The sequence below is a fragment of the Bufo gargarizans genome, chromosome 8 (genome assembly GCF_014858855.1).
Source record: "Bufo gargarizans isolate SCDJY-AF-19 chromosome 8, ASM1485885v1, whole genome shotgun sequence".
Lineage (NCBI taxonomy): Eukaryota > Metazoa > Chordata > Amphibia > Anura > Bufonidae > Bufo > Bufo gargarizans.
The window spans coordinates 172,937,981-173,010,069 of NC_058087.1; the positions used below are offsets into that span (position 1 = coordinate 172,937,981).

The window sequence follows — 72,089 nt, forward strand, 5'->3', positions numbered from 1 at the left end:
AAAACCACAACCAACTGTGGAACAGAAATATGCAAACTAAATGCAAACATAATGCTGACACGGAACAGGGGATACAGGGGAGGAAAGAGGGAGGGAGGATAGGAGGGGCAAAGGAAAGGGGGGCAGCATACTCAAACCTTTACTCTCGCTCAGGTGTTAGAAGGGCTTTACATTCAGCCGAGTCATAAAAGATCAACCAGTGACTCCACGTTTTGGAGAATCTTTTCTCAGTGTGCCTCAGTGATGAAGTAAGATCCTCCATTCTCATAATCTCCTGGACTCTACTGATCCACATTGATATGGAGGGAGCAGAAGACTGCCTCCATAGGCATGGGATGCAAGCTCTCGCCGCGTTCACCAGATGTCGTACCACAGACTTGTTATAGGATGCCAAAGGAATCTCGCACTGATGGAGCAGAAAAAAGTCCGGCGTCTTCGGGAGGGTATACGTAGTGAACTTTGACGTGATCCCCCACACTGAGTCCCAGAAAGCCGAGAGAAGGGGACAAGACCAAAACACATGCAGTAATGTACCCCTCTCAGAGCCACAACGCCAGCACATGGGCGAAGCAGATGGGAAGATAGAATTGAGCCTAGTCGGGACCCTGTACCAACGGGACATGAGTTTGAAGCCCGCCTCCTGCACATTGCTAGCCATAGATGATTTGTGAATGCATGTGAATAGCCTCAAACGCTGTTCTGAAGAGAGAGTCATTCCCAAGTCAGTTTCCAATTGGGAGACAAAATTGGGGGGAGGTTGGTCTGGGGGGGATGTTAACAGACAATATGTGCGTGAAAGGGTGCGTCTAGACACTCCAGACTGCTCACAGAGGGCCTCAAAGTCTGTCTTGGCACGGACGTATGTAGTCGCGGGAGGGAGTGAAGACAGGAAGTGTGTAAGTTGTCTAGACTGCCAGGGATTGAGGGTAGGGAGACCCACAGACTCTGAGATCTGTTGTGGGGAAAGCCATTGATCCGCAGAAATCAGATGGTGGGCCCTGAATTTGTTGCATTTCACCAGCTCTCTAAAAGGACCACGCTCTAACCCTGGGGGGAATTGAGGGTTACCCAAAATAGGGAACATAGGAGAGGGGGATGGAGAGATACCCGGACGATTCTGAATGCAGCCTAAGGCTTTCAAGGAAGGGCCAATTGTCGGGTGTAGGCGAGCCTCCAATGGAACCTGGGCGGCCAACCAAGGAATGGCTGACAATGGAGCCGATAGGAAGGACTGCTCAACTGAGACCCATTGTTTGTACGTCTGGTGTCGACACCAATCAACTATCCTAAGAAGATGTGATGCCCTATGGTATGAGAGGAAGTCGGGGAGCCCTAAACCACCCTCCAGCTTGGGACGGAAAAGTACGGACCTAGCTATCCTGGACGGTTTGCCTGCCCATATGAAGTGGGTCAACATTTTCAAGAGAGTGTGAAAGAAGAGTCTGGGGATGTGGATCGGTAGGGCTTGGAAGAAAAACAGGATCTTCGGCAGAATATTCATTTTAAAAATAGATATCCTACCGAACCAAGAAAACGTACCAGTATGCCACCTATCCAAATCTGCTTTTATGGTTCGAAGAAGAGGTGGATAGTTGACCTGATAGAGCTCCGCTAGTATGGGGGTCAGTTGAATCCCCAGGTATTTCAAGGATGAACGAGCCCACTTAAATGGAAAGCTGCCTGAGATAGATTGGACCATGGAGGGGGGAAGGGTTATGTTTAATGCCTCCGATTTTTGATAATTGATTTTAAAGTTCGAGAGGTGAGCATATATTTTTAGCTCCTGAAAAAGGTTCGGGAGGGTAACCCTAGGATTGGTGAGAAAGAACAAAAGGTCATCAGCATAAGCTGCAACCTTGTGTGAAGTCTCATGAATCCGCAGCCCTGAAATATCTGGGTTCCCCCTTATGTGGCACAGAAGCGGTTCCAGACAAATCACGAATATCAAAGGGGATAGGGGGCAGCCCTGTCTGGTACCATTCCGGATGGACAGGGGCATGGAGAACTGACCATTCACCTTGACCACTGCCGAGGGGTTGGAGTAGAGGTTAGTAATTCGAGCCATCATTTTGTCCCCCATTCCCACACAGCGTAGGGTTTCAAACATAAATTCCCAATTGACCCTATCGAACGCCTTCTCGGCGTCGGTAGATAGAAATAAAGTTGGAGTCTTGGAGGTAACTGCACGGTAGATCATGTTAATTGCTCTCGTGGTGCTATCACGGGCTTCTCTTAGAGGTAAAAAACCGGTTTGGTCTAAGTGGATTAATTTTTGCAAATGAGGTAGCAGGCGAGTGGCAAGTATTTTAGAAAATAATTTCAGATCCACGTTGATCAGGGAAATGGGGCGGTAGCTCTGGCAACACGTGGGGTCCTTCCCTTCCTTGGGGACTACTGTGATATGCGCCCTTAGGGTGTCATTTGGAAGTGTGCGGGCCCTATCCAATGAATTAAAGGCCGCTATAAAATAAGCAGGCAAAGTGTCCTTAAAATGTTTATAATAGGAGAGCGTAAGTCCATCTGGACCCGGGGCCTTCCCTGACTGGGTGTCCTTAATGGCTGCTTGTAACTCAGACAATGATATGGGTAACTCCAAATCAGCAACCGCTTCTGGGGACATAGATGGCAAGCCCGCAGTTTCAAGATAAGTCCTTACTGAGGGGCTGGGATCAGGGCTAACGGATTGATGAGAGTCGCCAAGATTGTACAGGGTGTGGTAGTAGGACCTGAATGCTTCTGCTATTTCCTTCGGGAGAGAGGTCTGTCTACCGGAGGGAAGGGATACCTGTGGGACAAAGGAACGCAGCCTAGTCTTTTGTAACGCCCGTGCAAGGGTTCTACCTGGTTTGTTACCATGTTCATAGAAATGTCTACGGCACTTAATTAAGGTCGCTTTGGCTTTTGAAAGGCATAAAGAGCGAACCTGTTCCCTTAGCTGGGTAAGCTCCGCTCCCAGCTGCAAGTCCAGAGTCCTCTTATGCTGCTGTTCTAGTGTGTGTATGCGCGTTAGAAGGGTAGATATCTTCGCTGCTCTTTCCTTCTTCACACGGGACCCCAATTTGATAAAGGTGCCTCTGATATAACATTTATGGGCTTCCCATATGGTAAGAGGGTCGCTCTCGGGAGTTACATTGGTCGCAAAATACTCAGACAAGTCTCTCTGGACTTCCGATATGACCTGGAGATCCTGGAGAAGTGAGTCATTTAACTGCCAATGCCAGGCTCTGGATTGGTGGGCTGGGAGGGTAAGGGATATGGAGACCAGGGCATGGTCCGAGAATGTAATAGGGTCAATCTCAGCTTTAGAGAGAAGGTCTAGCCTAGCATGGTTCAGGAAGAAATAATCCAGTCTGGAGTAGGAATTGTGGGGATGTGAAAAGAATGTGTAGTCCCGGGATGTTGAATGAAGGATACGCCAGGTATCAGCAAGTTGACGGGAAAATAAGAGCTCCCTAAGTCTGGTAATGGCGGAGAGTGGGAAGGAAACCTGGCCCTTGGAGGAGTCCAAGCGAGGATTCAGGACAATGTTAAAGTCCCCGCCAAGAATTAGCAGACCCTCCGTGAAATCCTCCAAGGCCCTGAGGGTTCTAGATAAGAATCCCACCTGACCGTTGTTGGGGGCGTATACTGTTGCCAGTGTAACTTTAGAGCCCGCTAAGTTACCCTTTACAAATAGGTACCTGCCTGCTCCATCAGTGCGAGAGTCAATCAGGTCCCATGAGATAGCGTTGGAGATGAGGATGGACACACCTTTCGTCTTGGTATCCGGATCAGTACTATGGTAGACATGTGGAAAGCGCCTGTCCGAGAGCTTCGGAGTGGAAGACGAACGAAAATGAGTTTCCTGGATGAACGCCACGTGTGCGCGTTTCTTCCAGAGGAGACGTAGAAGGGACGATCTCTTCTCCGGCAAGTTCAACCCCTGTACATTAAGGGAGACCAACAAAACGTCAGACATGGTGTAATACTGTGAGATAGAGAACGGAGACAAGTAGAACTTCTCAGCGAGAGCAGAGAGCACTGACAGCGGGGATGAGGGAAAGGAGAAAAGGATGGGGGACAGGAACACCGGGACGGAAAGAAGGAGGAAATCTAGCCCTCAGGAGAGGGACAAATAAAACCCTATCAAGGTAGAAGTAACTGCGAGTCACCTGACTGTTAGCTTCACAGAGGCAAGAACTCACAGTGCCCTAGTGGGGGGAGAGAAACAGCCGGCGTCTACAAGAAAGAAAGAACACATTTCACACGGAGAGCGGTCCGTGACCAGAAAAGAAAAACAGGACAGAATAAGAACCAAAGACCCCTTCCCCCGAGGTTATGGTATTGTAGCTGAGTGGAATAGAGGAAGGCAGTGTTAGGAGCAATGAGACATGAAATATAGGGACAGGAGTCATCTCAAGAGTAAGACGATAACACAGAAGAGGCGGTGCCGAGACTATCTCAGGATCACATAAGTCCATGAAGAATGAAGGGATGCCGAAAACCGCTTAGCTGAACCACCCTTAACAATTCAGGCAGACAGACTCTTCAGTTGCGGACACCCCGGTGGATCAGCGAGGAGGTGGGGGAAGGCGCCGAGGAGGCTGGTATTGTGGTCCGGAAAGGCGGCCGCGGAAAGAGTCGGAGTGGCCAGGAGACAGCCGTCTCGGGGATGCTTGCCCTAAGCTTTTGACCTAAATCCCTAAATTCATTTTTAAGGACGCTCCACCTACCTCTAACTTTGTCATTGGTTCCGATATGGACCATGACCGCTGGATCTTCTCCAGCCTCTGCCAGTAATCTGTCAACCCAATCCCGTTTTTTGTGACAGATGATCCCGATCTTTGTGACAGATCACCCTATCTGTACCCCTAATAATTGAGTCTCCCACTACCAGCACCTGTCTGGCCTGCCCTGCTCTCCTGGTCCTCTGCTTACTGGAGCTGACATTCCCCTGACTGGTAGAGGAAGTGTCCGGCTGCAGCAGTGCTGTCCCTGAACCGACATCCCCCTCATCTGCCAAACATTCAAACTTGTTGGGGTGTGTCAGATCAGAGCTTTTTAACTGTTACCCAGCTAGCTACCTCACTTTCCTGAGCCTCCTCACTACCACCCTCCCCCACATCTACCCCATAGACTGCTTGCTCAGTGAGCAGCAAACTCTTTTCCAAATTGTCAATGCGTCTCAGTGTTGAAATTCGCCCAGTTAGATACTCGATGTGCGATTCCAAACGGGCAATTTGCTCACATTTTGAACAAATATATGCACCCTCAAACGGCTGTTCCAGGACTGCATACATTAGACAAGATGTGCACTGGACTGCGCTGTCAATAATGAAACACATACTAACGGGGATTACGCAAGAAAAGAGAAAAATTCAATACAGTGCAGTGATAAGAATCTAACTTACTGTAGTGCCCCCCCAAAGTCCCTGAATCTGAAGCCATGTAATCTAAAGTCACACGCTTAATACAAACACACTTGAAATCAAACACGCGGACGCTCACAAACTCACATTATTTGCCTGCTTTTATAAATGAAGATCTCAAACCAGCCTGCTTTTCTTCCTCTGGATTCAAAGGGCATACATCAAGATATAATTCCATTAGAGGTATACGTCAGGATATCAGTCCATCAGAGGTATACGTCAGGATCTCAGTCCATCAGAGGTATATATCAGGATACCATTCCATCAAATGTATACATCAGGATACCATTCTATCAGAGGTCAGGATATCATTCCATCAGCGGTATACGTCAGGATGTCATTCCATCAGATGTATACATCAAGATATCATTCCATCAGCGGTCAGGATATCATTCCATCAAATATATGCATCAGAATATCATTCCATCAGGGGTATACATCAGAATATCATTCCATCAGGGGTATACATCAGGATATCATTCCATCAGAGGTATACATCAGGATATCCTTCTATCAGAGGCATACATCAGGATATCCTTCTATCAGAGGCATACATCAGGATATCATTCTATCAGAGGTATACATAAGGATATCACTCTATCAAAGATATGCATCGGGATATCATTCTATTAGGCTAGTTTCACACTAGCGGCAGGCTTTTCTGGCGGGTGAACAGCCTGTCGGATCCGTCCTGCCGCTAGTTCACGTGTGCCCCCGGACTGCCGCTCTGTCCTTATTGACTATAATGGGGGCGGGGCGGAGTTCCGGCGGCAACACGGCAGCGCACGCCGAGAGGGAGCCGGACTAAAAGTACTGCATGCATGGAGTCCCCTGCCACTAGTGTGAAAGTACCCTTAGAGGTATACATCAAGATATCATTCCCATTTAATATATAATATAAGATAACATATTTTATACAGTTTTTATGATTATTATTATTATTATTTATAGGGGAATACAGAGTTGCAGAATTGTATGAAAAGCACAGAAAGACTATATTTGAATGCACAGACCTCCTGTAAGGGATTATTCACACAACACAACCAATGTCCTGATTTGATCACAACTTTTTATCCCATAGACAAACAGTAAAATCATCATCATCAAGACTCTATAGCAGTCACTAAGTATCACACTGTTCTTGATACTGTTCCTAGGTGTGTAGCTTACAATGTATCCCATCATGTCCATCTTATCTGTACACTACAACACTGCTGTGAGACAACATTTCCAGTCATGGTTGGCACATTGGTTAGCATAAAAAAAATTCATACACCCTTTCACCTAGAAAACCAATGACCAATGAAGTATGCAACATACATCCTGTGCTGGAAACTCACATTGTACGCCTAGATACATCCATAAAGTGTAAAACATGCTATTTGCATGGTGCCATAAGAGCAATTACTTAAATGAAATAAATAACTCAAAATCCAATCCTAACTAAAATAAAACACAAAACCAAACTGGGGTAGAAAATTGGCCGTGGTCCTTTATTAAGGGTTACATAAATATAATACTGCTGATAATAATAACCATAAATAATTAAATAACCAATAAATAAATATTCATTAAAAATTCATTAAGTCCACAATTGTCCCCCCAGCAAAGCTGGGTGACTAACCCACCAGACATGAGGGAATTATCCCACATGTCCCCCCCTAAAAACCACGGCTTTATCAATCATAGTTAAATATATCCAGACCTATCTCCGACAAATGGACCAAATCATTCCGATAAAGACCTGCAATAAAACCTTCTAGTTCAGTGTGTCTTATTGACCATCCATTTAAATTAGGAAGGTATTTCTCTAAACTTCTATTAACCCTCTTCCGAATTTTCTCCATAAAACCCAACTGATCACCCTTCCAAATTAATCTTGGTATAATTTCGGGAAAAAAAATAAAAGTTACTTCTGGGAGTAATGATTTAATATAAACCAGGTCTGATTTCATGTGCTCAAGTAAATCCAAAGTTTTAATTTTCCCCAAGTCATTACCCCCAGCATGGATTATTAAAATATCCGGCTGTGGTAATGACCTCAACTCACCTTTCAGGATCGGAATGATCTGATACCATTTCAAACCTCTGAAACCCAACCAAAAAATAGAACCAAACACAGAACCAATACAAGTTTTTTGCAAATAATTACGCTCCGCAGCCCTTCTTTCTGCCCAAAACACGAAAGAATGGCCCAGAATCCATACGACCATTTGCTCTGGACCTGAAAAAGATCAAATAAAATTAGAGCACCAAATTAGGTCTAACATACAATTTAAATCTGTTAGATTCCCAGCGACCATTTTTTTTTATTACTGCCTCATTCAATCCCAGGCTAGCAGCAACTGTTGCCGCACCAATTCGAAAATAATGAGACAAATAATTTTCCTTAGATAAGTTTAATAACACTTTTTAAGAATTGCATTAAATTGATATATTGTCAACAATGAACCATCTTCGGGAATTAAAAATGAGCCGTCTCTGAGGCCTAACCTAAAAAAATTCACCAACCGTCTTGACTGGGCACAATGGTGATTCAGTTAACATTGCTAACTTGATCCATGCCCCTTTTGCAAGCTGATCCGTTTTAGATTTTTTAATAAAAATTCTCACTGAATTACTATACAATTTAACATCACTGACTTCCAGTGGTGACAATGACCTTCTATTGGCCGCAGCTAACTCTCCTATCCGAAGTGCCCCAAAAAATGTTACCACAAAAGCTACTTTAAAAAGGATTGCCTCAAATTTTGAGTATGTACACTTCTCCAATACTGACACCAGAGAACCAAGTAACTCAAACGTGATTGGTCGTCTAACGTCTACCCTCTTCAGTGATCTCCTAACCCCTTTCAAAAACGGTCTCACTATGAATTGGTTTGAAAATGACTGATAACCAGCTAACTTATAAAAGAAAGACACACCTGAAACAGTCAAGTGCAAAACTGAATAACCAAAACCTTCATCTAATAATGAACAAAGAAATAGAAAAAATACATCTAAATCAAACAAAAAACACAAAACATTCCTAACTATGCAAAATTGATACCAACTCTTCCAAGCCAATGAATATCCTTCCCATGTACGAGGAGCTACTGACTTTTGAATGAACTTGCTGATTATATCCGAATAAGGCTACTTTCACACTAGCGTTCGGGCGGATCCGTTCTGAACGGATCCGCCCATAATAATGCAGACGGAGGCTCCGTTCAGAACGGATCCGTCTGCATTATATTAGCTAAAAAAAGCTAAGTGTGAAAATAGCCTGGGACGGATCCGTCCAGACTTTCAATGTAAAGTCAATGGGGGACGGATCCGCTTGAAGATTGAGCCACATTGTGGCATCTTCAAACGGATCCGTCCCCATTGACTTACATTGTAAGTCTGGACGGATCCGCACGCCTCCGCACGGCCAGGCGGACACCCGAACGCTGCAAGCAGCGTTCAGCTGTCCGCCTGTCCGTGCGGAGGCGAGCGGAGCGGAGGCTGAACGCCGCCAGACTGATGCAGTCTGAGCGGATCCGCCTCCATTCAGACTGCATCAGGGCTGGACGGCTGCGTTCGGGTCCGCTCGTGAGCTCCTTCAAACGGAGCTCACGAACGGAAACCCGAACGCTAGTGTGAAAGCAGCCTAAGATTCCAAACCCGTTCTGGACACGGAATTCCAACTTTCTCTGCCTGCGGCACTAGATAAAATAATCTTTCCCACTGTGCGTGGGAATGCGAATCAGCTATCTCATTATCTTTACTAGGAATATATTTAGCTTTTATCCAAACATTCAAATCTAAACAACAATAAACTAAATAGCGTAATAATCTAACAACTACTTCTGAATGTGATGATAAGCAATTAATTGCAAATAACACTCCTTTGTTATCAGAAAAAATTAATACTCTCTTATTCTTAAAAACCTTACCCCAAACCACTAACGCAACTACTACAGGAAACAACTCTAATAACACTAAATTCTTATTTAAACCTAACTTAACCCACCACTCCGGCCATGGTTCAGCCGACCACTGCCCATTTAAAAATGCACCATAACCCCATGACCCTGAAGGATCTGTAAATAAACCTATAGCGCCTGCTTCTTGAAACTCCTCTTGCCAAGCACAGCGACCATTAAAATGAGTTAAAAATTCTTCCCTCACTGCTAAATCATCCTTGAGAACTTTTGTAATTCTAACATGCGCATAAGGAGATTTCAACCATTTTGTTGCCATATATAATCTTCTAGAAAAAACACGACCAACAGAAATGACCCTTGAAGCAAAAGCCAAAACACCTAATAAACTGCACTTCTCTCAACTGAGCTTTTTTCACAGAACCAATTCTCCTAATCAATAATATAGCCTTCTCCACCTTCTCCATAGGCAACCTGACCTCCATATTCACTGAATCAATTATAATACCTAAAAATTCAATCACTTGGCAAGGTCCTACTGATTTCTCTTGTGCCAATGGAACACCAAAATACCGACAAATCTGTGTAAAACCTTCCAATAATCGAGAGCAGTCATTAAAAGCACCAACAAAAAGAAAATCGTCTAAATAATGCAGGACATTAACAGAACCCAACTCCTTTATAACGACCCAATTCAAAAAAGAAGAGAACGATTCAAAATAAAAACACGACCAAGAAAATCCCATTGGCAAACATTTATCAAAGAAAAATTGACCGTTAAACTGAAAAACCTAATGAATTAAAACCTGCCGGATCTACTGGTAACAAGAGAAACGCAGCCTTAATGTCTGCCTTCGCCATAAAACACCCTTTCCCTACAGAACGTATTAAAGAAACCGCGTTGTCAAAGGATGTATAAGCTACAGACGCTATCTCTTTATCCAAAGAATCATTCAATGATTCCTTTGCTGGATACGATAAATGATGAATAAATCTAAATTCATTAGGGTTCTTCTTTGGAACAATCCCCAAAGGAGAGACCCTAAAATCTGAAAAAGGTGGAGAAAGAAAAGGACCAGCTACCCTGCCTTCTTTTAACTCTTTAAGAATCTTAGACTCAACAATATCTAAATGCTTTTTAACTGATGGCAAATTATCATAAACTAAACAACCTTCACCTGTGAATCTCGGAACATAAAAACCGTTAACAAAACCTCTAAGAATTAACTCCGCCTTCAGCCGGTCTGGAAACAAATCTAACCATGGAAGCATTCTTTCCCAATTCACTGGTGTCTTGAAAAATCTCTATTGGGTTGATTTTGTAAAATGGCTTGGTTAGATATTTTAAAACACCGAAACATGGGGTGCGCACCTGAACAAAATGAACACTTATGCCGGTATCTACAATTGCTCAGCCATCTGCATGCTGATTCATTATATGCGAAACAAAAACCTTTTTTACTAACAGCACCAGACACCAATGAATAAATTGGCATAGCTTGAAAACCACTTTTCTGTAGTAACATCAAGCTAAGCCAAAGACCCACATCTTTAGAACCCCAATTCATATTACTGTGTACCGCTAACTTCTGGAGAAAAGTTTCGTCGTATGTAAACCATGCGAAGCCACCAAAATTACGGTACGCCTTTAAAATGGAATCCATATGTTGGATTCCAACACAACTTTGAGGATGTTTAGCACAAAACACTGAAGCATAAATAAAAAAGGCCTGCAGCCAATTATTAAAAGATCTTGGCGCAACCCTTTTCCTTTCTTCTTCTTTTTCAAAAGCTTTCTTCTCAATTTTAAAAGATTCTTTGGCAGAAGGAAGCAATGATAAAATATCGATATACTCCCTTCTCCAAATTTTCTCCCTCCACACTGCTGCAGGCTGATCTACTGAAACAGGCACACTAGCTGTAGCCCATTCGGAAAATACCTTGGCTAAGCTAAGCAATAGCCTATTATCATGAGTACCAATGTTGGTAGGCAAAGACAGGCTCTGCCCACATGTCTCCTCACCAGTCTCCGGTCCAGGGTCCATGCTGGGGGCACTGGAGGCCGGCAGTGGCGCTCGACTCAAAACCCCAGGCTGCGATACTGCACATCTAGGGGAGGAGCGCACACTGCCACCTTTCTTGCTTCTCGATTCCAGTGGCGAATAAGCCCTCCTCGGCCTCTTAATCCGCTTGGACACCCGAGCTTCAGCGCTATACGAAGCGCTTTCTGATGACCTCACGGACGCCGTCGCTTGTTCTGTGACGTCACTACGCAGCGCAACGTCACGTGACCCCGCCTCTTCCTCTTCAGCTGACAAGCCGTCAGCCAGACATCGCTGAAGCCACGCCCCCCCTCCTCTTGACTCGGCGCGCTGGATCAACTTCCTCAGGAGCTCTTCCATCCGACCGGTGAGTTCTTTACCGCTGCCTTCTAAATTCAGTCCTTGCACAGAAAATCCTCCGCTCTTCAGCCTTCGGCAGCCCGCAACTCCGGAACTCAGCGGCACTTTAATTCTTCACAGCAGCGCTGACTCTCTGCTCACATGCCGCTTCTTCACCGCCACTGTTCAAATTCCGCCTAGTAATGCCGGCGTAGCACAATAGCTCTTTTGCAGCTATGCCGGCACTTCCCAGGGCTTCAGACGACGTCCTCTTCTTCCAGGCTCCGCGGCGGACAAGCTCCGGACCTGATGCGACCCTCCCTAAATATTCAATTTTCCCGCCCTAGAATCCTATTCTCCAATCAGGAACTGGCAGAAAACTGGTACCTCAGCAACAGGTAGCAACCAGGTACCAATCAAAATCATCAAACAGATTTTACCTCAGACACTGAAAAAGAACATATATTAACATACAAAAAAGGGCGGGAAAACAGGAAGGAAAATGGAAATTAAATCACTACTACCCCCTATGCTCAATGCCACCATGGTGGGCATTCAGTATACACTTCTGTGCCCACTATCATTATGTGTTACTATAAAGGCTACTTTCACACTCGCGTTTTGGGCGGATCCATCATGGATCTGCAAAAAACAGATCCGTTACAATGATACAACCGATTTCAGCGGGCATCCTGGTCCGATTAAACCCCGCCGCGCCGCAATCGCGTTTAAAACACATGACGTACCTGTACGTCATGTGTCCTTAAGGGGTTAATTTGAAAAAAAAAAAGTAAATCCTTTAATCTGTTCCATAGGTGTCACTCTCTGATTATACTACAAACCGGATTCCAAAAAAGTTGGGACACTATACAAATCGTGAATAAAAACTGAATGCAATGATGTGGAGGTGCCAACTTCTAATATTTTATTCAGAATAGAACATAAATCACGGAACAAAAGTTTAAACTGAGAAAATGTACCATTTTAAGGGAAAAATATGTTGAATCAGAATTTTATGGTGTCAACAAATCCCCAAAAAGTTGGGACAAGGCCATTTTCACCACTGTGTGGCATCTCCCCTTCTTCTTACAACACTCAACAGACGTCTGGGGACCGAGGAGACCAGTTTCTCAAGTTTAGAAATAGGAATGCTCTCCCATTCTTGTCTAATACAGGCCTCTAACTGTTCAATCGTCTTGGGCCTTCTTTGTTGCACCTTCCTCTTTATGATGCGCCAAATGTTCTCTATAGGTGAAAGATCTGGACTGCAGACTGGCCATTTCAGTACCCGGATCCTTCTCCTACGCAGCCATGATGTTGTGATTGATGCAGAATGTGGTCTGGCATTATCTTGTTGAAAAATGCTTTCCCTGAAAGAGATGACGTCTGGATGGGAGCATATGTTGTTCTAGAACCTGAATATATTTTTCTGCATTGATGGTGCCTTTCCAGACAAGCAAGCTGCCCATGCCACAAGCACTCATGCAACCCCATACCATCAGAGATACAGGCTTCTGAACTGAGCGTTGATAATAACTTGGGTTGTCCTTGTCCTCTTTGGTCCGGATGACATGGCGTCCCAGATTTCCAAAAAGAACTTCGAATCGTGACTCGTCTGACCACAGAACAGTCTTCCATTTTGCCACACTCCATTTTAAATGATCCCTGGCCCAGTGAAAACGCCTGAGCTTGTGGATCTTGCTTAGAAATGGCTTCTTCTTTGCACTGTAGAGTTTCAGCTGGCAACGGCGGATGGCACGGTGGATTGTGTTCACTGACAATGGTTTCTGGAAGTATTCCTGAGCCCATTCTGTGATTTCCTTTACAGTAGCATTCCTGTTTGTGGTGCAGTGTCGTTTAAGGGCCCGGAGATCACGGGCATCCAGTATGGTTTTACGGCCTTGACCCTTACGCACAGAGATTGTTCCAGATTCTCTGAATCTTCGGATGATGTTATGCACAGTTGATGATGATAGATGCAAAGTCTTTGCAATTTTTCGCTGGGTAACACCTATCTGATATTGCTCCACTATCTTTTTTTTTCTTCAAATATCGTTTTTATTGAAGTAGATAGACAGTATCCAGTTAATACATTGTATGGCGATGCATGAAAATAAGTTATCTATATGCGTCATTACAGATTTGCATTTTCCAGTGAATTACAACACTAATGCATTTCAACATAAAATGTAAAATCCTTATTTCACAATTGTCACTCTTTTTTTTTTTTTTCGTATTGCGTATATCTGCAGTGCATATTCCATTGTGAATACTTGTCTATCCATTTTTATTTTTTTTCTCCCCCCCCCCCATTTATCCCTTACCCCAGAAACTCCAACTACTTGAATCATCTACGTTCTATTACAAATAAAATATTGACATTTGCCACCTCCACATCATTGCATTCAGTTTTTATTCACAATTTGCATAGTGTCCCAACTTTTTTCGAATCCGGTTTGTACAAATGTATGAAATAAAAGCGCTTGTTTCTTTATAGACACTATTGACATGGAAATTTCCCTTTAGGGTGGAGATATAGAGATGAGTACTGATGGTTTCAGATGCAGCTGGTAACCTCAGATTTAATGAGGCATTCCGGTTTTAATGATTATATTTATTTATTGTGTCTGTCATGGTCTGTGTAGAAACATCTCTGTGTGTTTTGCTTGTTTGTTTTTTTTTTCCACAAAATTTTTTATTAACAAGATGACATCACCTAGAGACAGGCAGCCATTTTACAACATCACCTAGAGACAGGCAGCCATGGAAATACACACAGTGATGTACCGTAGTTACTGTAATAACCACAATAAGACAAATCATGATTCGACCACTAGTCCTATTTAGTTATCACAGTGCCTGTGTCTGACCCAGCACATGTATGTCATGTAACCCTGCTGCATACTGAATGTCAGGGATTATATAACGTGAAGACTGTCACATGACTGATGTCATGTTTTAATTAGGCCATGGATACATTACACAGGACTGATACATGGGCTATACCATTCTACTGCATATAGGCTTCAGCTATAGGCTTCGTGATATAACAAAGGTTTGTATACAAATTTTTAATCGTATCAATGTGAGTGGGAGCTGAGCTGCCATACAGCATGTCTGTGCTGGAAACGACACCACGGACAGATCTTTCTATCAACTGTATAGTTTCCAGCACTGGCGGCTGCCCGAAACAGCTGGGTGTCAGACCCACACCGATTTGATATTCATGACTTAGGGCTCATGCATACAAATGTATTTTTTTTCTGCATCCGATACGCATTTTTGCAGGCCCTCTCACTAGAATGGGGCCGCCAAAGATGTGGACAGAATACTATGTGCTGTTTGCATCTGTAAGTCCGCAACGCAGCATCCACAAAAAGATAGAACATGTCCAGTTCTATTATGGGCAGACGTTCCGTTCTGCAAAATGCAGAATACACACAACCAGTATCCGCAAAAACGGCTGCGTGCATGAGCCCTAATCCAGAGGATAGCCCATCAGTATCTAAGTACTGGAAAACAGGACTGTAATACCAGGACCAGGACTGTAATACTGACAACTAATGACCATTTGGTAAATGTCCCTATAACCTCCTTTTACCAGAAGATTATTGCACCACTGACCTGGAGTAGAAACTAGGGGGGGGGGTCATTTATAATACGAAGTACGCCACTTTTTGGCGTACTTTTGTCGTAGATTCGGTCGCAAAGGAGATTTGTGGCCGAATCTGCGACTTTTTCCCACTCACACCACTTTTCCGAGATGGGGTAAAAGGGGGCCGTGGTGTGGACGGGGAAGGGGGCCAGACGGCCGGTCTCATTTATCATTTTCTACGCCTGTGTTTGGCGTAGAAACTGACTTAAATCTATGCCAGCAAGGGAGCTGGCGTAGATTTAAGCAAGTTGCATGGCCAGTGCCTAAGTTATGTAGAGGCTGGCGTCTACATAACTTAGGCGCATCAAGCGCCAGCGGACATGGTCTAAGTTAGGGACCGTCATCCAGTTGTGGGCCGCCATTTTTAGGGCAGATTGTGCAAGTAGGTAGGGACAGTGGTGTAGGCAGAGTACAGGGCTGCCCTGTTCCCTCCTCTACATGATAACCCACTCTGATCAAGAGGTTGGGGCACTCTCCGGAGAGGCATACAGTGCTTGGTATACTGTGAGGAGAGGGCAGCACTTACTGGAGCACCACAGCTTCTTCAAAACAGCTGTTAGGAGTGGCTGCCAGACCCCACCAACATGATGTTGATGACCTGTCCAGAGGATAGGCTATCAATACCAAACCCCTTGAAAATTCCTTTAACTGCATGAGAAGTGTGTGTTGAGCTTTGGTGTATTGTACAGCAGGCTGAAGAACCCTTCCAGGTGGCACATTCGAGATCATGGTTTGCAATTCCTGCCTATCCTTGCAACGTTATTTGGAGCCGCCTGGCGGTCCCGCACTGCAGGCTCAGTGCAAAAGCATAAAGACGTGCAGAAAAATATTCCTCTCACCCAATCAGTGCCATGAATAAGAATATGTATGACGGATTTCAAAGCAACCTCTGGCATCGTTGTTTAGGGGGGCAGGTGAACGACTCCATTGCCCCGACCCCTCAAATCCACCCCTGCTTTCCTGCCTAGGAGCACATGTCAAGTTTCTCCATCAAAGAAATAAACTAAAAGGATGTAAAATGTACATCAATCATGTGAAAAAGACCAAAATATATTTCCAATTAAAACCCCAGAGATAACACATGTACAGTTATAACAGAGTAAAGAGGAAATTGAGGTCTACTACTCTACGTAAGAGACACCATGTGACTAGCTACTACTGCCTTTTACTATATGTGAACTAGAATTTTGGCTTTGTTCTCTTGCATATTCATATTTGTAAAGAGGATCTATCCCCTCTGTCGGTTTAGTAAAGAACTATTCGGGAGAATCTACACTGACAGTACTTCTTATAGTCCAAATGCTAATGACCGCATTGAGGCGCGAGGAGCAGTGAGGGATGCGCTGCACAGTACTCACCCTCCCTGGTCTTCTCTCCAACCCTGCTCTGCACAGTGTCCAGACAGCATACAGCGTCAGGACGTAGTGCACATAGGCATGCGCTATCACCTGATTCTGTGCGAAGTCAGATCACAGTGCAGCGGTGGCTGGAAGAAGAGGGAGCAGTGAGTGAGTGGCAGTGCTGTCCGTAGCAAGCGAGGTAAGTTTTTTTTTAACGTCTGAGGTCTGGTGGGGGTCCGATCTGAGGCTGATGGGGTCTGATGGGGCTGATCGGTTTAGACATGAGGCTTATGGAGTCTGATCTGAGGCTGATGGGGTCTGATATGAGGCTGATGGGTAGTGATGGACCAACATCGGCCGGGACGGTTCGTGAACGCGGCTGTGCTTTCGCGATCAAATGTTCGCGAACCAAGCGTTCGCATCGCGCCCATTGACTTTAATAGCAGGCGAACCTAAAAAACATTCAGGTCAAATTTGCAGCCACCAAATACAAACTATGAGGGCACAAATAGTCCCACAACATGGATCTCTGTCCTGGCCTTGCAGCGACTCCATCTTCTGGCATCGCATGGCTGAGGGTTTTCCCCATCCTCAGCCGTGACAGCTCTGGCCACAGGTCAAGCCTGCACACCCAGTAGTCAAGGAGTTCCTCGCTACTCAGAGCGTCCACATTGGCCGTTAACCAGATGTAGGCATAGGGTACGCTTATGCCTACATTGATAAATGTGGCATAGGGTACGCCAACACAGACTCAAGCAAAACTGACCTCAAATATTCCCTTCATGATAAATTCCCCCCTCTGTTTTAGGCCTCTTTCACAGGAGCGATACAGACTGTGTCAGGATTAGGGATGCAGTTTTGTCTGCAGTTGCGTTCAGAGTTTCAGTTTTTTACCGCACTGGTGCAATCATTTTTTGTATGTGTTTTTTACACGCGTAAAAAAAAACCTGAAGAGTAAAGATCTACATCTTCTAGCAACCATCAGGGAAAAAAGCATTGCATCCGGATGCTTTCCGTTTTTCACAAAAGCTCTATTCACTTCTGCTGCTTGAAAAACGCAGAATATAGAAGATGCTGCGATTTTTCCTAAATGCAGAAATGATGCGTGAAAACGAAGCTCGTGTGTGTAGACTCATTAAAATAAATGGGTCAGAATTCAGTCTGGATGTTATGCGTTTGCTTCACGAATCGCACCCTGACGGAAAACTTGCTCATGTGAAATAGGCCTAAGTGGGTAATTTATCTATATACAACTTTTTGGTCTTTTTTTTGGGGGGTGGCGGAATCCATTTATTGTGACAATTTTACATTTTCTTAGTTTGTTGCAAGAAATACCTATAGATTTTTCAGTCTAAATTCTAATCAGACTTATTTCAAAGGTTCTGTCAGTTTGTACGCCACCAGAGGACCAGGGCTGCCAACCAGAATTTTTTTGTTTTTTTCTGGACAACTAATCCCAAAATCACGAACGTCCAAAAAATGTTACGGACAAATTGGAAAACCATAATGAATGATAAAGATTATAGTGATACATGTCTATAGCTCAATATACTGATAAGAACTCATTACCAGCATTTACTGTGAGCTGTAAAATTATGATAATTACCACCAAAATAATCTAGTCATGCATGACTAGCCTCAAAGAAAATCACGGACGCATCAAATTTTTTTCACGGACACAGGAAAAAAGCCACCTATTTTTACAGACTGTCCAGAAATTTCTGGATGGTTGGCAACTCTGCAGAGGACTGGAGTAGTGCAGAGCGATACGAGCTTCGGTTGCTTCATCCAAAGTTGCTTCGTTCAAAACTTCGGAATGATACTGTACAAGGATCCATCTCCGTACAGTATTAAAATTTGCGGGAGCCGAAATTAGTCATTCACGAAGTCCCGTGTGATTTTGTTGAATAACTTCGGTCGTTGATTTTTAAAATGGAAAACCACTTTAAAACTTGAAACCAAACTCGGCTTCGGGTCTGAGGTACTAGTCGCACCCGAAGTCGAGTTAGGTTTCAAGTTTTAAAAATCACCTACTGAAGTTATTCAATGAAGTCACTCGCGACTTCGTGAATAACTAACTTCGACGGATCTCCGTACAGTATTATTCCGGAGTTTTGAATGAAGCGACTTCGGATGAAGCATCCGAAGCTCGCTTGGCTCAACACTAGACTGGAGTATCAAAAAGTCACAATGATCAGTCCGGCAAAAAATGGCCACCCCTTAGGAAATGCAAAATGGCGGGCAAGGTGCAAAATAGCATAAATATGGTGCAAATCCGTCATAAATTTGGATCGAATGCCTACACGACCGACAAAACAAGCAAAATGACTCCACTTTTCTGACGCAGGGCACTGGATACATAACTTCCTAACTTACAAGTATCTCACATTTTTGTAAATATTTTATAATATATTTTCCTGGGACAACACTGAAGATCTGACACTTTTGATCTGACACTGTACACGGACTACTTTGATACAAGTAGTCCGTGTACAGCTTGTATATTAGTGTAAATGTGGTGTGCCCTCAAAATAACTCAACACACATTAATGTCTAAATCGCTGACAACAAAAGTGAGTACGCCCCTAAGTGAAAAAGGCCATATCGTGCCCAATTAGCCATTTTCCCTCCCCGGTGTCATGTGACTAGTGTTACAAGGTCTCAGGTGTGAATGGGGAGCAGGTGTGTTACATTTGGAGTTATCGCTCTAACACTCTCTCATACAGGTCCACTGGAAGTCCAACATGGCACCTCAAGTCTGTTTATTAGGCAGAATTAGTAAATCTGAAATATTGTCACTTGTCAGGTGTCCTGCTTGTCACACACTTTCCATACATTACTTGTCATATGCTGTAAAGTTACTCATCTGTTGTCTGTGAGCCACATAGGGAAGTTCTGCATAAGCCCTTGGGAATTTTCTTAAAATCTGTAAATCTGTGCATCACTGAAAGAGTTTAATCTGTGCATTTGCTACTGTCATATATATATATAGTAGTTGCTCCATATTCACACTCATTCATAAAAAACTGCCAGGAAAACAGCACATTTCCCAAAAGGCTATTTCAGACAGACACTAATCTCCTGAAATTCTAGTGTGGATTTTGTTTATTTGACTAGCAGTCTGTGGTTCACCATTTATTTCAATCCTCCTAGTGTAGTGTCCTGGACTATGGACATAGTTGGACATTTGGCCCTATTGCTACTACACAAAACCTTCAACACACTATTTTAGTGCACTTGGAAATGTTAAAGGGATTCTGTCACCTCCCCTAAGGCAAAAAACGATTTAAAAGCAGCCATGCAGCACAGCTTACCTGGATTAGGCTGTGCTGTTCTATCTTGAAATCCGTCCAGCAGTTACTTCAAAAAACGAGTTTGATCAATAAGGAAATGCGTCCTGAAGGTGCCCAGAGGGGCGTTTTTTTCTTCTGAGAGAGCCCAGTACCGCCCCTCTTTCAGTGCCCAGCCCGCCTTCCTTGTACTGTCTAACCGCCGCCCCCAGCCTGCCACAGCCTCCCCTCCCTCTCCTCCCCCTCCCTCACGCCGAACGAAGTCTCGCACAGGCGCAGTAACCACTGAGGGCTGCGCCTGTGCGATCATCAGGAGACTGAGGGCGGCAGCTTCATCTTCGTCACTGGGCATGCGCCGAGCCCAGTGACGTCCGATATTAGCTCTTTCCCTCAGTCAGTCTTGTAGGAAGCGCAGAGGATTGCCGATCGCTGCTGCACCCTGCGCTTTCTCCAGTCTGCCTGCCACAGTGAAGACGGCCAGCGATTTCTTTCCCCACCCTCCCTTCAGGAAAGAAATAAGTATTTGTTGGGGCGAATTAGGTATTATTATATTAAGTAAAGGCAGGCAGACTGGAGAAAGCGCAGGGTGCAGCAGCCGATCGGCAATCCTCTGCGCTTCCTACCAGGCTGACTGAGGGAAAGAGCTAACATCGGACGTCACTGGGCTCGGCGCATGCCCAGTGACGAAGATGAAGCTGCCGCCCTCAGTCTCCTGATGATCGCACAGGCGCAGCCCTCAGTGGTTACTGCGCCTGTGCGAGACTTCGTTCGGCGTGAGGGAGGGGGAGGAGAGGGAGGGGAGGCTGTGGCAGGCTGGGGGCGGCGGTTAGACAGTACTAGGAAGGCGGGCTGGGCACTGAAAGAGGGGCGGTACTGGGCTCTCTCAGAAGAAAAAAACGCCCCTCTGGGCACCTTCAGGACGCATTTCCTTATTGATCAAACTCGTTTTTTGAAGTAACTGCTGGACGGATTTCAAGATAGAACAGCACAGCCTAATCCAGGTAAGCTGTGCTGCATGGCTGCTTTTAAATCGTTTTTTGCCTTAGGGGAGGTGACAGAATCCCTTTAACTTGAACTATGATTTATGCCACTGTTTACACATACTGTTTTACATTGTTGACCTGCATTTTATATGTTAATTTGCACAGTTACTGGACGGCACTGTGGAAAGGGTTAATGAACTGCCAGCTAATACCGAGAGACTTTGGGACTTTCTATCTATGCATTGTGATTTGTGATGTTAGAAATCTTCCACTGTTACTATAAGGGACTATACAAAGTTTTGGAGTGGAAAAACACACCACTGACCTTTTGCTGGTTTAGCTCTGTTTCTACGTCTGAAGACTTGTTTGTACCTGGGAAAAATTCTTAGTTATTCTCATAGACTTGTATTGAAACTCTATACAAGTCTATGACAGGCTGAATTTGCAACATTGTTTCTGTTTAGGTTGTGCTTCTCCACTCCACCCCTTGCACTAGAAGGTGCTAGTTCGGTTAGAAACTGTATATAAGTGGAGTAGTCAGAGCCCCTAGTTGTATGCAGATAGGGACCAGTGCTTAGTAGGAGAGACTCCAAACTGCGCTACTTACCAGAAGAAGATACTGAGATGGGATACTTTGCCACAGACCCTGGGTCACCAGCCCTTTGACCCGCGCTCTGACTAGAGGTCCAGCCAGACTACTGACCCACTACAGACTCTGGGCTACCAGTCCTTTAGCCAAGGTACTAGCCTTCTGAGAGAGAGCGGGACAGCTAGCGTAGGCCTTTCCTCAGGGAGGAGACTAGAGAAGCCAGCTCAGTGCAATTGTTTTGCACTTGACTTCCTCCAGTAAAGAGGAACACTGGTTTACTGCAGACATGTTTTAACAGGGAATATGGTGTGGCTTGGAGAAGGGTTATGGGTTGAGTTGCAGAACTGTCTGTACGTCAACATTGCTCCAGAATTTTGGAACAAAATGCTGCCACAAAGAAAGCCAACTAATAGGTGTTATAAAATTAGACTAGACAGATTAAAGGATAGGTGATGAAAATCACATCAGTGGGGTTTCTGATACACGAAACCTGACTGAACCCCCACTGAACAGTGGATGGAGCTGTAGAGAAAATTGCCTATCCATAAGAAGCAGAAGTGGACTAAAGCAGCTGATACAAAGATGGGGTCTCTTCACCAACCACAGACCTGGCAGCTCACCAAGCTACTACAAGGCGAGAATTCAATCAGATGCAGGTTGTTTTTCAAAACTCAAATATGACTCAAAAGGTGAAGTGTACCTCCAGTGTAAACAGCTTTCCTACCGCTTTACATCCTCATGTAATGTAACTCTGTGATACTTTTTGCTATCAAAATGTAGTGCCCTGGAGAAACGGTACTTTGGATGATGGACATGTGCCCTTATTGCTGCTATGCAAAGCCATCAACTCCCTATTTTGTGCACTTTGAAGGGTTAACTTGCGCAGTGATTTATGAGGTTGTGTGCATTTAAATGTTTTTTGTAATATATCTGGTTCATTTGCACTGTTATTGCACTATATATGCACTGTGGAAAGGGTTAATGCACAGCCAGCTAATACTGAGAGACTTTATGGCTTTTTACAAATGCAAAGTTTTGGAGGGAAAAAAACAGACATACTGACCTTCTGGTTTTGCTTTCGCTGTTTATGTCTGGAAAAACTGCTTATTCATTCCCATAGCCTTGCATTGAAGCTCTATACAAGTCCATGATAGACATTGTAACAATGGTTCTGTTTAGGCTATGCTTCTCCACTGAACTCTCCCACTAGAAGGTTCTAGTTCAGCTAGAAACTGTTTATAAGGAGAGCGGTTAGAACCCTTAGTTGTCTGCAGGTAGAGACTAGTGCTTAGTAGGAGAGACTTTTCCAGACTGCATGAGTGACCAGAAGAAGATGCTGAGATGGGGATTCTGAACCACAGAACCTTAGTTACCAGCCCTTTGACCAGGGAGCCAGCCAGGCGACTGAGCGGCATACCCTGGGCTACCAGCCTTTGGCCAGGATACCAACCTTCTGAGATATAGAGAAAGAGAAGGACAGCTACCTGCCCAGAAACCTTCCCAGGAGGAGACTGGAGAAGCCAGCTCAGTGCATTGCCTGTATTGTTTTGCACTTGAGTTCCTCCAGTAAAGAAGCACACTGGTTTACTGCAGACCTAGGCTTTCTGGACATATTTCCTATTGGAGTGCATCGTGCCTTACCATCCCTTCCAGCAAACCCAGTGCACCATTGAGGCCACCTCAATCCTGGCCATTGCAAAAGCTCATCTTTTTTGCTGCAGACACTTCTTTCTTCCTAATTCAGCAATCATGGTCTGCTGCATAACAGATACAAGGGAGCTGCAGCCCAGTCCCTAGTCACCGCTTCTACAAGCCTGCTAGTTCACATCACATTTTCCTTCTTTACCCCTCCTCTCTCAGAAAAAGACTGCTGCTTTTATAGGACATCAAAGTGTGTAGATAAGAAGTGGATGTCCATTCTTCACTACGCAGATGTATCATTTTAGCTCACCAAAATAATATTGTCCAAAAAACGGTGCCATACAATGCCTAAATAGTGGAAGTGCTATTGGTGAAGTATCTGGTGGTCTAATAAAGTGAACCGGTTAATCCCTGGTGGTCTAGGGCATTGAAGGAGTAACTCCCAAGACCCCAGAGATGTTGTGCTTTAACTTCTTTATACAGATCATTGCAAAGCAGGATATGGAGAGAACTGTGCAGGTAGAGCTATTAGTGTTCTGCCTGACTACTGGTACTGACAGTGACCAGCTTTGAGCAGGCTGGACGTGAAATAAAAAAATAAAGTGCACAAAGCTGGAAAATGCCTTTAATCATGTGCAGTGACTGCATCAGTCGTTCTTGACTAAATCATTTATGGTGACCTAAAAATCATAGTTGGTCGGCATTATATCCCCTGGTGTAAATAGGCATTGGCTAGTCCTTAGCAAATGAAATAAAAGAAATGGAGGACAGACAAGAGATTTCAACGATTGAAATCACAAAAAAAACATAATAATTGTGCTACAACAGCAGCTCGTGGCTGCGTCTGTCCTGTTCACCTCGACCGGTGTCCCGAGTTCAACTAACGATGGGTCTGCTCTGTCCCCGATGGAAGCTGCCCCCTGCTTGCCAGCAAGGTCTCTCCTCCTCTGCCCAGAGTGTGTGCACCCTAATCTTTGCCAGTCAGTGGCTAGCAACCTTGGGGTGCTTTAGGTACCTTCCCCTGTGGGAGGTTGCCTGAGCATTAGGTTTTCTAGTGTGCAATTATCCTGAAAAGGTGTATGTTCTGTTGTCTGTCTGTGTACCAACTTTCTGCCTGTTTACTGGATTCTGACCCTTTGCTGCCTGGCACAACCTGTGCCTCATCTCCATACTGACCCTTCGCTGCCAACCCGGACCATTTACAATATAGCATGTACTCTGCCTGCCCTGACATCAGCCTGTTTCCTGACTATGATTCTGCCTGAGCCCTTGGTGCTCTGCACTGGCATCTCTGACCCCCATTAGTCAGTGGTCAATCACACAGAGATTACTCCAGGAGGCAATGGTCTAGTGGTTCCCCTGCAGCAAATTCCAGTTCCCTGTACAGGGATTGAAAGGTGAATACTAGGGGACTGCCAGGATAATGCCCTTAGGATTAGCCCAAAGTCAAATCTGCTGGTTGACACAGTGGTTCCACACCCACTGCCGTAATATATTGTTACGGTGGTGGCCTATTTACAAGCAATAATTAGGAGCCCATAACTGCCTGATCGTTGATCAGGGCGAGGACTACTGTTACATGCAGCAATCCACCCTTCTGTATGGGAACAAGCAATCACTGCTCTGATTTCTTGTCCCCATACAGATTCATTGCCTGTGGGCAGCAGATCCCTGTTTACACAGGGTGATGTGCCGCCCAGAAACAATGATTTTAGCTGCCGGCCGATGAACAAGCATTTGTTAATTTTCTACATAGTCATCTTCATGTGTAAAAAGGACGCCATGTTCTGCTTTTAAAAAACCCCCAGTAATATGACGGTCACAGTTCTGGACAGAGTCTGGAACAATCTGCTGCTAAAAACGATTGCGTAACGTATACAGTGTCAGTAATTATTACATGGCTGACAGCATTCTGTACATCCTGCTAAGCTGCTGTTAGGTGCAGCCCAGGTCTACTTAATATGTGTTAAAAAAAGGAAGTCCCAGGAGAAAAAAAAATATTGATATGACATTCTGAATACTATCTCCCCTCCCCTCAGGAAATAAAAGGAGATACTCTTGGAGATACTGTATGTATTTTCTGCTACTGCTCACCCACTCAAGAGATCAGAAAAATAGAGCAAGTCTCACAGTGAAGAAGAGTATTCTGCTGGCAGGTACAGATATCATTCTATGTTGTGCTTCTTTACCGGGTTATTTCCTCTTTATTGTAAAATTTAAGAAAAAAAATAATGATATCCCCCTTATCTGCTTTACATATAGGTAATATCTTCAAAGCACAAAGTCGGACCCTATTTTGACAAATTTCTTTTCAGTAAAATAATATTTCAATATAATTATACTAGTTTTATTTCCCTTATTTAAAAAATCTGATGAAATTAAAGCATCGCACCAGATGACTGCATGTATTCTTGATAATATTTGTATGTAGTAATTGTATTACTGTGTTTATTTTTTAATATTTTTCTTTATGGTTGTCCCCTGTCTGTTCTATAGTATTATTATTATTATTATACATTCATATTACATTAATTTCATCTATTATATTAGCAATTAAGCCAATAAAAAAAATGTCATTTTAAATTAGTAATCCCAAAGTCAGAAGTTTAGAAAAATTTCAATTTGTAATAAATGTCTCCAAATTCATCAGTTTTTACTGCTGAAAAACTTTAGATGTTTAAAAAAGATTTAAGTTTTTTTTTCCCCAGACATGTCGTAAGGGGCACCCCAGTCTTCTCAATTTTGAATTTTGAAGAAAGAGAGGGAGACACTTTACAACTTAATGCTCGAAAGTAAGTGAACTTTTTGGAAATAACAGAATTTTAGAAAAAAAATAAATTGACCTAAGTGTATGTGTTCACACCTGCATGAAGAACTCATTAAGTGATCATGTACAAAAGGATGTATATTTAGAGTTACTGTGTTATCCCAAAAAATGTGAACCTCTGCTTTCAGTCGCGGGTATGACCCCTTCCCCAAGGGGAAAGCTTCAGTTAAGGCCTCATGCACACGACTGTATGAATTTTGCAGTCTGCGAACCCGGGATCCACAAAATACAGACACCGGCCGTGTGCATTCCACATTTTTCTAATAGAACTGCTTATTCTTGTCTGCAAAATGGACAAGAATAGGACATGATCTATAATTTGAGTCCTAAGCTGGCTGACAGCTACAGTCTCCCATGACATATTTTAAATGGAAGTGCGAAGAATTGACATGTTGGTTTTCATACACATTTCCTGTGATGTTTGTCATAGAGAGACAATTGAAGGCCATCACCCTGTAGGTTGACATAGAGAAATGTTGGCATGTCCTTCTTGTACGAATGCCCCTCCATGAAATGATGTTTAGATATTAATTAGTGTGTTCCAAAAAGTTCTATTTTTTCGGTTTCCATCATCGTTTTCATAGACTTAGTTGTACCTTTTTTTTTTTGTTTAGTCTGGAATTTATAGCATCATCGATGATGGCAAACTGATCTAATGGCCACTAAATGGTCCAAGTTGAGCTTCGAGGTTGGGATGAGGAATGTTTAGTTTCGGGCAAAGATAACATTTCATATTGTACATGAGTATTACTGTAGATAGAGAGTCCGTGGCAGTATTTTTTATCTGGCAAAGCTGTGCTGATATAGTCCAGACTACAGGAGGTTCTCTACACTATGGGGGCACAAGCTCGGCAACAATCTAATGCTCAATTCACACAGAGTTTTTTGTCGTGCTTAAAACACCGACACGGATTTTGCTTGAGATTTGGCGGAAAGAAAATGGAAATCAATGGAAAAGATTTTTGGCACGATTTGGCAAGAACAAAAAAAAACATTGTGAACATAAAGTAATCGAGCACAGAGGGTCCTGAAATACCAATCAGGACTCCTTATATGGAGTCATGTGGCAATGCAGATAATAGTCTTTAATCGAGGTGCGAGATTCCTAAGCCAAAAAATTAGGTTCATAGACATAGCAAACTATCTGCTTTTTTTCCTTTGCGCCCTCCAATATACTTTGCTCTTTATAACATATTAGGTTGTGGCACGTGCAGTAGCATCATGGCTTCTGTTCACGCAGAACCTCTATACATACCAGTGTACGTAGTATAGTAACTCAGCCCCATTTAAGTGAATGCCCCATTTCTGAGATCCAGTGCTTGCTGCCAGTCTAAACTCTGCTTAACCTAGGTGTCAAATTTGACAGGACTGCTGGCTGGAGCAACGTCCACACAAACACCATTAATAAGGAGAGGTGGTGGTGGTAGGCAGGGGTGAGCTGGCGAAATACCCTGCAGGGAAATTCCCCATTGGGCCGATGCCCAGGGGGCCACCAAAGCCCTCCTCACCACCGCCACCTGGATACATGGCGATCCCGGGCGCCATGTTCAGCGGTGATTTGCGGCCAGTGCTTCCCATTCACCACTGCAGTCCTGGGCTCTGTCTGTGTAGGTACTGTTGTTCTGGGATCTGCTCCACAGTTTTCTCTCAGCCCTGGCCACAGCATGCTTGCTGCTTGTTTTCTGCAGCACTTCCTTAAGGGCCGGTGCGCGTCACTTCTTTGACTTTATGGGTTAGGTCATGTGACCTTACTGACCAATCCTATCCCTCCTTCACATATATAAGTGTCTCAGCCCCCTTCCCAGATGCCTCAGTGTCAAGGTCCTTGTGTCCTGCTAAGGTTCCTGATATCCGTTTGTGTTCCTGACTCGTACTTGTGTTCCTGGACTCTGCTATCTGTTTGATCCCTGCCTGCTTGCCTTGACTCTCCTGTTGCTTACCCGGATTGACCTATTGCCTGTCTGACATCGTCTCTGCCTCATCCTTCGGTCCTGCACTGTTGCTCCTGGTAACGACTCAGCCTGCTGACAATGCCTGTACCTCAGGTACCTTTCTCAGGTACCTCCTGGTCCACCTGGACCAGCTGCCTTGTGTGCCTATCCTCCTCAAGAGGTGTTCCCCTCGGGAAAGTCTATCCTCACCATCAGGGGTACTGTTAAGATCAAGGGGTTCACTCAGACAACGTCCTTAGAAGAAGTAGGATACGTGGCACAGTGGGTTCACACCAGCTGGTTTGTGACAAGTATTTAGTGCTGCTTTGTGATATTTGTTTCTGCTGGAGCTATACTTTGTGCTGCACTATGGTATTTCAAGCCCGACTACTTCTGTTGTCCCTGCCCTCTTCTGTCAATTTGGACCTGCCTAAAACATGGGGCCGCTTTCATTTATTTTTTTCCAAGGGCCACTTTTATTACCCAGTCCGCCCCTGGTAGTAGGCTGCAATCCCCAGCTAAAATGAAGTGCTCCGTTTCTGGCTTGACTTTAATGACAGCTAATATTTTGGACAATACTAGATCAAGTGCGCCAATTTCTCTGTTCCAGGTTTAACTGCAGAATGAGAAGATATGTACTGGTCCTCTGTACGGTGCTCTGCATACACCTGGTGTTTTACGGTAACATTTATATGTGCTCCCAAACTAACTGTAAGTAGCAAAATTCACATCATATGTTTGAAAAGACCATTCCAGTATATTATGTTACATACTATATTATATATACAGACGTGGACAAAATTGTTGGTACCCTTTGGTCAATGAAAGAAAAAGTCACAATGGTCACAGAAATAACTTTAATCTGACAAAAGTAATAATAAATTAAAATTCTATAAATGTTAACCAATGAAAGTCAGACATTGTTTTTCAACCATGCTTCAACAGAATTATGTAAAAAAATAAACTCATGAAACAGGCATGGACAAAAATGATGGTACCCCTAGAAAACACAGAACATAATGTGACCAAAGGGACATGTTAATTCAAGGTGTGTCCACTAATTAGCATCACAGGTGTCTACAACCTTGTAATCAGCCATTGGGCCTATATATATGGCTCCAGGTAATCACTGTGTTGTTTGGTGATATGGTGTGTACCACACTCGACATGGACCAGAGGAAGCAAAGGAAAGAGCTGTCTCAAGAGATCAGAAAGAAAATTATAGACAAGCATGTTAAAGGTAAAGGCTATAAGACCATCTCCAAGCAACTAGATGTTCCTGTGAGTACAGTTGCACATATTATTCATAAGTTTAAGATCCATGGGACTGTAGCCAACCTCCCTGGACGTGGCCGCAGGAGGAAAATTGATGACAAATCTAAGAGACGGATAATCCGAATGGTAACAAAAGAGCCTAGAAAGACTTCTAAAGAGATTCAAGGTGAACTTCATGCTCAAGGAACATCAGTGTCAGATCGCACCATCCGTCGTTGTTTGAGCCAAAGTGGACTACATGGGAGACGACCAAGGAGGACACCATTGTTGAAAACGAATCATAAAAAAGCAAGACTGGAATATGCCAAACTACATGTTGACAAGCCACAAAGCTTCTGGGAGAATGTCCTGTGGACAGATGAGACAAAAATCGAAGTTTTTGCCAAGGCACATCAGCTGTATGTTCACAGACGAAAAAATGAAGCATATCAAGAAAAGAACACTGTCCCTACTGTGAAACATGGAGGAGGCTCTGTTATGTTCTGGGGCTGCTTTGCTGCGTCTGGCACAGGGTGTCTTGAATCTGTGCAGGGTACAATGAAATCTCAAGACTATCAAGGAATTCTAGAGAGAAATGTACTAGCCAGTGTCAGAAAGCTTGGTCTCAGTCGCAGGTCATGGGTCTTGCAACAGGACAAAGACCCAAAACACACCGCTAAAAACACCCAAGAATGGCTAAGAGGAAAAAATTGGACTATTCTAAAGTGGCCTTCTATGAGCCCTGACCTCAATCCTATTGAGCATCTTTGGAAGGAGCTGAAACATGCAGTCTGGAAAAGGCACCCTTCAAACCGGACACAACTGGAGCAGTTTGCTCATGAGGAGTGGGCCAAAATACCTGCTGAGAGGTGCAGATGTCTCATTGACAGTTACAGGAAGCGTTTGATTGCAGTGATTGCCTCAAAAGGTTGCGCAACAAAATATTAAGTTAGGGGTACCATCATTTTTGTCCATGCCTGTTTCATGAGTTTATTTTTTTACATAATTCTGTTGAAGCATGGTTGAAAAACAATGTCTGACTTTCATTGGTTAACATTTATAGAATTTTAATTTATTATTACTTTTGTCAGATTAAAGTTATTTCTGTGACCATTGTGACTTTTTCTTTCATTGACCAAAGGGTACCAACAATTTTGTCCACGTCTGTACGTACTATAGTTCTTGTAGTCCCATGACACACAGATTCTGCTATTAGGAAATTCCTTGCATTACTAAAAAAAACATTGACCTATGTATCGGCCTATGTGTGACTTATGTATCGACCTATGTGTGACGTATGTATTGACCTATGTACTATGTAACGTGACCTATGTATCGACCTATGTACTATGTAACGTGACCTATGTATTATATAATGTGACCTGTCTATCAACCTATGTGTGACCTATGTATTGATCTATGTATTATGTAATGTGACCTATGTATCAACCTGTGTGTGAATTATATATTAACCTATGTACTATGTAACGTGACCTATGTATTTACCTGTGTATCGACCTATGTACTATATAACGTGACCTATGTATCAACCTATGTGTAACCTATGTATCGACGTATGTTCTATGTAACGAGACCTATGTATCGACCAATGTGTGACTTATGTATCGACCTACGATATGTACTATGTAACGTGATCTATGTATCGACCTATGTACTATGTAATGTGAGGCTCTCTAACCTACAAGTATGGCTACTTTCACATCTGAACCAGATTTTCCTGCTTTTCTGTTCTAGCAACAGTAAAAATTAAAAAAATACAGCATTTCCAGATCCGTCATATGATGGAGACAAATGGCACCCAATTGACTCCATTGACTATAATGGGGTCTATTGTGTTCAATTTCTACTAAAGATTCTGGCAATAGAATCTGCAGCGAAGGCCACTGATGTGAACCTAGGCTAAATTTAATGTCTTTTTCTATGATGTCAATAACCCAGTGTGTAGGATAACCCTTAATGGCGGATTAAAGGCATTTTATTGTATATTCTTTATCCTATCGATTGTACATTACATTGGTATGCCTGTATACTGTACAGAAATACAGTATATTTAGAAATCACCTTCCTAGTGGTGGGTGTATAGATCTGTCTGGATATCTAGACAAATTGTGCTAAATTCTGAGTGTTCAAGCACCGTTACGAAATTATACCCACACAACCAATGACACGAAGCAGAAGTGAACTTTCAGTTCTCAGGGCCATGGGAAAATGTATGATGAGGCAGACAAGGAAAGACATTTGAAGGTTCTAATCCAAGGGTGTACAGACTGAGGAGATGCTATAGATCATGCACTTGCTATGGAGCCCATGAAGAGAGGGGGCCCAAGCCTCGCTGGTCCCAGGTGTCAGACCCCCACCATTCTTATATTGATGACCTATCCTACCAGATCTGAAATCTTCATTGTCTGACAGATGTGATATGTTTAAAGAGTCGGTTGATACAGGGGGGAAACTTTTTTTTTTCACTTTATTTTTTGTCCCACCTTGGGACTTCAACTTTTGGAGGTGTAATCCCCTTTACAATGCATTCCATTACTTCTATATTGCAATGCATTGGCTGTATGAATAATACAGTGTGTATTACTCATACAGCTTCCTGCCTGTGAGATCCAGGGGGCTGGATCTCACAGGCTCTTCACCAGAAGGCAGCACCGAAGCCTAAGGAAGGCATTGCGCTGCCTTCCATGCCATCGGGTCCCCCTTACAGCCACACGGGGACCCGATGGCACCTCCGATCACCGCCGCAACCACCCTTAAAAGCCGCAAACCGCAGGTCTGAATTGACCTGCGGTTTGCGTCGATCGCCGACACGGGGTGGGGGGCACGGGACCCCCCCGCGCATTGTCCCAGGGTGCCTGCTCAATGATTTGATCAGGCACCTTGTTCCAATCACCGCCCGCCACGGCGGTGATCGGAACTACACATGACGTACCGGTACATCATGTGTTCTAAAGTACCAGGACATCAGGGCGTACCTGTACGTCATATGTCCCCAACAGGTTAAAGGGAATCTGTGCCTAGCCAACTGTTTGCATAGACACATAGCAGTGCTATAGAATGCTGTTTCTCATTTGTATATCCGAGGCCCCGCTCCCGTGTTTTGATACATTGTCTTAATATGCAAATTAGGCACCTGGTGCAAAAAGGGTGTCACCATTGCTCTTGTTGCACCAAAGTTCCACTCATTTCTGTGGCCAGCCTTCATCCCTTGCTGCTTTGTCACTGCCTGGCCCTGTCAATTAAAGCAGGGAGGGAGAGGATGGCCACAGAAAGGAGTGAAGTTTGGGTGCAACTAGTGCAATGGTAACACCCTGATTGCACCAAAGGCCTAATCAAACTATAAGTATCATAACTCTGGAACAGAGCCTCAGATCAACATAAGACAAACAGTATATTAATCAGGTGAATCACAGCTACGTGTCTATGTAAATAGTCTGATAGGGAGGTCGTGGTGACAGATGCCCTTTGAAGAAAACATTTCATACAATCAAATCATGAAATTCTAAGAACTGCTTCTTCATTATTTAAAGGAACTACTTTAAAAACCTCTTTCTTCATTAAGACTTTAATCCCACAAGCTAACATGAGATTTCTCCGTTAGATCACGCAAAACAGAAAATCATGGGAAACCCCTTTAATTTTACGTAGAAAAGGAAAATTTCTTCTATGTTTTTTGTCAGTAAGTAAAGCACACGACCGTTGTTTTATTGTGGTCTGCAAATTGCAGATCCACAAAACACGGATACCGGCCGTGTGCGTTTATAGGCCCATTATAGAACAGTCCTATCCTTGTCCGTAATGCGTAATTTCCTGTTTTTTCCGGCCACATTGAAGTGAATGGTTTTGCATACGAGCCACACGCAAACCCCCCCCTCCCAAAAAAAAAACGGAACGGACATGGAGAAAAGTGGCGATACTGTAGATGTGACCTGGTCTTCATTCATAGCCAGTTCAGGCTAGAGTGGAAGATGTGAGACAGATTGGTTGCTAGAGAAAGTCCACCTGACAATCATATGTTAAAAATTGCAGTTGTTAAAGGAGGTCTCCCATAATTGATGTAAAAAAATAAAATCTGACATCATATAGTACATGACAATGCTTTTCTAACCAGCCCTGTACCTCACATGGATCCAGAGCTCTCCCCATTAATTTCTCCAATTGCTCTACTAGATTCTCTTCAGCCCGGCAGCTCGGGGCGTGTCCTTTCTGCTGCAGCGGCTCTCCCTGTAACAGCCACAGCTTCTAACAGAATATGTCACTGGTAGCAGTTAAAGATTTAAAGAGGACTTTTCACTAGTTTAAAAACTAAAAACTAACTATATCAGTGGGCAGAGTGGCGCCCAGGGGTCCCCCTGCACTTACTAGTATGTCTGGGCGCCGCTCCGTTCGCCCGGTATAGGCTCCGGTGTCTGCAGCTCCCTCTGTTGTACTGGGCGGAGTTTTTGTATTAGGGTTGTCCCTTGCTGCAGCGTTGGCCAATCGTAGCGCACAGCTCATAGCCTGGGAGTCCCAGGCTATGAGCTGTGCGCTGCGATTGGCCAGCGCTGCAGCAAGGGACAACCCTAATACAAAAACTCCGCCCAGTACAACAGAGGGAGCTGCAGACACCGGAGCGGCGCCCAGACATACTAGTAAATGCAGGGGGACCCCTGGGCGCCGCTCTGCCCACTGATACAGTTAGTTTTTAGTTTTTAAACTAGTGAAAGGTCCTCTTTAAACCGAGCACTGTGCGACCAACTCAAATAAGGAAAAGAAAAAACAGCAGGTGGCGCTATACAGATACATTTTATTGAATAACTCAGTGGTTATACTAAATTTAACATGCAATTACTAAAGTATTCAGATCCAGAGCTTTTGAAAAATGAAAGCGTTGCTATGATTGGTTGCTATTGTAGTACCCCAGAGTGGGCCCTACCATTCCTACACCCTGCTACTGTCTCTAATGGCTAACAATAATGTCATCTGTGTATTTATTCCAGGTCTTTTGATACTGTGCATTAATGGTATAACTATGAAACTGTTATGTTCATGTAATGTGCCTGGTTCACCAGCAAGTGGCAGTATCTGGCAGAGAGAGATCTTTAGTTAGAATAGAGTGGGCTAGTCCTGCTTCCTACCAAGGGAAGGGTTGGAGGAAGCTATAGTCTAGTCTAGAGTTGAAAGCAGATGAGTCAAGATGGCGCAGTGAGGGGAATGGCCCCCCTCCCTGCAGCAGGAGTCTCCTAAGGAAAGCAGCTCATAGAGCATCACGACTCCTTACAGTTTAAGAGACAGGGTATCACAAGGGGGTCAAAGGCCAAAGGCACCCCACTCAAAGTTACCAGAACTGTCAGGAGGTCCAGCTATCGGACCGAGGCCAGAGATTTGCTCAGCGGAGAAGGCGGGTTTCCAGGTTTACCTGCCAGTTTGCCCCAAAACCTGCTGGAGCTAAGAGAAAGACCACTTATTGTTTTGGTCCGCATCCGAGCTGCAGTTTTTGCGGCTCAGATGCGGACCCATTCACTTCAATGGGGCGGCAAAAGATGCGGACAGCACTCCGTATGCTGTCCGCATCAGTTGCTCCGTTCCGTGGTCCGCAAACAAAAATGACCTGTCCTATTCTTGTCCATTTTGCGGACAAGAATAGGCAGTTATATTAATGGCTGTCTGTGCCGTTTCGCAAATTGCAGAACGCACAGGAACGCCATTAATGTTTTGCAGATCTGCAATTTGCAGACCACAAAATCGCGCAACTGTCGTGTGCATGTAGCCTAACAGGCAGGTTAATGTTGAAGAATATCCCTTTAACAGGCAGGTTTATATTAAAGAATATCCCTTTAACAGGCAGGTTTATTTTGAAGAATATCCCTTTAACAGGCAAGTTTTTATTGAAGAATATCCCTTTAACAGGCAGGTTTATATTAAAGAATATCCCTTTAACAGGCAGGTTTATATTGAAGAATATCCCTTTAACAGGCAGGTTTATATTGAAGAATATCCATATTTGCCAACTTTTGGACTGAGCAAAAGTACACTGCAAACATTTTTCTGGGATTGACCACGCCTCTTTTTTAACATGCCCCATCCCTTTAACATGCCCACCTCTTTTCTTACAGCACGTTTGTGCTCCAAAGCTGCACCTACTGACACAGCATCCCGGTGCTATATACTGTACATTTAAAATATATGTAGGGCTGCTATTGGGGTGAAAGCAACCCTCCATGATGTTCCCAGGAGATTCGCCAGCTCTTCTGGAATCCCAGGAGGTGTCCCCTTTTTCCAGGAGCCTCCGACACAATGTTTACCTGAGAATGCCGCAGCACAATTCCATATTTCATATGTAATAAAAGTCTATAAATTATGATTCTTTTTTATTATTATTCAGTAGACAAGCCAGGAAATCTGAGCTGCCTAACAAATTATGCCGATCGTATAAGCTGCATCTGGTACAAAGGATCATATTCTGGAAATGGGCCATTCTTTATGTAAGTATTGATCATATCTGGATATATTTCAAGATTTTATATATATATATATATATATATATATTTATTTATTTTTTACAATATCATGATGGGAATCACTACCCTATACATACTTACCAAAATGGTGAACACACGGCATGTAAGCCCTAACCTGGGAACGCCCAAATGTACAAGCCCCACCCATTTTTAGCCCGGGACAGCCTGAATTTGCCAGGACTGTCTCTGAAAATTCGGGACTGTTGGCAACTATGCAGTAAGTTGGAGCAATTCAAATGCAACTCTACTTACCTGCAGATACCCTCAGCAGTATATAAATGCCACTTAGGCCCCGTTCACATCTCCGTTAGGAGATCCGGCACCGTGCAGCCTGATCCTCTACTTCACTGCCGAATCCCCATATTGACTGCAATAATGTCCGGCAGGGATCCATGTGACGTTTTTTTGTCCGGCCGACAACCGGCTTTTGCACTGGGTAAGGAAGCCAGATCCCCCAGATGTGAACAGGGCCTTACTGAGCAAATTGCAACAATTTCCTAAATGGCAACTTTTTTCCGCAATGGAGATAAGCCACCAATGGTGGTGTCTGGCAGAAGTTTATACTGAGAACACATGCACACTTGGCTAGCTAAGCATGCATGTATAAGGAGGAGTCGAGAGGAATATCTGTAGGCCAAGCATGCCCAGGATAGCTGTTCAGCCCACAGCTATCTGTAGTGGTCACATCTGTGACAGGTCTTAGAAGGTCTGAAAGATTATCTACGCATTAGTGATCTGACAGCCTCTTTTGGTTACACTTTGTCTGTGTGTTGCTGGTATGTCCACACATCCTGTTCAGGTGTGGATCATGTGACCTTTACTTTGCCCTATTTAGTCTGACTTTTCCCATCACTCCTTGCTTGGGATAGCTTCATTTGGTCTTGGAAGAGCTGGAGTGTGGTTTGTGTTGAAGTCCTGTTCATGCTTCATCCTCTGAAGTTAAGTGTTCCGCTTGTCGTGTTTTGTATTCCCCTCCCCTGGTTGTTTACTAGACCTTAGTGAGACGCTTGTTCCTTCACCAGGGAAGGAACAGGTGGTCTCTGCCCTGTCATTATCTTTAGGGCATCTGAGGGTCACCAGGGTTTTCTAGGTTCCCGTGTATGGGTATCTCTACCATCGAGATGTGCCCATACGGATAGGAGTTAGGGCCAGGAGCAGGGTTTAATAGGTGGTGACCCTTTTCCATCCCTAGCGGTGAGGCCTAGTGTCTTTCCCCTTCCTTCTTGATTGTCTTTTGGTGTTCTCCCCTACTACATCCGTGACAATAGTATCTGAATAACTTTAGAGTGATAAAGGAGACATTATATGATTATATAAAAAAGAACATATCGCTGTCACTCCTGACGTCTCTGTTTTAGAAAATACTTGTATTTCCCATGAAACAGCAATTCTGGGGCATATTTTCTTAGATCTCTACATAATGATGTTCCTCTGTTATTCCTCCTTGAAATGCATCCATAAATTGGCAACTGGGTGTTGGAGGGGGGCTACGCACAGGGTTGGATTGGCCGTAGACCTTACAGGGAAATTCCCGGTGGGCCAATGCCCAGGGGGTTGCCCAAGTCCTCCTCTCTGCTGCTGACCGGGTACATAATGAGCTCTCAGGGGTAATTAACACTGTGAGAATCAGGTACTCGTACCGAGCCAGTGACTGCACATGCCCTCCTGAATTCAACTGCTGGACAGAAAATGGTAGCTATGGATGGTCATCACAGGAGGACAGCTTTTGGGGCAATATATTGTGCTGCACTGTGGTATATGGCTCTGATGGGACGGTATTTTGTGCAATGGTATTGCTGAACCTGTGTGTTGCCCTGACTTCTGTCAATTTGGACCCACTTTAAGTTCCCAGTCCACTCCTGCCTACGCAGTCTAACATTGTCTAATCAATACTGACAGTTCCACAATATATAGGGACAGACCCCCACTGACAAGAGGAATAACAACACCAAGTTGCCAATGTATTTATAAATTGCTAGGAGGAATCACAGAGGAAGTACACAATGCAGAGTTCTCCAGAATTTTTATTTTATGAGGAACAGAAATAGAGAATGCAGAAATAGACATGTCAGGAGAGGTGACAGACCCCTTGCAAGGAATTGCTCATGCTGTAATTTCTCATCATTCCTTGACATCAAATCAAGGCTTGACTTAAAAATATCCCATTTTCATAGATTTTCTGATGTTATTGAGTGAAGATGACTGAGATTTCTTCTTTCTCCTTACCGTTAGTGGGTGCAGAGAGTTTATAGTGTGATTCTCGTACATTGATAATAACTGGGTTTTCCCCAACGCACTATCAGTAACTAGATTAAGATTTGTGCTGTATAAGCATTCACACTATGAATAATGCCTGTTTTCTACTTTTAACTGAAAAGATGTCACACCTAAAAAAAAATTGAAATGAAAAAGCACAATATTAACAGATATTGACATGTAATCAAATATAGAGTGATGAAACAGAAGTGAGGAAGGATACATTGCCCTGAGAAGCCGCCAGCAAATTCAAAATCTGCTACCTATCTTCCGTCACCCCTAGGTACTCCCTAGAGCCTAATGCAGGGCAGACTGGAATTGGCTTTTAGGGACCCAGGTTACATCTACATCAAATTAGTAGACATGGGGTTGTTCCAGAAACAAACCACAGAGTCAAAGCCAGGAGAATCAATAGAAAGCTAAAATCCTGAAACAAGCCAAGGTTAGTACACAGGCAGGGGCGTAGCTAAAAGCTCATGGGCCCTGGTGCAAGAGTTCAGCTTGGGCCCCCGTCCCTAAGTGCTTGTTGGCAAGGGGCAGGGGAGCACGTAGCCTTCCTGCTGCCTGAGTCAAAAATTGAAACTGCACCCCCACCATGCCAAATTCATGACCTAACCCCTTCCCTCCAGCCAGAGGTGTAACTTGACCAGCATGCACCTTCTATAAAACAGGTGTCTTCTCATGTGGCACAAGGGTCTTTGGGGCCCCTCAGGCTCCTGGGTCCGGTAGCGACGGCTACCTCTGCACCCCATATAGCTACATCCCTGTACACAGGAAAGTCTACCATTAATGCAGAGCTCAAAACAGGAGGAATCAAAATGACAGGCAAAGACAATAGTCAGTGTGAGACTTAAATCCACCACCTGTCTCTGGGATTGGGACAGGAACCTGATTGGCTTGGTGTCCAGGCTCACAGATAGGTTGACCAGCTGGGGCTTGGCTGGTCAACATCCGTACTCCCCTAGAACAGCCACGCACAGGACTGCGGCTAGGTTTGACTGTTTGCCTTTTATTTAGATTCCTGGCTCCTGTTTTGAGCTCTGTGTTCAATGAGCTTTGCATTCCTTTTAGACCTGCCTGTGTACTGACCTCGGCTTGTTTCTGGATTGCCCCTTGATTACTGATTAGCCTTCTACTGATTCTCCTGGTTTAGACTCGCTGGTTCATTTCTGGTTTAGACCCTTGTCTATTGCTACCTGTGAGCTTCCACTTGTTTTCTGGTGCCTTTCTCGTGTCTGCAGATGTAACCTGGGTCTATAGCAGCCTATTGCACCTGCCTTGCAGGGCTGTGGTGAATACTTAGGGATAGCCTTACATCAACTAGAAGGAGTGGTGAGAAAGTATAGATAGCAGACTTTAAGTTTGCTGGCAGTGGTCCCAGATTGTGTCCTCATTATTATTTCTTAACGGTGTTTCATTATTCAGTGACCCAGTGTGTCACTATTGAAGGGTTAACAACTGTGTCCTGATGTTTTGAGGTCTTATTTTAATTTTGAGTCCTGGCACCTCAGCTTGTTTCTGGATTGCCCCTTGATTACCGATTAACCTTCTACTGATTCTCCTGGCTTAGACTCTATGGTCTATTTCTGGCTTAAACCCTTGTCTATTGCTACGTGTGAGCTTGCACTTGTTTTCTGGTCCCTTACTCTGCAAATGTAACCTTGGTCCCTAGCAGCCTATTCCAGCCTGCCTTGCAGCAGGCTGTGGTGAATACCTAGGGGAAGCCTCACTAGCAGGAGTGGTGAGAGAGAATAGATAGCAGATTTTTAGTTTGCTGGCAGTGGTCCTGGATAGTGTCCCCTGTATTATTCCTTAACAGCGTTTCATTATGCAGTGACCCAGTGTGTCAATACTGAAGGGTTAATGACTGTGTCCTGATGTTTTGCAGTGTTAATTGAATGCAGGCTCTTTTTATGAAGGCTGATTTACAGGGTTAATTTTCACATCCTGGTGATTATATCTAGGAAGGGGAAGGCCCTAACCCCTGGGTTTAGCTCTTTCCTGTGTCATTAAGGGAGTCTAGAGCTGGTAGCTGACGTGTGAGCAGCTGAAGTATAGCCAGTCCTGTGGCAAATACAATAGGCATACTGGTATTCCAGGGATGAGACCAGGCAGCCTCCCCCAGACTCAGTGAAGGTCAGCACCCAAGCAGCCAAGAGAAGAGAGTTGTGAGTGGAAATCTGTGGAGGTAACGCATAAGGCTATAGATTTCACAACACTCCAGGTTTAAAGGTCATGGCTGCTGGTCATACCCAGAATTGCAGTACTCGTTCAGGCATAATGTAGAGGCCATCTGCCCCGGTTTGTACCCTGCTGCTTGAGGAAAAACTGTTTCTTCAGTAAAGACTTGTTATAAGTTGAACTGCATTTGCTGCCTCATTTGCACCACCTTTACCTTTTCCTTGCCTTGCACCTCACAACAAGTGATGAGCATGCCGGGCAATATTCGAATTCGCGATATTTCGTGAATTTTTTGGGCGAATATTCGCCATAAATTCGCAAATTCGATAATTTGGGATCTCCAGTCATTTGTTTTCTTGATTGTGAAAACTGGCAATCAGAAAATTTGCGATAAAAAATTTGCGATGTAAAAATTCGCAATCAACACTACTGCTAAAGTCAAAGATATTGCAGCCTTCTCATTGGCCCACAAGCAAGAAGCTGTGAGGGATCATGGGTACCGATGAAAAAAAATCTAGAATATTCGCAATTACAAATATATAGCACTATATTCTAGATATTCGCAAATTCTTGAAGTGCCGATATTCGCGATAAAAATTCGCAATTAGAATATTTGCTATCAACACTACTCACAACTACCAACATCAAGGGCACTCCAATTTCCAACAGTCAGGAGACCCCTGACAGCAGTGGCGTAGCTATCGGGAAAGCAGGGGAAGCGACTGCTTCGGAGCCCGAGCTCAGCAGGGCCCGGAAGCAGTAGCAGGGCCATATTTCTAATAATTCCATTTTTTTAACATTTATTTTATTTTACATTTCCCGTCTCTCCCTGCCTGGGGACGGGGCGTTGTGATGCTGCGCAATGAAACAAGAGGAGAGGAGAGGGGAGTGAGAGGGATTCTCCTACCTCTGCGCTGTGTTATCCGATTGGTGGAGTAACAGTGAGCGGAAGCTGCTGCTCCACCAATCGTTTCAAGTAATACTTCAGTCGCAAACAGGGCCCGCTCCCAGACTCCTAGAAGCTCCATGTGGACCCTGGATGTGACCGTCCGCGCGCCTGCCCGACTGGCAGGATGTCTCTCTTACCTGCCCACCCGCCTCACTTGTAGTGCCAGCTGACCTCCAGCTCAGCCCTCTGAGCATCACTGCAGCCTGCCAGCCAGCCAATGCTGCCGACCTTCAGACTCACTGCCAGCCTGACCAACAATGGTGAGTCTGTGCTCCCTGCCCTGTACCATACTCCCAATGCTGTATTCTGCCTCCTGCCCTGCACTGTGCCCCCTATGCTGCAATGTGTTTGCTCCCCTGCCCTGTACCGTACCCCCTATGCTGTATTGTGCCCCTGCCCTGCACTGTACCCCCTATGCTGTATTGTGCCCCCAGCCCTGTACTGTGCCCCCTATGCTGCACTGTGGGCCCCCTGCTCTGTACTGTGCCCCCTATGCTGTACTGTGCCCCCTACCTTGTACTGTGTCCCCTATGCTGCACTGTGTCCCCACCCTGCCCTGTACTGTATCCCCTATGCTATATTGTGCCCCCCTGTCCTGTACTGTACCTCCTATGCTGTATTGTGCCCCCTGCCTTATACTGTACCGCCTATGCTGTACTGTGCCCCCTATGCTGTACTGTGCTGCCTGCCCTGTGCCCCCTATGCTGTGCCCCTTATACTGTACTGTGCCGCCCGCCCTGTACTGTGCCCCCTGCCCTTTACTGTGCCCTATACACTGCTCTATGCCCCATTATTATACCCTGTAGGAGGCACATTACAGGAGCATAAGGGGATACCCCTGTACTATGCCTCCTAACCTCTATTATGCCATCTTATACCCTATACTGTGCCTACTAACCTGTACTATGCCCTCATACCCTGCATTGTGCCCCCTTACAATAGCCTGTACAGTGCCCCTAATCATACCATGTACTGTGCCCTCTTATACTCTATACTGTGCCCCTGGTCACATACTGTACTGTGTTTCCTTATACCCTGTTATCCAGTCGCTGTATGACGGTCTTATCCAGTCACTGTACGGCGGTGTTATTCAGTCACTGTATGGCGGTGTTATTCAGTCACTGTATGGCACTGTTATCCAGTCACGGTACGACGGTGTTATTCAGTCATTGTATGGCGGTTCTTAAGTCACTGTATGGCGGTTATTCAGTCGCTGTATGGCACTGTTATCCAGTCACGGTACGGCGGTGTTATTCAGTCATTGTATGGTGGTTCTTAAGTCACTGAATGGCGTTTATTCAGTTGCTGTATGGTGGTGTTATCCAGTCATGGTATGGAGCTATAACGTTAGTGTTTTGTTATCCAGTCATGGTATGAGCTATTATCCAATATGGTGGTATTATTTAGTCTCTATATGTTGGTGATTATATAGTCAATAAATCTATTATTATTCGAGGGTAGGGATAATATCGTTACAGTATTTACTGTAGATTCCAGTACATGATACTGTGGAGTGAGCCTTGTAGAATACAGTCCACACCACTGATCACCAGGACCAGGCTGTGCGCTCTGCCAGCCTCCTGTACTATAGCATGCAGTACATTGCAGCCTCCCTTCTCTGCCTCTAGTGCTTGGCACTTGGCACTATCATGGCACACTAACGCCGGTTTCACATCACGTTTTGCCATTCATTTAATGTCTACATAAAATGTATATGTTAACAAATGCCTCAGACTGACACCATACAGTGGCATCCGCACCATAGTCCCATTGTTAAAAAAAAAAAATATATATACGTTGTTTTTTTCCCCCCAGACTTGGCAGGATACAAAAGCAAAGTGTGCTGCGCTTATGTATCCCTTTTTTCCAACGTATACATCAAAAGGAAGGCAAAAATGTGATGTGAACCCTCCCTTACATATGCACACATACAATGCCAGGATAGTCATGGAGGGGGGGGGCCCATACAAAATTTGGCTGCGGGCCCAGTCAGTCCTGACAGGGTGTGTCCTGGGGGAATAAGTGCGCCTACTCTTCACTGTGCATGGCCCAAGGGAGAGCTGGAGCGGGACAGCCGCCACCGTAACACCACAGTTCTCACCCTACTACCACTCCTATCCTCTCCTCTTCACACCTCCCGTCTGGTCCACTGCAACAACATGTCCGTTGAATTAGCTCCTCAGAAACTGAAGGTAAAAATGTCCTTTACGCTACATGCACATGACAGTAAAAAAAAGTCAGTTAAAAACTGACATTTTTAACAGATTTTTTTCACTGATGCCTTTCTGAGAAACGGACGTTACAATCGGACCCATTCAATTGTATGGGGGTAGTCGGTCAGTGAAAAACGGACAAGATCTTTTGATGTCCGTTTTTCATTGGCAGTCAAGAAAACTGCCATGTGAATTACCCCATAGACTACCATTGGTATGGCCTCCATAACATGTCCGTTTTTCTCTTTCGTGGTCATGTAGCCTTATGTTAGCACGTTTGGTCAGTGACAAAGTCATAACCAATATGGTGGTATTTTCGGTAGTCACTTTTAGCTGCAATGCAAGAGGCTTCCCGCTATCAACCTCAGAAAGCTCTTGATTTCAAAAGTCCGAAAACTTTAAAATCTTCTAACTTTTCCGAAATTTGATTGCAGCACTCTGGAAGAAAATGATGTTGATGATGATTATGAGTATGATGAAGCTTCCAGAAAATGTCATCTTGTATCCAGCCGAGACGCCAAGAGTTTTAGCTGCAATTTAAGCTATTTAGTGCCCTTCGACATGGATGATTATAAAATAGAAGTACAAGGTCCATCCTCAGAAATTCTTGCAACTATTGAAAGCTTTGTGCCAATCTGTAACAGTAAGTTCCCATAATAATGAGGCGGATTTACCTGCAGTCCAGTGGATATGAAAGGGATAATAAAGGGAATCTGTCACCATGTACCGCCATATTCATTTGAATGAATTGTTAGGTGTGCCATAGTCATCTGAGTAAAGCGCTCTTGGTCCCATCTTGATTTTTGGCCGCATTTCAGAGAAATTAATCTTTTTATCATATGCAAATTAACTGGTCAGTGCAACAAGGGTGTGACCATTGCACCTCGCTGCACAGTAATCCACGCTCCATGCTCCTGGCCACCCCGCATTCCAGTCACAAGGCCAGGCGGTGAAGTAGTCAACCGGACCTTCTGCGCATGTGCCATTATATCGGTATGCAGCGTATACGCAGTACAGCCTTGCTGCTTGCCAGGGCTGAAGTCAACTCTACTGTGTGTGTGTGCTCCATTGCTTTGGGAATCAGTGCATGCGCAGTAGACATGACCTGCAGTAGACATGCAGTCTGGCACTATCCAATCAGTGCTGCCAGTGTCAGCATATAATAGGTACAATAAAAATACTAGTGAACATCTCCCCATGTAACCAGGGGATGTGCTGCCGGCTGACAGACAATGTAGTGTATGAGAGCTGGGGTGCGAACAATCACAAGAACAATCGCTTGTTCATACTCCTCCAAAGGTAAACAAGCACCAATCACCTATATATCGACTCATCAAGGCTCGTTACGGGCAATTCATCTGCTTCTCTAAATGGACATTAAAGGGGTTTTCCGGGATTTTCATATTGATGATCTACCCTCGGGACTCCTGGCACCCCTGCCAATCACATGTATGAAAAGGTCCTGGCGCTCCGTGAGCCCTTAGGCCTCTTCCTAGGTCATGTGATGTCACATTCATCCGTCACATGACCTAGGAGCTGCAATACCAAGCCCAGCCACTATACGATCGGCGGCGCTGTCCTTGATAAGCTGCAAGGAGTGCCGCTGCCTCATCCAACTACTGATCGGTGGGAGTCGGACGCACGCTGATCTCATATTAATGACCTATCCTGATGATAGATCTCCAATATGAAAATCCCAGAAAACCCCTTTAAGGGTGGTGTCTTTTTCATGGTTTTCAATTGAGTTATAAAAAGCACCATGATTTTCTTAGCTGCCATAATGATTGTTATTCCTCTTTCTCCTGATAATTTTAGTATAAAAGAACATTTCATTTTAATGTCATTTTTTTTTATTATTAAAGTCAAGCTGGACCCACCTTCCGATCTCTCCTACAATTTCACTGGCACTGCTTATAACCTAACGTGGCGAGGAAATACCGACTTTGTCACCGGGACCAGAATACATTATCAATTAAAGCTTAAGCGAGAAGCATCCAGGCAGGTAGGTAATACGGCCCAATGCTGCATGCGACCCCGTTTTGGCATACGTCTGTCTATTACAGTCTTTGGGCATGTCAGGATATACATGGGGAGAATTTACTCAAGTATTCAGCGACAGGGCACCTGGAAGATATGCCCTAGGGCCGGGATGCCGAACCTGCGGCTCTGCAGCAAGAGAGCCGAGCTAAGAGGTGGCTACTAGTGGTGGACGGGCCATAGACCCTATGAGAAATTTCCTGGCTGGCCGATGCCTAGGGGGCTGCCCGGGCCCTCCTCACGAGATCTGAAGCTCTTAGAATTAATTAATTAATGCTGGGAGCATCAGGTACTTGGTACTGGCTGGCAGATGCAGGTGCCCTCCTGAATTGAGCTGTATCACCTTCATCAGTATGGTAATAGGGCAGTATTTTATGCTGCACTGGGGTATTGCTGGTCCTGCCTAGTTTTGTTTGCCCCACCTACTTATGAAATCAGGGGAAGGAGAGTGCTGACATGAAGAACAGGTATATAGGACAAAATATTCAGTGTCTGGGGTACCCTGGACAGATAAAAATTCCATTATGGGACCAGAGAGCCTGTTTAATGTCCAAAATCAGCTTAAAGGGAGTCTGTCACCAGATTTTGACCTTATAGACCGCTTACATAGCGCTCTAGCATAGCAGTCTATGATTCTAATGGTACCTTTGATGTTTTCTTGTGAAGTTCCCCCAAGGCAAAAACAGACTTTTATTCATATGTAAATTAGGGCTCGCAAGTGCCCAGGGGCGGCGTTCACCTCGTTGGTGCCCAGGTTGTTCTGCCTCTTTATGTTATATCCCGGCCCCAGCCTCTTCCTTTGCCCGCCCTGCTCTTCCTGTGCGTCCTCCTTCTCTGCAGCGAGATCCCGCGCCTGTGCTATCCATAGCTTTGCCGGGGCATGCGCACTGCGATGCCCATTGTGGGCACGGCATCGAAGTAGCTACTGCGCATGCGCCGGCCAACGGCGCGAAACAGCGGCAAGGAGGCGGATCAGAGACACCCACAATGGGCATCGCAGTGCGCATGCCCCGGTTAAGCAATGGAGAGCGCAGGCGCGGGATCTTGCTGCAGAGTACTTGAGAAGGAGGACGCAAAGGAAGAGCGGGGCGGGCAGAGGAAGAGGCTGGGGCGGGGATATGGCGAAAAGAGGCAGAACAGCCTGGGCTCCAACGAAGTGAACGCCGCCCCTGGGCACTTGCGAGCCCTAATTTACATATGAATAAAAGTCTGTTTTTGCCTTGGGGGAACTTCACAATAAAACATCAAAGGTACCATTAGAATCATAGACTGCTATGCTAGAGCGCTATGTAAGCGGTCTATAAGGTCACAATCTGGTGACAGACTCCCTTTAAAGTAGTAGTCTAATCATTGATATTTATCATTGGAAAAGGTAACCCCAATTCCCCACCCCTCTCCGCCAGTGAGACAACAGTGAATAGTAAATATATAGATCAGTATATAAATATGGAATAGAATATTACATCTATTTTAGATATAAAAACAGCCAAATGTTGCCACAGGGGTGTTTCCTTACCTTACAGAGAGTGGAATGGAGTGGTAGGGAGCATGCTTTACCACCCCTCCAGAGAGGTTCTCCTCACCACCATCACGATGGTTGGAGGAACAAGGAGACTGGGTTTCCCGATCTAGCAATCAATGGAATTCCCATCCATTAGACACTTAGCAATCTAATATTCATCCCTTATCCTGTTGATGAGTAGTCAATGTTAAAGGGGTTGTCCGACAGAAAAAATTTATAGCTTGTATAAATGCTTGTGTATACTTGTATGACTGCCGGGTGACAAGATAGCACTCCACAGCCTTCAAAATGGCTGACAACGGTTGCAAATTGCTGCCTTAGATTACTGTAGGAACAGTAGCTCTGGAGGGAAAACTGCTGATCTTTCAAGAACCAAAATACTGTGTAGCAAACAGGAGAAGAACAGCCATAAGCACATACTGTATAAACTGTGCTGTAGTCTAAGCTTTCCATAGCGATGAATGGAGAAGCAGTGATCTGCTCCTCAGGGACATGCTGGTGTGGTTGGACAGTACGCCTACGGTGGGGAGATTTTCATTTGTATAATATAATGTATGTAATATTGGTGAGAATTTATCAATTTACCTCATTCCAGGAAACTCTAAAGAAATCAATCTATGACAAATATGTGGAGTTGTTGGTATCAGAGTTCGATGAAGGCTCCAACTATATTCAGATTCGCTGTATTACAGAAGATCAGGAAGATTTCAAAAGCCTTTGGAGCGAGTGGAGTTCAGAGCTTAAGATTGGTATCTTACAATCTCCTTTTTTTAAACAGAATTTTTTTTTTAATGTTATGGCTTTTTGTCCTCAGACTTTTTGTCCATGTGCCTGGTATTGCATTATTCACCTATAGCCTATTAGCCTATTGACAAGAGTCCACACATCAAGACCTTATGCAGAAGTGGGGAGAGGACGGCAGCAAAAAGTAGTGGTAGTAACAATGTCAGTGGTAGTAGTTACTCACAGCAGCGGTTCTTACTCTGGCGCTCCCTGGTGCCATGCAGTGATGGGAAGGATGCACCTTTTCTTTTCTTCAGAGCACTTCCTGTCATTGGGGTTTCTGCGTGGTGTTGGGTGGGGTTCCTTTGGTGAAGATGCGTTTTGAGGCACAAGGCAGGTGTTACATGGACAGGTCATGGGGTTCAAGCTATGGTGAAGCAAACGGCAGTGCAGTGAAATAATGAGGACTGTTTTAGTGCAACGTCCATTGTACTTTACTGAAGCAGTTTAGTAGATCGTCACAGAGATGAGGAACCTGAAGCGTATTGTCCCAACCAATATGCAGGGAAAGTGCAGTCAGAATGTACATTTGTTGCCTTTTTTAACAGATGTCCTGCACTTTATGGGCACTATACGTTCTGTAAAATCCAGGAACTCTTTCCCTCAGGGGCTGACACATATGCTGTCACTTTTCTGCTTTTAATCCACAGGCCTAAAGTACATCCTGATAAACTCTTCTACTTCACTCATATTCACAGCTCTCACTAGACTAAACTTCTGTAGGGGAAGGGATGGTGCCAGCCTAGCCTAAAAACTGTTGCTATCAAACTCACTCTCTGCCCAGACACAGTCTCTGGGACAAACAATGGATAAAGGACAGTCCATTAACCCTTGCAGTGGAGCACTGCATAGAAGTGGGACACTGCACTTACTTGGTCTGCGCAGTTCATTGTCGGTTTCTTGGCTGTCTTCATTGGACTTCCAGTCCCCGTCTGTCAAGTTTCTGCATGGACGGGTCATGTTCTCCACTGCAGTCAGTCAATGACCTCAGCGGTGACATGTCCCCAAGCAGCATGTGACCCAATAGTGAAGTGCCACTTGGGAACATGCCACCACTGAGGCCAGTTATTGATTTAAGCGGGACACATGACCCCAGATGGGGACCGGCAGTCCGGTGAAGTCAGCCAGGGAGCCAATACAGCAGTGGATACCAGGCATGTATGGATTTCTCAACAGGTTCTGCTATGTGGGGTTAGATTTAACAAAATAAAAACATGAAAAAAAGGCAAACAATTAAGGAGTTTTCCAGTTTGCATAAGTTATTCTCAATAAATTCAGCATTAAATTTGCTGACAATTTGTATGCTAAAAATTAGGCTAAAAATTCAGTCCCTGAACTGATTTCAATTCAGGGGTAAATTTTGTGTGTTTTTGCCAAGTTTTATCTAAAGGTTAAATGAAGGTTCTATATAGAATCTGGAAATCCCCTTTAAGTACATTCTATTATAGGAATGGAAAAAATTTTGTTCAGCTTGTCAGGTACCACTATAATTAACTAAACTATATAGTGATATATTGTTACATACAATATTATAATTTCTGTATTGTATTGTCTTATAATGTTCTAATGTAGATTATTTTCATATTTTTTTCCCTTAATTCATCAGAAAAGGAAGTAGAACTACACGTGTCGCAAAACCAAGACATCATTCATATCATCACCATAGTAACCCTGCTTACAATAACGCCTGTTTTGCTGTTCCTGGTTTTACGCTCCAACCTTTCTTCTAGGTAGGTAATAAAATGATGAATGATTATGGGTGGCCTCTTGTGGTGGGTCCTCTGAGGATCTCCGGAGAGGAGGATCTGCAAATAACCTGCTAGAATTCTGCAGCAGCAAAATACACAGCAAATCAAATGGATTTTGTTGCAGAAATCTTTGCGGGAAATGCTACGGGTGTGGCACAGATTTCATTGTAAGGTGTGGAATCCACTGCAGAAATCTGCCAAATAAAATGACACGCTGTAGAATTAAATCCATGCCTCGTATCATGTGCAGATTTTCTGGCGGAAAATATCTGCCGCGTGTGGATAAGATTTGTCATCCACTTTACTGCTGGAGAGAGAGTTGGGAGGAGGGGAGTGGTAGTTGTGGCACTGATGGGTATGGTTGTGGTTCATGATCGATCGCTGACCTTACTCCAGCACAATCCCCAGGGCCATGCAGTGAATGGAGGGAGCAACCTTTCTTTCCTTGGGGAACACCCTGGACTTTCTGAGGGCCCCTGCCTGGTGTTAAAATGGGGTGCCCTTGACGTTAGGTAGATGGATACAAGGCAGGAGGATGGATGCAAAAGCTGGCAAATGGATGATTGGGTCAATGACCAGGCAAAAATGAAGTCTCTCTTTACTGAATTGATGATAGTAGTACAAATAGCAGCAATAGGCACAGTTCCAAAGTATATTACAGTGTAGGCTTTTCCAAATACCAGTGTATAGGCAGCAACAGTGAAGGTGGTAATTAGAGATGAGCGAAGTTCTGAAAAGTTCAATATCGCAACTTTGCCAAAGTTAGCCAAGAAATTCGATTTGTTTCGAATTAATTTGTCACTAATTCTAATATATCAGGTATACCTAGGCCACTGTGCCTTAGGGTATAGCCACACAGAGTGGTTGCGCTGTAGGTGGGTTGCAGCCATGCTGCGGTGAAGAACCGTGTGACCAATTAGCCCGCAGCTGCCTTTCTGTATAGCACTGTATAGTCCTTCTTCATTGTTAATGGTCGCACGGCACCTTTAAACAGGAGCTGTTGCTGGTATGGGGTTTGGCTGGTTAGGTGGGGGCACAATATGCAGATTATTGCTGTTCTGGCCTGCAATCTCCTGCAGGTTATTTGACAGTAAACACAGAATAATAATCAGCTGAGGCATACCCACTTCACCAGCCCCAGCGCTCTCCTGTCCTACAGGTGGGAGCCCTTTTTCTGCCATCTGCTTTTCCTCCTTTTCCACATCATCTAATATTGATGAGAATATGTCATCAGGAACATCCAGCTCCTCCTCTCTCTGCATCTTTCTGACTTTTCTAGGACATTGAGACTTTGAAGGATGACTGCCATTCTAGGAAAAACTGATTCGTTACCATGAATTGCGAGAAAATCCAGATTCGTTGTGAATCGAAGTTTTCCTAAACTTTGGACTGAATTCCGCTTCAAATGCTTTGCTCCGCTAAACACTAGTGATAATCCTTCCTGAGTCTCTCTCTAGATACGTTTTGCAATCTTCCCAAATAACCACAGGCAATATACCCTTTCCACAGCAGTAAAGTCTTGTTTCCTTAAACGTGCGATACCTTACTGTCGGAATCCTGCATGACCTTCTGTGAATGTTGGACCTCTTTTGCTCAGGGGTTTCTTAAGTATAGTTGCTTTCTGGCAGCTTTCAGTCTCCAGAATGATGGTTCCTTAGACTATTCAGGAGCTAGATCACACATGTCCTTCCTCTAGGCCTGGTCAGATAGCTCAGCTTAAACTCCACACCTAACCAAGGGGCGAGACCAACCCATCCTCCTGGCAACTGCACTGAAAATCTGATAAGCATTAACTACTTGTTGCCCCTACCTAACCATTTGGGATACATAGTGCATAAGGAAATAAGAATTTCAACAACAAATCAAAACAATTAACTTTAGCAAACAACTCTTAGCAACAATCGACTGGGTCACTGCACTGCTACTGTAAACACTGCAGATTCTCTGCATGCAAATGGGCTATGAAAACTTTGCAGACTATATACCATATGTGGCAGTATGCTTAGAGTATGTTTACAGAGTTGTATGAAGACACTGAAAATGTAGAAGTCGAATCCGCATCAAAATTCCACACATTTTCCATGCCGTTTTTCTTTAATGCAATTTTCAGTTTGCAGCAAATTCAATGAGAATTTCCACCAAGGCTAAGGGGGTAATTTATTAAGTCCGGTGTTTTAGGCACTGGTCTAAATAACCTCCATATCTGGCGGTGGATGGCCTCTACATAACTCCGGTGCTTCCAGCGCCAGTCTAAATCTAAGCCAGTTTCCTTGCAGGCTTAGGCCTCATGCACATGGCCGTTGTTTTCGTCCGCATCCGAGCCGCCGTTTTGGCGGCTCGGATGTGGACCCATTCACTTCAATGGGGCTGCAAAAGATGCGGACAGCACTCTGCGCATGCGGACAGCACTCTGCGCATGCGGACAGCATGCGCTTTGCGGACAAGAATAGGCATTTATATTGAAGGCTGTCCGTGCCGCCATCCGTGTTTTGCAGATACGCGATTTGCGGACCGCAATACACACCACGGTCATGTACATGAGGCCTTACAGTACATTTAGACCTAGAACAGGCGTAGAAATGATGAATGAGACACCCACTTTTTTAGACCTGGCGTGAGCAGAAAAAAGTTGTAGACTGCGGCACAACTATCCATTGCGCTGCAATCTGGGCCAGAAATACGCCTAATAGAGGTGTATTTCTGGATAATAAATTTCCATATTAAGATTTAATCTTTTTAAAACAATATTTTCTAAAGTGAAATATTTTTTATTTGACACTATTTTTTTTTATTGCATAGATTGAACTTATAAGATGTCACAACAGGATCTGTATTTATATAAATAAAATGGGCAAAAATAATAGTAAATGTATATATTTTTTCTTTCTTTACATTCGTAATTTAGTGTAACAAATGTATACAGAAGAAAATAATCATCTTACTCTCCCATGTATAGCAATGAGAAGCATGTGTATTAAATACATGCACATCATCGCTGTAATACCTGAGAACGAGGTCCCTGTTTTATATTTTTGTGTATCTCCAGCTATTAGCTAGTATTTGGCCTTGTTTTTCTTCAGTGGGATGTCTGATAATGAGCGTTACACACCGAGATTTACCATTAAAGTGGTGGACGTACATATATATATATATATATATACACCCTAGCTGCACGGTGCATTGACAACTGGGATGTATATATACAGATAGTGGACGCCAAGGGATTAAGAGGACTGTCTTATGAATAAAACCCCTTCTCTAAAGACAACAATGGGATTGTTCTACTGTGAATTCTGAGATCCAGGAATAAAATAGGCTTGACATGGCTTGGGTGCATAAAAATGTTTATTAAAACTATGATACAGAGTAAGGTAAGTAGCATCTGGCTGACACTTATATGATACGAAGAGGAGTGGTAATCACAAGACGCATGATACCCTCATGATGTCCACAATGGAGCTGAGCTCTTTCACATACCTAGATGTTTTCTAACTTCCTGGCCCCACTAGCTCCTCCTAAAGGTCATCAGAGTGCAGTACACATGAACAGTTACTTCAGACCTTAGGAATGCAGCCTGGCACCTGGTATCACTAACCAACTACATTATAAGGAATTAAAGGGAAAGAAACACTATAATGAATTAAATAATATAGAATACCATTCATCCATTCACGACTCTTCTCATGGAATACATTTTCTATTATATTTCAGAATAAACGTTTCTTTTTCGAAGAAAATTCCAACAGCAGCTAATTTTTTTCATCCTCTATATCACATACATAATGGAAATTTCCAGGTAATTTTATCTTTAAGGTTGTACTCGTTTTGCTTTTTTGTCTTCATATTATGCACTTCTACTACCATACAGAGCTTGTCTGTGAAGGTTCTCCTTCATCCAGCTCATAGTATATCAGCAGTAATATGTCAGAGCAACTGGACTTGTATTTTTTCTTTCTTGAAGACCTTTCTCTAGTCATCTAGTCAATTAGAATTGCATGTACAACAAATCTCAGGCATTACATACTGGTGACTCATGCTTCAGTCATTAAAGAAATATGTTGATTGCATTTGCATGACTGAAGTTATGAGGTGTGATAAAACTGCCTCGGAAGCATTATAAAGGACACTTGTTTGAAGACAGCACGGTATGCATCTTAGGCACAGAGGAGAACTGGTTCAAAAGAGTTGTGAAAGAAGTTTATTTATGTTAGACTGGAGAAACCAAAACTTACAATGCTGTTCCAACATCTCTCCCGAGGCAGTTCAATCACACCTAATAGCTTCAGTCATGCTATCAACGTCTTATCTCCATGGCTGGAGCACAGGTCACCAGTATTTTTAATGCCGGGGTTTCTTGTACAGGCCATTCTAAATGAAAAAGCTAGTTGGATGACTAGCAAAACATCTTAAAGAAAAAAAAAAGATATAAGGAGTCCAGTTGCTCTGACTTACTACTACTGGTGTCCAGAGCTTGTGATGCATTGCACCATCTCCATTTCTGTTACTTTGTGACAATCAATATATTTAACATTTTAAGGTGTTTTCCTGTCCTTAGATATTAATGACCTAATCCCTAGGATAGGTCATTAATATCAAATCGGTGAGGGTCCAACATCTGGTACTCCCACCAATCAGCTGTTTAGGGCCGCTGAAACTATACAGGAAGAGATACAGTAGATTGAATGCACCATCCAGTGTGTCTTTTCTGGCTCTGGAGTACTGCAGGTCCAGGAGCTGAGCTGCAGTACTCAGGCATGGAGAGAACCTTCTGCTTCTGGTTCACCAATTTGATTTTAAATGATGACCTATCATAAGAATAGGTCATCCTTATCTAGGTGCACACATGTACTATATAGTGTGTGTTAACATTAGTACTCCTGGAATATCCCTAGAGGTTTAGATAGGCTTAGCTGTTAATGCCTAGTATTTATGGTGGTCTATGATGAAGTTAAAGGGCTTGACTTGGACATTTAAAAATTGTATTGAATGCAGGGGATGTGCTAAAATAAAATAAATATTACTCACCTTGAAAATCCACCCCACTCCGGTGTTAGTGCTGGTGTGGGATTTTGTCCTGCAGTGATATGACTACCTTCACAAGAGCACTGTAGCCAATTAGTGGGTAGTTGCATCTTCTCTGTGCAGCCACCTCTCCATTTGCAAGACCGAGCCCCATTTTCAAGATAAGTCAGGTCCATTTGGATATGCTATAAATGTTTAGGTCAAAATAATCCTTTAAATATTGATGACCGAGCCTTAGGATAAGCCATCACTATCAGATCGGTGGGGATCTGATTCCCGACACCCCCATTTATCATATGTTAGAATAACCCACAGTACATGGAATGGGTCTGACCTTGCAGTACATTTCCTGACCAGAGATGTGCCAGTACATATGCTTCTATCAGCCGCTTGGTGGGAGTCCTTGAAGTCAGACCCCCATCTATCTGATATTGATGTCCTGTCTTGACAGAATTGTACAGTCAAACTCCTTCTTATTGTGGTCAAGCGATGAGGAGGAATGGAGCACTTAGGACCTCCATCACTATCAGATCAGTGGGGATCTGACTCTCGGCACCCCCAGTTATCATATGTTAGAATAACCCACAGTACATGGAATGGGTCTGAGCTTGTAGTACATTTCCTGACCAGAGCTGTGCCAGTACATATGCTTCTATGAGCTGCTCGGTGGAAGTCCTTGGAGTCAGACCCTCATCTATCTAATATTGATGACCTGTCTTGATAGAATTGTACATTCAAACTCCTTCTTACTGTGGTTAAGTGATGAGGAGGAATAGAGCACTTAGGACCTCCATTCTGATGATCAGTGGAGGTCTCATCGGTGGGGTTCCCATAGATCAGGCATGTCTCTCCTATCCTGTGGCAGGGTAATATAGTAGAAAAATACTGTTTACGTACACAAACAAATTACTAATTGTCTTGTTTCTCAGGATTGGACTAAATATCCAAAGAAATGTAAGGAAAATAAGAAAGGTGGAGAGCACGATTTCCCCCAGGACATAGACCTCTACAGTACCACTGTACTGTATGTTCAGAAAGAAGTTGTATCCAATGTGAGACTTGAATCTCCACTATCTAAAGATGACATCTCACTGGAACATGACACCAGTAACTCCATGTCTTGGAGTGATCTGCTGGTGGAGAAAGAATTATCTTTTAATGGAATGTATCCCCCGTTCTTTAGCAGTTTCCCTAGTTTTAGCAACGACATCATCAATGACGCTGTTTGCAGTTTGGATTGTCCAACAGACTACTTCTCCTATGATGGAAACTACATTCCAAATTCTCAAGACATCGTTGAGTAATTGCATTTATCTTAGCTACCTTTATCTCTGACAAACTTTCTACAGTATCTGATTAGCACTAATCAGATCAAATGGCATCGGATGAACTATGACTTGGAATAGTGTCATGAGTAATCGGGTGACATTTCTAAGTACAACAACCATTTTTGTCCAGGAGGGGCCCTTGCTGTATGCACTGCCCATCAGAACCATACATATGGTGTACCGTGACGTGCACAAACTATGAAGCAATATACAATAAATACTACATTCACTGTGCATAGTGTGACAGTACTGTATCCTGGTTTACCCAACCTGTGTAAACCCCAGGCAGGGCCAGCGTTAGGGGGAGGCAAACTGGGCAATTGCCATAGGCCCCATCACCAAAGGGGCCCCTTCCAGTCAGTGGAGGATGATGTTCGGGTCGGCAGCCCCGGGCCCAGCACCGCTGGAGGGCCCAACACCGACCCGAACTGTAGCTGGCCAGCTAAGACCTGTTCTAGGTTGCTAATATAGCTTATATGTTTATACAGCTAAACCTGCCAATACAGTTCCTATGTTTGTGTGTTAAAGACAAAAGCAGAGTTATTTACAGTGACTTTATGTTTAGATGTCATATAACTGTTATATATTGTGTTCACAGAAGCAGGAAAGATAATATGCCTTTAAGATTCATTATATAATGTAAGGTAAGCTCAATGACACAGCAGAAACAACAGAAAGCTAGCCTCACACACAGCCGGTGTGGGAAATTGCCCTATCAGGAGCTGCTAGATTACACCAGAGGAAAGAAGCTGAACAGAAATTTACGCCACTAAGAGCTATGTTTTATGGAAGTAAGAGGCCAAAATAGGTATTTAACAGTTATATAATGTTCCTACTGTTACTCTAGTTATTAGAACTGTATACTGAACTAGTTATACAGTAAGGTCCATAAATATTGGGAAATCAACACAATTCTAACATTGTTGGCTCTATACAGCACGACAATGGATTTGAAATGAAACCGTTTCAAGGCTCTCACAAGCGGCCCCAAACGTATCAGTTTAGCCCCAATGCATTCTGAATGGATGCGGATCCATTCAGAATGCATCAGTTTGGCTCCGTTCCGCCTCCATTCTGCTCTGGAGGCGGACAACAAAATGCTGCTTGCAGCATTTTGGTGTCCGCCTGGCGGTGCGGAGCCAAACGGATCCGTCCGGACTTACAATGTAAGTCAATGGGGACGGATCCGTTTACAATTGCACCAATATTGTGTCAATGTAAACGGATCCGTCCTTACTGACTTACAAAAATAAAAAAAACTGCACATATTAAGTATCACCGCGTCCATAATGACCGGCTCTATAAATATATCACATGATCCATCCTGTCCGATAAACATCATAAAAAATAAAATAAAAACTGTCACAAAAAACATCACAAAAAGTGTAACAACAAGCGATCAAAAAGGCGTATGTCCCACAAAAATGGGACCAATAAAACCGTCACCTCATCCCGCAAAAATTGAGCCCCTACATAAGAAAATTGCTTAAAAAATAAATTAACTATAGCTCTTAGAACGTGCAGACACTAAAACATCATTTTTTTTTTCAAATATGCTATTATTGTGTTAAAGTTAAATTAATTTTAAAAAGTAGACATTATTAGATATCGCCGCGTCCATACCAACCAGCTCTATAAAAATATCACATGATCTAACCCCTCAGTTGAACACCGTAAAAAATGAAAATAAAAAAGCAATTTTTTGTCACCTAACATCACAAAAATTGCAACACCAAGCGATAAAAAGGGCACATGCCCCCCAAAATAGTACCAATCTAACCGTCACCTCATCCCGCAAAAAATGAGACCCTACCTTAGACGATTGGACAAAAAATAAAAAAGCTATAGCTCTCAGACTATGGAGACACTAAAACATTTTTTTGTTTTCAAAAATGATATTATTGTGTAAAACTTAAAATGGGAGATGGCATCTAAAAACCAGTCCAGCAAAATGTGCCTTCTAAAAACCATATGGCGTTCCTTTTCTTCTGCTCCCTGCCGTGTGCCCGTACATCAGTTTACAACCACATGTGGGGTGTTTCTGTAAACCGCAGAATCAGGGTAATAAATATTAAGTTTTGTTTGGCTGTTAACCCACGATGTGTTAAATAAAATTTTTTATTAAAATGGAAAATCTGTCAAGAAAGTGAAATTTAGAAATTTCATCTCCATTTTCCTTTAATTATTGTGTGTGTGTGTTAACACCTAAAGGGTTAACAAAGTTTGTAAAATCAGTTTTGAGTAACTTGAGGGGTGTAGTTTCTGCAATGGGGTCATTTATGGGGGGTTTCCACTATGTAAGCCCCACAAAGTGACTTAAGAACTGAACTGGTCCTTAAAAAGTAGGTTTTGGAAATTTTCTTAAAAATTGTAAGAATTGCTTCTAAAATTCTAAGCCTTCTAACGTCCTAAAAAAAAAAAAAATGACATTTACAAAATGATGCCAACATAAAGTATATATATGGGGAATGTTAAGTAATAAATATTTAATGAGGTATCACTTTCTGTTTTTAAAGCACAGAATATGAAATTTTGAAAATTGCAAATTTTTCCCAATTTTTTGTAAATTTGAGATTTTTTTTATAAATAAAGGTGAAATACATTGACTTGAATTTATGACTTTCATGAAGTACAATGTGTTATGAGAAAACAGTCTCAGAATGGCTTGGATAAGTAAAAGCGTTCCAAAGTTATTACCACATAAAGTGACATATGTCAGATTTGCAAAATTAAACGTGGACATGGGGGCATCAATGACCCTTGGTCATGAAACGGTTAATTAGATAAATGAATGCGATGAGCCCTTTAGGTCTTAGTGATAGAAACAACATGTCTGTATTCCTGTAAATGACTCTCCTTTATATGAACTGCATTGCTGTTTTTAGGATGGTAATAAAATGGTTAACAGCATGACGTGGGCATGCCCAGGTATAAATTACTTGATGGTATCGGCCCACAACATACAAGGCCCAGAGGAAACGCAATTGGCCAAAACGGCCGTCGCCTTTCCATGTACCCTGCGTCCTGTACTGCAACGGCGGTTTTAGTCATTATTTTGGAATGAAGAAAATTTTTAGTGGTGAGTGCCGCAATCTTTTTTCTGTATTTACTGCCATTTACTAAGCTGACATGGCTGAGCACCTATACCACTGTTCTGTGCACACACTCCAGGTCCAGGTGAATGTGGTGGGAGCTGGTTGCTTTGCAGATTCTTGCGTTACAGTGTTGCAGTGCCGCTCAATATCTCACAGAGGTTACTTTTCCCAATAGGTTTTTATAGGCAACAACAATGATGGAAATAGTAGTGCTCCCTCGGTCTCTCAGTAAAGAAACTTTGCAGTATCTCCAAGTAACCATAAGTGTCCTATACAGTGTCGGACTGGGGTACCTAGGGACCACCAGTAAAATTTATTTTGGGGGCCCACCATACAGATACTTTCAAATATAATAATCTAACTTGTAGTGTACTAAATCTAATGTGTTATGTGCCACTTGTGCAGGGGGTGGGAGACTAGGGGCCCACCTTGCTAAGGGGCCCACCGGGGGATTCCCCTGTACCCCTGTGGGCCAGTCCGAGCCTGGTCCTATACTGTTCTTGTTAATCCAGTCTGCAATTCCTGGGCTTTTAGTAATAATAATCCTTTGCAGTAGCCCCCTGGGGGTACTGAATACATGCCGCACATATGCCACACACGCCTGACGCATGTTGGACACATGACACATATGCAGCTCTCAGACAGTGGACATGTGCCATGCATGCACCACTCACATGCTGAAATGTGCAATACATGCACTACTCATACTAGATACATGTCACATCTGCTGATGTCACACAATTATTTTAACACACAGCTGTGACTGCTTACCAGACTTCCTTGAACCAGTGCTAAGCTCCGACTTAGGCCTCATGCACACGGCCGTTTCGTGCATTGGGGACCACAATTTGCGGTCCCCAATGAATGGACAACATATTGCGGACACGCTGTTTGTGGGCAGCAACACGGGCAAGGCCGGGTGCATGAGAGTGACATCCCCTGCTGAGAGTTGGTTCGCCCTTGGTCTGTTCCTGTCACCACCAGACATCTGAGAAGCTCTGACAGACGTCCTTCAGAACCTCCTCCTTGAGGTTCCTTTTGTTTTGCTTTCATTTTCTCATCTCGTTAGCCTCTCTCAGCTGTCATGTAGTTGCACTGATTGTATCCCTTTAAATCCCTTCCCATACTGCATCACTTTGCGGTTTATATTACTTCCTGGAGTGTGTGCATGCTGGATGCTACTACTGAGTCTTCTACAGATAAGTTTTGTTCGTTCATTTGTGTTTTCCTGTTTGCTGGATCCCAGGTGACCCTGACTCCCTCCGTATCAAGTGTAGGGAGCCGGTGGTCATGTCCCCTCACAATTATAGGGTTTTCAGGTGTTATACAGTCGAGGTACGAGGATATGCGATCATCTACCATTGGGATTTTTGCATAGGCTGAGCAGTTAGGGAGAGAGCCAGGTCTGATGCAGGGCTCTCCCTTTTGTTCCTTAGTTTTGGATCCAGTCAGTCGGATCTTCATTTTGTGTCTTCTAGTTTCCTGTACACCTTCCGTGACAGTTCCTGGTGCAGTCTTTACATTACTTTACTTATTTACTTCATTACTGGTGAAATGAAAGTGCACTAAAGTAAGCAGCCCCGCCCACTGTGCACTGAATACCTTATTTGCATAAAAATAAAAACAAGCATTTTTCAAGATTAGAGGACTAGATTTGCACTACATGGCGGTATGCTTACTTTGAAACTTAGTTTGGAGGCGACAGACACCCTTTCATGAGGAAATGTACTATTATGATAATTCATAGTGTATAACTGCATATATGAAGTAGCATAAGTCATATAATTCTGAATATCTCCATTGCTGGTGTACACAACGTGGCAGCTTGATAATGTCACAGTGTGTTTCTCAGAACCGCAGTAAATGTTTCCATTACATGAGCAGATCAGTATCTGCCGTACACTGATGATCACTGATAGCTCACCAGAAGATGGGTAACTTCATGCAGGCCTAGAGAGGCTGTCTGCTAAATACATTTCCAAAAATCTGATTAGTAGGGTAGTAAGAAAAACATCAGGTTTCACTGCTTGGTCTTATTGCCTCTTCTATGTGCAGACTTCCATTTAATTCTAGGAAAATTCAAGTGGCATAGGTTGGGAAAATATTAAAGTGTAACTGTCATTTTTTTTTTTTGTTGCTAGTTTATTAGAGCTAGGAATGTATACCTGAGTTAGTCTGTCCATGATTGCAAAAAGATCTGTAATCACCTTATAATAACAGCTTTCATTAATGTCCTCTGTCCCTTTCCACTGCTCCCTTAAAAGACCATTGCTATGACTTGTCTGACTCTGGCTAAGAAGACGGGAAGACAGAGGGGCGGTCCTCCACACTGCACGCCGGCATTAGGCTTCAGAGTGAGGAGGCGTGTCTCTCAGTAATCGAATCTGATTGGCTGGCAGGATGCTGCTGGCTATAGCAAGTTTGTATTTGACCTGAGGGAATGCAGTTTTGGCCTCAGAGAACTGGCAGAAGAGCCATCTTGAGAAGATCCTCATAATGTAGGATTCAAAACAGCCGTAACTAAGGTAAAAACAGTGGTAGGTGAAGAAACTAAAGATTGCTTTATGCATAATGCTGCTGCAGCAGTAACATATGCTAAAATAGATTTTAATGATGAAAATATGACAGTTATCCTTTAATTATGATGGATTCATATTAATATATAAAATCTTTCCATCACCTATAATCAGAATCAGACTGGCCCACCAGAGTACTAGAGGATCCACCGGTGGTCCCAGGTTCTCATACCATAGTGGGCCCCAAAGTTTCTGTTGTGTCTGTGATTTGCGGACACTGCTCTACTCACCATTCCATCCAGCGTTTCGCTGCCGCAGTTCCCTGCAAGCTTCTGCATCCATAATGTTCCATTTAGCTCTTAAAGGACACTCACAATGGCTGTGGGTCCATGGGTACTTAAGGCACCCTCTCCAGGAAGAGGATGCCTGTACTTTAGGTTCTCTGGTGACCAGCAAAGGTGTTTGGAAGTTGAAGTGCTTCTCCTGCATTTATCTTGCGTTATTTCCAGCCTGTGTTCCTGTTGTTCTCCATTCAGAGCTAACTTTGGACATAATCACTTGACACTAGTCTATTGCTTTAAATCTAAACCGCAGTTGGGTCCCTAGAATAGTTTCCTCTGGTGGGCCCAAGAAACCCCAGTTCGACACTGCCTATAATTAAACAGTATTCCGACCACGGGATAGGTGATAACTGCAAACTTGATTTAAGGGGCCAGTCGATGGGACTCCACTGATTGCCGTAATAGGGGACCCTACTCTACCCAGCTGCAAGACCACAGCTAGGGGGTTTGAAAGATGTGGCAGTCTTGGCATGTGCCCTGCCTCTCCATTTGAAGTCTGTGGCACAGAGTTCCCAATTCTGGCAATTGGTGAGGGTCCCAGCAGTCGGACACTGGACTGACTGATCTAATAGTTATCCCCTATGCAGCGGATAGGCGATAACTGTTTCTGATCAGAATACCATTTAATTACAGGTACTCATTGAAAGGGAACCTGTCACTTGCACATGGTGTCTGATCTGCGGGCAGCATGTTAAAGAGCAGGAAGATCTAAGCAGATGGGAAAAGATTCTGTATAATTGTATTTTGTGCTTTTAAACTTCTGCTCTTTTTATGCTTAGGAGTCCATTGGGCGGCTCAATCAGTGACTGACATCCTTCCGTGTATTAATGTGCAAGTACAACTGCCCACCAGGTTCCTAAGCATAGATGGGAACATACATTTAAATAAATGAAATACAAGTTATAATGAATCATTTCCCACAAAACCAGGGGAGGATTGGCCATAGACCTTACAGGGAAATATCCCGGTGAGCTGATGCCCAGGGGGCCACCTGAGCCCTCCTAATGGCCGACCAGTGGAAGTTTTTGGGGATGCATTTTGTGCTGTTGGGGCAGTGTTTTGTGATGGACTGTGGTATTTGGCTCTGTTGGGGTGGTATAATGTGCCACAATATGGTATTGCTGGCCCCGCCTTCCATCAATTTGGACCCGACTACAAAATGGGGCCACTTTTAGTAATTTTTTCCAGGGCCAATTTAAGTTCCCAGTCCGGCCCTGCACAAAACTATATATTAATTTGCTCCTCCTGCCCACGGATAGGATTGCCTGTATAATGTGACGGGTATCCTTTTAAGGACATTGTAGATGTGCTGATGGAAACTGAAAAGGTGACAAATGACCATTAAAGGGGTTATCCAATCCTATAAACTGCCCCCCTCCCCATATGACAGGCCCCTCACACTGAATTAACTTACCTGGCTCCTGGTCCCCGCACTGCCGCTTCGCCCTGTGCGCGGATGAAAACATTCGGTGTCGGTGGGGGGAGCAGCCAATGGCAGACGGGAATGGGGAAGAGCCTAACTAGCATTGCAGGTGACACTAGGGAGGCTTGTCCCGTCCCTGTCTGCCATTAGGGACCCAGGTAAGTATATTCACTGTGAGGGGCCTGTCATATGGGGGGGGGGGGACAGTTTATAGGATTGGATAACCCTTTTAATACTATCACACACTGAAAGCTCTTACCCTTAGTAATATGCTCAAGGGGCATCTACTGTCTAGGGGGCTCCTCCTTTTAGTTCTTTCTAGACTCTCCCAGCAGCAAGTCATGGGAGACTGCATACATTTTAAAGTGGTACTGTCATTATACAAAAACTTCTGACACATCAGTAACAAGTTTACATGGCAGCGCAGCTCAATGCTTAACAATGATGCCTTCAACACTGGGATCCTGGGTTTAAATCTGAGAGAAACATCTGCAGGGAGTTTGTGCAGTATCCCTCTGCAATGCAGCGATACACTGCAAATGGGGTGTAAAGCTGAGTATTCATGTCAAATGTGCATTCATGTATTTGTACTGATCAAAAAGTTAATAGGCCGTATTTACACTGCCCACTTGATGGAGCTGTTGTCACCCTCTCTATATGGAGAGGAGGGGTTAGAACAGAACCTTTCAGTGTGCCTGAGCCTAAGGCAGAGAGGAGTAAGCACATGTTAAGTGGGAGAACTGAGAGAAAAGCCAGCCCTGGAATAGGTACCAGACAGAGCAAGGCAAGAGAAAGACCAGAAATAGCTCAAAAAGCATGCCAGATGTAAAAGAGGAGGTGTAGAGAGAAGTTCTTTGGAGAATCGCTGTCTGAAAAGAACCACTGAGTCTCCATAGCCACATGTCAATGAGATTAAAGTCTTATGGTGCCTGGACAGACCTGTGAAGCAGATAGGTCATCTCCATAACAGAATATCCATATCTCGCAGAGGACATTGTGGAAACTTACATTGTAAATATGGCAACCTGTAAAAAAAGGTTCACAACTTTGTCTGATGTTGGGGTCCACAATGTTGGTTACATCATACAAAAGAAGTGTTACACTCCATTTCTGGATGTTTGTGCAAAAGTCAGATAGAAAAGTGCAGCCCTGTAACCTGTAAGAAAATCTGCCAGTCCATGCATGCTGAGAGCTGCAATTGATGTGGTTGAACTCAGATCTTCAGTAAAGAATTGTTCTACTGCAAAACTGCCTCATTATTGCCTCCTCCAGAGCTGTATGGGACCGAGCCATGCACCTCACAATTCCTCATTGTGACTAACCGAACTTCACAGCCCCACCTGATGTCACTACTACGTCGGGATCTCTGTCAGAGAAGCTTGCTTCCAGTCCAGCTGGTGTGAAATGTTATCATTTTGAGGCTTTGAGGCTAGACCACCTGTGGAGCCTATTTCCTATGCAAGATGCCCATCACCCCTGACAGAAGATTGGCATAGGGTTGCACCGAGTCTCTCCCTCCCTGCCCACTGTGATGCGGCTGCCGCTGCCACCAATGGGGAGATAGCAGGGAGGAGAAGGGACTGTGGCCACTGCACCACTAATGAATGTAAAACACATTAATTCAAGTATAGGCAGACCCGGCACCCGGCCTCAATAACAGGGCATGAGATCCACTGAACCGCGGCAAATAACCCCTCAGATCGCATGCCCTGTTATTGAGGCCGGGTGCCGGGTATGTGATACTGCCGCTGCCTCCTATACTTGAATTAATGTGTTAATTATAGTCATTGGTAGCGCAGTGCGCCCCCCCCAGTATTGCAAATTATAACCATTGGTGGCGCAGTGCCCCCCCCCCCAGTATTAATATCATTGGTGGCGCAGTTGCCACAGGCGCACTCCCCCATTGTTATATTCATTGGTGGCAGTGGCCACAGGGTCCCCTCCTCTCCTCTTCATTGGTGGCAGTGGCAGTTCCGATCGGAGCCCCAGAAATGTATCCGCGGGGCTCCGATCAGTTACCAAGGCAGCCAGGACGCTACTGAAGCCTTGGCTGCCATGGTAAGCTCCATGCTGCTGGGTGCACAAGGCACAGGGCAGCAGGGAGAGTGTAAGATCCTATTTACCCTATGTAAAAGGGGATATTAATTATTGATATTTTGGGTAATCTCAATAATTAATATTTGCAAATAGGCGTGAGTCGTCTGTTGATGACTCCGCCTATTTATACCTTAAATAAGGCTAACTCTGTTGCCTCACTCTACACTGAACTATATGCGACTTACTACTGCGGTGACTATAAAAGAATATACGCTGTGTTATGAACAATAAAAGGAATTTATTACACACAATAACACGTCTACAGTCTACTATTACGCTCTATCTATATATATTTACATATATCAATGGTTATAAATATATATATATATATACATATAGACGCACACACCACAATACATCAATACACAACAATAAACACAATCCTGACTACAATACACAATACATTACACAATTTCTCCCCAAATCTACCTAAATAACACACTTACACGTTACTTAGCAGCAGCCCACCCAACCTGGCTATACACTATCCCTATGGGAAACAAAGGGTTAAACACAATATACTGCTGGGAATGCAGACTGTTGCAGGGATACAGCAGGGGTGAAATACAGTAGTAGTGAATGGGTTAATTCCTGTGGTATATGAGATTCAGGGATACAGCAGGCAAGGATAAACAAAGGGTTAATGCAGGTCAGATACCTGTGGGCTATTGCAGGGGTACAGGGGTTAATTGTCAGGGGCAGGGAGTAAGGGGTTAAGGCTGGGGTTATAGGGGTTCAGCAGCAGGGGTACTCAGCCATCCAACAAGCCTTCTTCGACTGTGGCTGTTCTTCCTGGGGCTGCTCCGGGATCCCTCTGAGCGCTAGGGGTTAGCTGCCTCTTGAGCGCTAGCTCCGCTCTCCGCCAATATATATGCATAGATTAGACATGTATATATTCAAATCTCACCCTTCCCTCTACACCCTAATAGATCTCTATTAGGGTGAATAGGACAAGGGTTCTGGCCCCTAAGGGGGCTAATAGTTAGTAAATAACACCAAACACCAAAATAGTAAAAGTTTAAATCGCCCCCTTTCCCAATTTTACATATAAATTTACAAACAATAAAAAATATTCATATTACATATCGCCACGCCCGAAAAAGTGTTAACTAAAAAATATTTAAAAATATTTCCTACGGTAAAAGCCGTAACAGAAAAAAAATCTAAACCGCGCAGAACTCTCAAAATCAGGGTGTGCTCCGAAGAGAAGAAAGATGTGCCCTTCCCATCACTGTATGGCCAAGGGAAGCATCTGCGTGAGTACGAACTAGAACTACCATTCTTGCCACTATCACTCCCATCCTCTCCTCTGCTCTTATCACCTGGGTTCGCTGCATTTGTATGTTCTGGTGTTTGTGTGGTTTTCCTCCAGGTAGTCAGATTTTTCTAGTCTGGTTTCTTCTCACACTCAAAAAAAAAAATACAATTAGATTAATTTGGAACTTAGATTGTGAGCCCCAAAGCGGCAAGGACTGATGTGAGAACTTCAGGAAAGTCACGGCACTCTTAATCTTGAATCAAAACTTAGTGTTTAATAACACAGAAAAATACAGCAATGTTTTGACACACGGGTCTTTCTCAAGCTACATGTATCAAGTTTTGATTCAAGATTAAGAGTGCCGTGACTTTCCTGAAGTTTTCTCTACGTTTGAGGGGTCCCTGAGGCCGGGACCTGACGCCACGAGCACCGCCGCCATATCACGGACTATTTGTTCTAGTAAGTGGTGCTGTCCTATTCTATTTTTTAGGGACTGATGTGAGTGATGACAATCTCTGTACAGCACTGTGGAATACGTAGGTGCTACAGAAATAAAATAAAAACGTCAGAAGTGTTGACTTCTCAGTTGTTGGTGTTCTCAGCACCCGGACCCCCGCAGACCAAAACTTATGACAACGTTTTTTTTAATGACAGTCACACTTTAAATTCTTTGAGATCTCTCATGTCTTGCTTCTGTAATAGCGGTTGCGGATCGCCGACGTTCGTCTACACACCGCCACGGTCCCAGGTTCCATGCTCGGCAAGCACTTCCCTCCCTGGCCGCCTCCGTCATTGCTGCTTTACAGGGCAGGTAGCAGCAGTGATCTGCTGCCAGTGTCTCTCCATACACTGCTCCGTTCCTGGACTCTGTGTTTTCAGATGCTGCACCTTCCGGAATCCGCTCCACAGTTTCCTTTCTGCCCTGGACACAACATGCCTTCTAGCCTGTTTCCTGTAGCACCTCGGTATGGGACGGCATGCATCACTTCTTGTGATATGAGGGTTTTGCACATGTGACCTGTTTGACCAATCCCAGCCATCCTGCACCTATTTTAGTGGCCCCCTTCCCCGATGCCTGAGCGTCAAAGGTCCTTGTGTCCTACAAAGGTTGCTGTTATCTGTGCTTGTGTTCCTGTATACCTGACCCGCGCTTGTGTTTCTGGACTCCGCTACCTGTTGCTGACCCGGATTGCATGACCTGTACCTGTGCCGCCTGGCCTGACTCATTGGTTATTTGACTTTGCTTCTGATTATGACTCGGCCAGCTAACTATGACTGTACCTCTAGTACCTTGCTTTGATACCCCCTGGTCCGTCTGGACCAGCTGCCTTGCCAATCCTCCTCAAAAGATTGCAACCTGGTTGTAACGGATCTCCTGGCACCCCGACTGGGTACCTCCGTTGATGGATGCTCCTAGTGCTTCCCGAGGGCTCCAAGCACTCCACTTCACACCATAAGCACTGCAGATCCCACGAACTGCCGCAGCTTGGTTGGGGTCTTGCCGTCTCCTACCCACCCTGGACCTACGACAAGGCTCCAGGCTCCAGTGGGTGAACCTCTCTTCCTTCAGAGAGCGATGCAGGAACAAATTAAAAGAGCTCAGTGATTATAGCCAGAGGAGTATACAGCATATAGCAATCCCCAGTGTAGATACAGCCTTTCCCCACACACATGAGACGAGGCTCTATGTTGAGGGTAAAACAGGAACTCTTTAATGGGGCTACATGTCAGCCTTTTATGCAGGTCTTCCAGCAAGGGACACTTTCCCTAGGGACCTTCTGGAAGACTGCAACAGTTTATACATTAGCCAATCACATGCATTTACAGTATTGAAACCTTCACAACAACCTCTGTCTGTGACGCAATCAACAAAATACAATGGGGATTGCATGTGATACAATTATCAAACACAATTAACAAAACACAATAGGCTCTGCCTGTGATACAACTACCAACATAATGGGCTAACTTAATCAGTCACAGGCAGAAATCACACATTTTTTCCAAAACACAGAAAACACCTTAAACCCCCACATATCCCTATAATTTATCCATGGATAGCTCTGATCTGGGCGAACAACATATCCAAAAATCACCCAGATCCGAGCAGGGGTTTGCGAATTCCGTGGAAGTCACATTTGGCTGACCACAAGCATGGCTTTCCTGCCCAAAACAGTTCCACAGATTTAGGCTGTGCGGCCGGTCTATCTCCTCCTTCAAAGTTAGTATATGGGCCATAATCATGAGGCAAGAGGCTGGCAAACAGGCCCCTCCAAAACCCAGTGGCGAGGTTAGTTTCATCACACTGGTGTTCCCCTTGGAAAACTCCATCCCATTAGGGGTACTGTGAAGCATGATGTGTTCACGTGGCACAGTGGGTTCACACCCGCTGGTTTGTAGAAAACTGCTGGGAGTGACTAGAAAGAACTGGGTGTTCCCTGAGCATTTGCCTCTTTTGACTTTCCCAGTGCCTATGCACAATGTTCGGTATCGTTATGTTACAGTGACCATATCTTCCCCGGTTATCTCCTTTCATCTACCACACATTTTTTTTTATCATTTACTTGATAACGAGGAATTGGTTCTAGGAAAAGCCTCTCTTCAGACATTATGAGTCAGAGATGAGCTGTTGTACTGTACCCAAAAAATGCTTCTAGGAATCGAAATCAGATCAGTTTGTGAAAAAATTACTGACCTTTAGGTTTTAAGACTTCTTTGCGTTTCTATATATGGTCTTGGTGTAAAATGCTATTAATGGGTCGTCTGTGGAACCTGACAGATATCACACTTCCCACCCCTTTACATCCAATATGAACAAGCTGCATAGAAAGTCTGTGACATGATATCTGAGTGGCCTCCTGACCCTAACTCAGAGAGACCACTCCCACTTGACCCTTCCTACAAGACTCCTTTCCAGGCCACCTCAGGAGCGAGACAGTCAAGCCTCACCACAGGCCTCAGCTCAGGGCTCTACACGCTACTCGCCAACCCCTGATGTCCTACACTCTGGGACCTTGACTCAGCCTTGTCTCCCCCTGGTGTGAGTCTAGTAACGACCAACCCACCTTAGGTCCCTTCAGGCTAACGTCTCTCAAAGCCCCTGCAGACTGCCAAGAACTGACCTGCCCTAGGCTGATAATGTGCTGGGCCATGCCACCTCAGTGAATATGCCCGATACCACAGTCCACTACGACTTTCCAAGTCTGCTTACTGTTTGTTCTCTAGGCCTTGCTTGGCAATGTCAGTGTGAAAGTTCTGGCCTGTGGGTCGGGTCCCCAAATAATATGCCAGGGGACCCACTGTTCAATGTCTGCACAGGCCCGGTGTCACCAAATTTGACCTCCAGCCCACAACCTCCTCAGCAATGGACACTCTGCTCCTGCCTCTCAGCCCACAGATGATCCTCCAGCGAACAAAGCCCACATTGATGTCAAGATCACTGACCCTCTTCCAATGGACAGGCCCCAGACCAAACAAATACCACAGGCTGAAAGCAGGTCAACTTCACACCCCACATGGACCATCCACAGTCCGTCCCATGGCGCCAAAACACCTTGTATTAGTTTCTCTCTGTGTTTCCAATCAGCGTCTCAGTGCAGAGCTCTGGCATCACAATGGCCACGTCAGGATCTTCTTGGACTAGCGAAGGGGTGGGGTCTTAACTACCCTGTATGTAGGGTAGTCACAACCACCCTCCACCTTTTTTTTAGTACTGGTACATCCAGGAGTAGGGGGCGTGTGAATAGCTAGTGGTGGGGTCAGTCAACAGACCACTCTCACCTCTATGCACGCTCCTGGTAGTGGTAAGACTTGTAAAATCAACTGTGACTTTGCAGTTTGTAAGGGATTTGTCTGAAAATTGCTAAGCATTAAAGGCGAACAAGATTTATACAAGTCTGGGAAAAGTTTACACAAAAAAAAAAAACAAGGGTGTAACTATAGGAGTTAAAGAGGCAGAAGCTGCACCCAGCCTGGGAACATAAATTCCTCAAAAATAATTTATGGTGAAGTCAATATAGCAGAAACATAATTAAGGTTCAAGTCACAAAAATGTAGAATGTAGAACTTTTCAGCAAGTATGAAGGTAACTTCCTTATTAGAAATAAATGAGCGCTATCTGGTGGAATTAAATTAAACTGCAATTAAAGGTACTCCTATGGGTATACACAAACATCTGTGCAGTTTATGTGGATTTTATTGCAGTGTTTCTGCACCAAATCCTCACCACAATCCAAATGTGTTACTTGTGGATTTTCTCACATTTTTTGATGTGTATTTTCCCCAGATCTCATAATTTGCATTGCAAATCTACACTAAAAATGTACACAAGTCATTGAAATCCTCACCGCAGGTTAGTTTCCACCCTGAAAGTTGCACACCATGTAGATGACATATTGAAAATCTAATCTTCTTAGCTAGTACTGTAATACGCTGCAGATTTTCAAAGCGTGATATGCATCGTGTGAATATACCCTAACAGTAAATGCAATAATGCTCAGTGATTACATGTAAAAGAGGCAATATGTAAATTCATTCAAGGGGTTGGCCATTTTCAGGCTACTGTTGATGTATGTAACATGACTTGACGGAGGTATTAGTTACCTCCTGTCTGACTCCTAATACTTACCTGCCCCTCCTCTGACCCTCTCCCACCGATACATTCCCAGCCCACTGTTCCAAACTCCAATAACCTTAATAAAAACTTTGACACCAAACTGGAATGAATCGGCCACATCAGCCGTTTTATTAACATACCGGTACATAATATATATAAAACCAGTTGTCGCTGAATTAAAATGGGCCATTCAGTGGTGCTTCTGAGCTGGTGGGCAATGGCTGGAGGCAAGATGGCTCACCCCGGTGAGATAATTTCAGTTATTTGGGGCTTCAAGGACCTCCCCCTGGTAGGAATTATCATTAAGAGTTTATGGTTTTATATATATTATCTATGTTAATAAAACGGCTGCTGTGGCCGTTTCATTCCAGTTTGGTGTCCAAGTTTTTATTAAGGTTATTGGAGTTTGGAACAGTGGGCTGGGAATGTATCAGTGGGAGAGGGTCAGAGGAGGAGCAGGTAAGTATTAGGAGTCGGACGGAATTGGCCGTGCTGCCAAATCGTTGCTGCCAACATGCAGCACTAACACGTCAGGTACCCTATCCTGCCTAACAAAACGGTGTAGCTCTGGCAACACCCCAGCCCATACCATATCCCAACCACCTTACCACCACTGCCGATCGAGGGAAACCTAATTGCTAACCGCCCAGCCGAACTGCTGCCAGGACAGCCCCCCAAAAGACATATGAATGTCCAAGGATCCACACTAGGGCTGGTCCTGCATCTGTAATGACAAAACCAAAGCAAAGAACAATACTGCTGTCAACCCCACTATTCTATATTAAATTCGATTTCAACAGATATAAGACCTGAAATAAATAGACTTCCAACGCCCAATCCGCTAAATAACGTAATCACGCTGCTCCAATCCTGTCACCGACAGTTCTGTGAGAAGGTCTGGCAGATGTTCTTCTCTACCTCTTGTATGACGTTCTTTGTTTTGGTTTCACTTTGTCATCTCCTTTCCTTCTGCCAGGTGT

General features: G+C 44.1%; 1 protein-coding gene across 3 annotated transcripts; it reads left to right on the forward strand.

Annotated features, from left to right (window-relative positions):
- The first annotated feature begins 16,838 nt into the window (after positions 1-16,838).
- Positions 16,839-55,998, forward strand: LOC122945755 (interleukin-9 receptor-like). 3 transcript variants are annotated; one of them, XM_044304929.1, is made up of 11 exons: positions 16,839-16,888; positions 25,232-25,348; positions 25,901-25,984; positions 28,561-28,661; positions 35,590-35,689; positions 43,759-43,967; positions 45,187-45,326; positions 47,479-47,632; positions 49,273-49,396; positions 53,126-53,210; positions 55,366-55,998. In XM_044304929.1, exons 4-11 carry the CDS (start codon positions 28,574-28,576, stop codon positions 55,738-55,740), a joined length of 1,275 nt encoding a protein of 424 aa, XP_044160864.1. In that variant the 5' UTR covers positions 16,839-16,888; positions 25,232-25,348; positions 25,901-25,984; positions 28,561-28,573; the 3' UTR covers positions 55,741-55,998. The 3 variants fall into 3 exon arrangements, with proteins under 3 accessions (XP_044160864.1, XP_044160863.1, XP_044160865.1); XM_044304928.1 differs by lacking the exon at positions 16,839-16,888 and adding an exon at positions 20,942-20,980; XM_044304930.1 differs by lacking the exon at positions 16,839-16,888 and adding an exon at positions 20,942-20,980 and having other exon boundaries at positions 35,593-35,689.
- Positions 55,999-72,089: the final 16,091 nt, after the last annotated feature.

Excerpts from the sequence above, each read along its gene's own strand:
- LOC122945755 (XM_044304929.1), top strand. The coding sequence starts at position 28,574 with ATGAGAAGATATGTACTGGTCCTCTGTACGGTGCTCTGCATACACCTG. Across the intron at positions 45,327-47,478 it reads AGCGAGAAGCATCCAGGCAG|GAAACTCTAAAGAAATCAAT; the intron begins GTAGGTAATACG and ends ACCTCATTCCAG. Across the intron at positions 49,397-53,125 it reads CGCTCCAACCTTTCTTCTAG|AATAAACGTTTCTTTTTCGA; the intron begins GTAGGTAATAAA and ends ATTATATTTCAG.